Consider the following 70,292-nt stretch of genomic DNA (forward strand, 5'->3'; position numbering starts at 1 on the left):
AGTGATCCAGTGTGGAAGGACAGATGGCCTGGCTGCCCCTCATCATGGCTAGGAGTGGGATGTAGGAGGTGGGGGAGGGGGGGGGGGCTCAAAGAGTGTTCCGAGGCCAGACCAGTCGCTGAGCCAGGCTCCCCAGTAGGCTTCGGGCAACTTCCCCAAAGTCCATTTCCTCCCTCCAGCTGACCTTTTCTTGATACCGCCAATTGCTTAAACCCAATCAGAAGTCACAGGGCAGGAGATCCTGTTGATGCCATCCATATGGTTCGGCAGCCAGGGGCACAGAGTGGAATGAGGAGAAAGGCGGAGCATCTGAAGAGACAAGCAGAAGCCATCCAGCACAGATGGTGTCCGTCAAGTGTTAGGTCACACCTGGCACAAGGAGAGAACTCCACAGATTAGCTGCCCAGTCACAGAAGCAGCTCAGAGCAGCAGAGAAACCCAGATGAGGACTGCTTGTTCCTGCTCCTTTGATCTCTCTCTAAGGGGCTCAGGTATATTCTAGGTATCCTGGGTCCTATCGATGGCCTTCTCCATCTCCTTACCTAACTTCACTGCATTCTAGCCCTTCGTTAGTAAGGCTGCAAACCAACCTACCTGACTATGAAGGGCCCTGTCACCCACGGCTGAGTAACGGGTTTGGGAACCTCCCACATCCTCCCTGTCTTTTCCACCACTGCAGGGCCCAGCATTGAGTCATTCCCTAGCGCCTGGTAAACATCACTGTCTGCCTCAGTTGCTCATGCTTTAGAATTCTAGGCAAAGGTCCCAGCTAACCCTTAGCAAGTGGGAGGGGTAGGGCACAGGATCAGTCCCTGAGAGGCTCTTTCAATAAGACTGGGACTGGTCCTCTGACAGGGTGTTCCACGATGGGCTCTATGCGCCCTCTGCTGGCCACATCATTTTTGCCGATGCAGCTTAGCAGGGCCAGAGCAGCAGCAGAATTCCCGAGTTCTCAGTCTTTCCTGTGGAAAACATAACTGCTGGGGACCCGGGATGGAGTTAGAGAAAATCCCAAGGATTGATGAGGCCTGGCCTAGAGCTGTTGGGGACTGTTGGAGTGAGAGGGCACTGCTTGCCCTGAAGGTTGCTAGTGTACAGGAGGGTCTGACGCCCAGGCACTGTGGGAAAGACACCTCTCCACCTCAGCCATCTGGGTCACTCACTCTTCAGGCAGGAGCAGCCCTGTCTAAGCCATCCCTGCTTTCCTGAGGCCCAATTCCTGCAGATGATGGAGATGGACACTTTCCTGACATCAAACTTCAACTGGCTGGTTCAGGGTCAGGGATAAGGTCAGATTCTGGTTCAAAGCAACATCAGAATTTCTGATTCAGAGTCATGGTTAAAGGCAGAACCAGAATACAGAGCACAGAACTTCTTCCTACTCATGTGAGAAGCCAAGTCCCACAAGATCATGCATGCACACACATCCCTCAGTGCATGTATGTGTGTGCCCACGAGCACGTGTGCGTGCGTTATGTGTGTGTGTTTGTGTGTGTGTGTGTGTACTCTCCCAATAGAGACTTGTTAAGTTGTTTTGTCTTTCAGGCATTAGAGGCACAGTAATCATTAAGCTTCTTACAGGTTCATGCAAAACATGGAAACAGGAAAACATTTAGAAAGCTAAAAAAATAAAATATAAATACTAAATGCTAGCAGATGTAACATTATACCATGGAAACTAGCCATGTTCTTACTGGGTAACCATAAGATGCCCTTAGATAGGATGTGGGTTTGTTGGAATATGTCTGATGTGGTGTGAGGTAGTCAGGGCCTCTGGAGGAATGAGGGCCCTGGCCTCCCGGGTGGGTCGGAGTCCTGGGCAGTGTCCCACAGGGACAGGAGACAGGGCTCACCAGCAAGTTGGAGTGATGGTGTCTCCTCAGAGGACCGGGGGAGTCAGAGCCACAGCCAGAGCTGACACGGGCAGGCTAGTTGAAGGTACACACAGGCCTCAGCCACCCAGGTGACAGGCTCCTGTGATTACGTGGAGGTAGTGATTGAAGGGTCACTAGTTGGTTTGGCACAGTGAATAGAGTGACAGCCTACAGACGGAAGGGTCTCGGGTTCGATTGTGTTCAAGGGCAGGTACGTAGGTTGCAGGCTCCTCCCCTGCCCAGGCCCTGGTCAGGGCGTGTGCAGGAGACAACCAATCAATGTGTTTCTCTCACATTCACATTTCTTTCTATCTTTCCTCTCTCTTCCACTCTCTCTAAAAATCAATGGAAAAATATCCTCCAGTGAGTATTGAAATAATAATAAATTAAGGTCAGGAAGGAGCAGGATCTGACTTGGGATTCAGGAAGAGCAACCAGTCTGCCTACTGCAGGGGTGGGGGGAGAAGAGGGGGCAGAGCCTGGAGGGGGCTGCTGCAGAGTCTAGATGAAAGCTGATGCCCTGGCCAGCATTTCTCAGTGGTTAGAACGTTAACCCCCACACTGAATGGTTCGATTTTTGGTCAAGGGCACGTACTTGATTTCAGGTCCAATCCCTGGACTCAGTCGGGGGTGGGGTGGGAGGTAATCAATTGATGTGTCTCTTTCACATTGATGTTTTTCTCTCTTCCCCTCACCGCTTCCTCTCTCCCATCCACTCTCTCTAAAAATCAATGGGGAAAATATTCTCAGGTGAGGGTTAATTAATGAAAAAGAAAGAAAAAAGCTGATGGTGACCCGGACTGGGGTATGATAATGCATATTGAGAGAAGCGAGTATATTTAAGAATTAATAAAGAGGAAGGACCATGTCCATTCACTCACTCATTCATTCATTCATTCAATAAATATTCATTGAATACTTTGCTCCCCATTCTGAGCTCCCTCTTCAAGGTGAGGCCCTCCTCCTCACCCAAAATGGGGTCTTTGCCACTTTGGATCCCACATCCCTGTTGCCCCTGAGTAGGCCCCGCTGAAGGCAATGCGTGGCAGCTCCCACACTGCAAGCTGGCCACCCCCAGAGAACACACCGGCACACTTCAAGGCTCCAGACTGACATGGAATCCTAATCACAACGTCTGGTTTCCTCAATTGCCAGACGCCTTCCACTCTACGGTAGCCACCTATGTAATGATGGCCTTGGCATTGACACCACCCTTCTTCTCCCTGCGTCTCGTTTCCTACATTAGCCGCCCGATGCACTTCCTCTCGCTGTAGTGATACATGTTCGTAAGGCCCCTCATGTCCTTTTTGGAATGAGGCGGCTGTCAGTCAGTCTGTCCCTGAGAGGCCCTAGCCCAATCAAGTTGTGTAAATCCTTTAGTGCACAAACGCTGGGCTCCGTTCCTATCCCAGACGTTGAAGATTTGCATATCCATTACAACAACTTGCCAGTAGGTGAAAATAAAATGAATTAAAAAGGGGGTATCCTTTGCTTATTTGTACAAAATCACTACCTCCACGTAATCACAGGAGAGAGAATCATTGATCACCTGACTCTTGCACGCCCCCAACTGGGGATTGAGTCTGCAACCCAGGCACATGCCCTTGACTGGAATCGAACCTGGGACCCTTCAATCCGCAGACCGACACTCTATCCACTGAGCCAAGCCATCTAGGGTCTGACTGTAACTCGAGTGCTGCTTGCTAACCTCACCATCATACTTAAACCCCTTTTTTTGCGGCCCACGAAGTCTCAGATGATCTGCCCCTGAGACCTCTGGAATCTCACCTCTCATTTCTCCCCTCTCCTCTACTTCTACTGGCTTCCTGACAGTTTGATGAGGCCCGAAAAAATAGCCAAATCACTGAACTCCCAACCTTTTATTTATTTATTTATTTATTTATTTATTTATTTATTTTAATATATTTTATTGATTTTTTACAGAGAGGAGGAGAGAGGGATAGAGAGCTAGAAACATCGATGAGAAAGAATCATCGATTGGCTGCCTCTTCTTGCACACCTCCCACTGGAGATGTGCCCGCAACCAAGGTACATGCCCTTGACCGGAATCGAACCCGGGACCTTCCAGTCCCCAGGCAGACGCTCTATCCACTGAGCCAAACCGGTTTTGGCTGAACTCCCAACCTTTTAAACAGGAGCTAAGTCAGATGTCCAATAGCTATCCCCACCTCTCACCTCATCCTCGCCCATTTCTAATCCCCACCCAGCCTCAACTTGGGTTCAAGGCTGGGGAAGGAGGGATGGGCAGGGGGTGCAGAGGGCTTATGTATTGTAGTAATAATCATTTCAAAAGTATGCTTTACACTCTGTGCATCAAAATATCAAGATTTGTAAGCACCATACCTAACTATCTTCTGTCCCTCTGGGCATGTGCACTACTCTAGAAGTTTCTTGCCCACAGAAGGCAGGAGGGCAGGGTGAGGAGGCCAAAGTCTAAGCCCGCTGTGTGGGGCCTGCCCTGGACTTGATGGGTAATTACAGCTCCAGAAGGCCCTGGACCGCCTCTCTCCACCCTGTAATGACAGCCCAGCTTGAGCTGGCTCAGCTCACTTAGCTGCAGGAGCCCTTGGTGGAGGCAGCTGGGAGGGGACTTGTAGCCATTCTGTGGGGCCGGCTCCATTATGCACACACCGTGTGTGTGTGTGTGTGTGTGTGTGTGTGTGTGTGTGTGTGTGTGGTGGTGGAGGCAGTCTCTGGGAACACACTTGGCCAGTTCAGGGCTGGCCCCACAGGCTCCTGGGGATGTTACCTTTTCCTTCCCGGGGTCCAGTGCCAGGCTCTAATTCTGAAGCAGTAGGGCCACCACTAGGTGGCTCCACTCAAGCTGCACCTTCTGCCCTCTGCCATCCTCCTGGAGTCAAAGCTCTGGGTCAACTGGGACACACCTGCCTTTTCTTGGATCCCTCAGGGGAGGACCTTGGGAGAGGAGAGTTGGTCCCTTAGTCCAGTGAATGGCTGTGTGCTGACTGTGTTGACACACACACTTCTCTCTGTGTGGCATTGGCTAATCCTGGGGACTCTGCTCCTGGGAATTCCATGGAGGGACCAGGCCTCCGGCTGCTGTGGTGGTTTCCAGGGCCTCCATGAGTTACCAGCAGTCAGGCAGGCCTCCGTGCCAAGCAGTGGAGTCTGTCCCTCTCCCCTTCCCCAGGGAAGGATCACGGGTGAATGGAGAAGGCAGAGGTCGGGCAGGCTGAGGAGACCTCTGTTTAAAGGGAAGGCATGGGGAGTGGGGATTGGTAAGGTATGTACACATATAATACCTTAATAAAATAAAAAAATGAGAAAGAAAAAAATAAAAATAAAGGGAAGGCTCGCACCTACCTGCCCTTCCATTCATTCAGTTCCTTCGAGGTTGGCCCAGATATTTTTTGCCGTCTGTTCTGAAGAGACATTCCCCGGGGAGGGAGGGGATAGGGAGCCAAGTCTAGCCTGTTTGGAGGAGCCATTGCCCAGTGACGTCACGTAGGGACAGCCTGAAAGTAGGGCTTCACTTGCGTACTCTTAGCCAGGCCAGGGTCAAAGGCGGCCATCCGTACCTGAGCCTGAGCTTGAGGAGGCGCTCTCGGACTGGGACCAGACAGGCAGCACCTCCGACCAGAAGCCTTTTCCTCCCTGGACAAGGTTGCTGTGTGGGTCTCTGTCCTCCTGCTAGTTTCCCCCACTAGATAGAGCTTCTTTGACATCCGTGGCCCCCGAACCCCCTCCAGGGGCTCAACTGTCCCCAGCAAATGTTTGTGGAATGAATGTATGAATGAACACAGCAGAGTGATTGCCAGAAGGGAGGTGTGGCTTTGTCTACACAACGGATTTGGGGAAAAGAAGTGTAACGTGGCTGTTTACTCAGTCAGCGACACACAACTGGTGTGTTTAGCGAGGCCTGCCGGAGGTAACAGGGGTCAGGGGTGCTCATGCATTCATTCATTTCTTCCTTCCTTCCCTCCCTCCTTCCTTTCCTCTTTCCTTCCTTCCTGTACTTTTGCTTCCCACTCCCTGCTGAGGTCCTGGGCACCGGGCCCTTTGCTAGAGCTGGAGACACGGTGCCGAACAGGACAGGGGCAGCTTCCCTCCGGGAAGGGGAAGTGGTGACGGAAGTAGACATGGACGGTGCCCGGTGGCAGGCATGGAAGTCATCCAGGAGGAGCCATGGGGCCTGTGTGGGAGCCCGGCTCGGGCTGGGCCCATGGAGGCTTTCAGAGGAACAGCTTTGGGGCGGGAAGTGTTCCAGGCAGGAAGAACGACATGGAACTTTGGAATGCCAGGGATGCTGGAGCATCGAGTTCGAGGTTGCACATGATAAGAGAGGCTATCAGGGCTGGATAGAGGGGACTGATAGCCATGGCGAGATCTGTGACCATCCTGGGGGCAGAGACACCTTTGAGGGGTTCTATATATGGAAATGGCATGATCAGAATCACACTGTTAATGTAGCACTCTGCTTGTGGAGTGCAGAAAGGAGAGAGGGAGTTAAGTAGGAGCTGTGGGCCAGTGAGGATGACGGATGTGAGACGGTGGTGTCCTGAATTTGGGCTGTGGCCACAGGAATGGAAAGCCGTGGATGGACGGAGATCCTCTAGGGAAGAGCTTCAATATGGGAATGTGCTGGGGAAGAAGATGGAAATGACTGTGAGATGTTGGGGAGATCATGAGGTTTCCTGTTGAGTGGCCAAAGACAAAGGCTAGGTGGGTCTGCAATGGGCCTGGCCTGGAGATTCATACCCAAGAGTCATGGATTTGCAGGGCTCCAGTAGCCTGTGTGGGGCATGAGGGAATGTCAAGTGTACTGTGCTGAATGATGGCCCCTAAAGAGGTATGCCTATGTCCTAATACCTACCTCTGTGAATGTGACCTTATTTGGAAAAGGGACTTAGCAGATAAATTAAGTGACGGATCATGTGATGAGGTTATTCTCATTACCTCCTGGGCCCTAAATCCAATGAAAAGTACCTTTATAAGAGAAGAGGGGGTGCAGACGCTGAGGAATGAATGGGGTCCAGGACTCTGAGGCCCCGTGGAGGCCTTAGCCAGACCTTTGACAACTGCTGTGTGGAACGAGGCATTAAGGAGACACCCATCCCTCCATGTAGGCAGCAAATATTTATTTGTGGTAGGGGCTGGGGATACGATGATAGACAAAACCACATATAACTATGCACTCCTGCAGCTCCCAGGCCAGTGGTGGTGGTGGTGGTGGTGGTGGGGTAAATATTAATCAATCAGCCGAAACCGGTTTGGCTCAGTGAATAGAGCGTCGACCTGAGGACTCAAGGGTCCCAGGTTTGATTCCAGTCAAGGGCATGTACCTTCGTTGCAGGCACATCCCCAGTGGGGGGTGTGCAGGAGGTGGCTGATTGATGTTTTTCTCTCATCGATGTTTCTAACTCTCTATCCCTTTCCCTTCTTCTCTGTAAGAAATCAATAAAATATAAAAAAAATATTAATCAGCCGAAACCGGTTTGGCTCAGTGGTCGTCGGTCTGCGGACTGAAAGGTCCCAGGTTCGATTCCGGTCAGGGGCATGTACCTTCATTGCAGGCACATCCCCGGTGGGGGGTGTGCAAGAGGCAGCCGGTCAATGTTTCTCTCTCATCGACGTTTCTAGCTCTCTATCTCTCTCCCTTCCTCTCTGTAAAAAATCATTCAACTACATAAACTGTGGCGAGTCTTACAAAGCACACAGGGCATAAGCAGCTGTTCTAGGAGGCTCTGGTCTGGTCAGGGAAGTGAGGAAAATCCCTCTGAGGGGATCAGGAGGATTCAGTAGGGAAGGAGGGAGAAGTTTCTAGACTGAAAGAACAGCATAGCCAAGGCCTGGGAGTGGGTGGGGAAGAATGGCCATGACAGGGCCTGGAGGAAGGACAGTGTAGCTAGAGAAGTGGGCAAGGGCCAAACTGCTTTTAGGGTTGTTCGAAAGGATGGTGCCATTTACTAAGCTGAGAGCAATGGGTTCGAGCCTGCATTCTGAGGACAGCACTGTGGCAGCAGAGCGGAGGGGGGTGCGAGGAAACAATAATGGCGGAGGGCGGCCAGCTCAGACACTGTTACAAGCATCCACGTGGGAGAGGATGGGCAGAAATGGATGGACTAGAGAGACATCATTTAGGTGGTAGGATTGAACGGATGTGGGGTATGGGAGGATAGGGTCAGGGGGTGAGGCAGAAGGCATGACTCACAGGCTTCTGATCAGGTGACCGATGGCAGAGGTGTGGCTCCATCAGTGAAGCAGGGAACGTGAGAGGTGTGGAGGGGCAGGGGAGAGAGCATGAGCCCAGTGTTGGACATTTTGCCATTGAGGTGCCTGAGGACACTCAAGTGGAGACATAGACCCTGCAGTCAGTGATGTGAGTCTGGAGCTCAGGCGTCAGGGCTGGGGTAGAGAGACGTTTGTGTCACCTGTGTATAGGAAGACATTATAGACAGAGAGGAGGAGAAGAGGGCCCTGCAGGCCTGAGCGTGGAGGAGCCCCCTCCTTTACTGGCTAACGGGGAGAAGTGGAGAGGAGAATGTGCTGGGGGGCAGGAAGCCTGGGCAGAGGCGGCCGGAGAGGGTGGCGGGAACCAGGGGACATGAGTGCTCTGGGGAAGCAGTGGTCAGACGTTGCTTTGACAGATGAGGACTTCAGAGTAGTTATTGAACTGAGGGACTTGTCGGTTACAGAGAATGTTCTGAGACCTGGTTCGGTGTGGTGAGGGGGCTGAGGAGTGGGAGAGAGGTGAGGATGAGGAGACAAAGGGCTCTTTCAGAGAAATTTGCTGTGATCGAGGAGAGAGACACTGTAGCAGTTGGTGGGTTTGAGTGAGGGGTTGTTGTGTGTGTGTGTGTGTTTGTGTTTCCCCCCCATAGTACAGGCTTGAACATATTTATAGGTCAAGGGAAGGATCCAGTTGAGAGGGGGAGCAAGAACCTCAGGACAAGCTCCTGAGAAGGAGAGGAGGGGAGGATCTGGGCAGAGAGAGGGTGGCCTAACAGGATACAGCAGATGCAGGAATGTTTCTGTTTGGCTGAGCTGAGCTCAGGCAAGCGGCGGGCTCAGGCCAGATCAGTGCTTGTTCTGTGTTTTATGTGCGTGGTGTATACTGGTGTGTGTGCCCGTGCCTTCCCCAGACCCGGGCTGCCAGCTTGGCCAGCTTGCCACAGGGAACATCCCCAGGGCGCCTGGGCAGAGGCTGCGCCCCTCCCACTCCGGGCGAGCTCCCTGATGAGATTCTCAGACGAGTTTCCCCTCATTCATGACCGGGAAGGTTCATGAGAGCAGGCGTGGGAACCAGGGCCTCCTCCCGCTCAGGCCGAGGTCTGCTGCATCCCCGCCTTCCTTCCCTCCAGGACTGGACGGGCTGGAGGAGGCATCCCCTGTTTCTGGCCTGTGGAGTATGGAAGGGTTTGGGCAAACCGAGGGTTGGCCCCAGTGTACCCACACCTACCCTCCCTCTTCCCCATTAATCCATTACCCACACATAAACCAGGAGGGGTGCCTAACCCAGGAGCGGGGGACAGTCCGAATCCCTTCGGGAGCATGGCCCTGGGGGTGGCACCAGGTCCCCAGCCTTCTTCGGGGCCTTCTCCCCTGCTCTGTCCCTTCCCCTGATACCCTGCTCCGGCTCCAGGGGACATTCCCACCTCCCCTATCCCTCCCCTCCCCTCCCGCACACCTGCCCGAGGGGAGGATGGGCAGGGGCCATAGGAGAGCTGTGTCCCCTGCAGGATCTCCAAGGAAACGGGCACACTGAGGCCAGGGGAGGGAGCCAGCGGCCAGGGACGCCCCCACAGCCCGGGGCCAGGATGGGATGGGGCGTGGGCCCCGCTGCAGCCGCCCGGGGCTGGGGAGCGGGAGGCGGAACCCCAGGGGAGTCCCAGGGGGTGCGGGCGCGGAGTACGTGCGGCGGGCGGCCGGCGGCATGAAGGACGCTCAGTGGCTCCCGCTGTCCGAGGCCGGCTCCCGGCTCCCGGCTCCGGGCTCCCGGCTCCCGGCTCCGGCTCCGGCTCCGGCTCCCGGCTCCGGCGGCCGGGCTGCGCGGGGGGCGCGGGCGGCGGGACCCTCGGCGGAGAGCCTGGGGCGCGGGGCCAGGGCCGGGCGGGCCGGCGGGAGGTGGGGACGTGGCAGCGGCTCAAGCGGGCGGAGCCGCTGCGGCCGGGAGGAGGCGGAGCCGCCGGGAGGAGGCGCCGAGCGGGCCGGGCCGCCGCGGGAGGTTCTGGAAACGCCGGGCGCGGCGCGTGTCCAGCCAGGTGAGTGCGCCGCCCGCCGGCCCGATCGCGCCGCACGCCCCCCGCCGCGGGGCCGGGGCCGCGGCGGCGGGGCCGGGGCGCGGGCCGGGGGTCCCGGGGCCGCCGCGCGTCCCCAGCGCAGCCCCGCGCCCCCCGCCCGTGTCCGCTCCCGCCTGGGTTCCTGTCCGCCGGGGCTCGGGGCGGGGAGGTCGGCGCGCCCTTCCTGCCGTCCCCCGGCGGCCGGGGGCGGGGAGCCGGGCCGCCCGCGCTGTCAGCTCCCGGGAAGGCGGCCTGGCCGAGGCTGGTCCCCGAGGGGCCGCTTCTGGGGAGGGAGGGCCGTCTGCCTCCCTGCGAAGGGGCAGAGGGCGAAGGCTGGGGTCTGAGTCGGACCCGCCGGCTGGGCGCCCGTTACAAGACGGGCTGTCCTAGGAGAAAGTTGTGCGTGTTTTCTCCCCGCTCCAGGCATCCCTTTCGAATGTTTTCCCTCAACAGCTGCGGAAACCTGTGATTCCTGCTAACTCACCCAACCAACGGACCCTTCAGTGTCAGAAACCGTAAGGAGCTGCTGGCCCGGGGCGCAGACCGGCTGGACTGGAAGACTGGGAAGCCCAGGCTCAGAGCCGTGTGGTGAGTGTGGTGCTGGGAGGGGACACCGGCTTCGGGCAGTGGGTAGAGGACGGGATGCTTCAGGCCAGAGGGCTTCCTGGAGGAGGTACCTTACTAAAGGGAAGGGTCAGATGAAGGCTGAATATACCATAGGATAGCCTGGGCAGAGGAGCAGCCTGTGTAAGGGAGCAGCCCCCTGGCAAAATGATGGGAGAAGGGACACTTGGGGGTAGCTGCCCATGGACCCCGTCCACAAGAGCTCCAAGTGAGGGGACAGTGCCTCGCATGGAGCCTCGGAGGGTGCTCAGTGAAGCCCTTGCAACAGGAGAGTGGACCGGGGCCACAGGGGCGGGCCCGGGCCTCTGCATTCCAATGGGACATCTCTAAGATGCTATAGGACAGCAGGGTCCCTACCAAGGCTGAGATCTGTGTCTTCTGCTGGAGAGTGACACCTTGTGTTTCTCAATGGAAGCCATTGGAAGCCTGGCAGCCTCAGTCCTTCTGCAGGAGATCCTGGCCCTGGGAACGAGGGAGGGGGAATGTCACTTGGTGGCTCAGGACGTTCTCAAGTGCCTCAGAGTTTGCAGAGATCCCCTGCTCACCTCGGCGCTTATAGGATGTTTTTGCAAGCTGTTGCTTCTTCTCAGCCCGTGCCACATCTGGGGCAATAGATCCCATAGTTTAGTTCTCTAGGAAGCGAACCAAGACTTCCTGTGGCTTGTGCTTAAACTGCTCCCGAAGGGTCCAGGGTGCCGTGCGCTCTCGCACTGTGGTTCTGGGCCTCGGGGCTCAGCTTCTTTTTTCGCCTCTTCTGCTCGCCAGATCTCTGGGCTGTGACTCCTTTTCTTGTAGAGCCTCCTTATTCTCAGACGGCCAAGCGTGTCCACTGAGTGGCCCTGCCAAGGAAGCCACGTAGCAAGGGATGGAGTGGGTTGGCTGGGGGCCTCACCCCCAGATGCTGTCATCCTGGGCCACCATAGGGCTCCGCAGGCAGACATGGTGATGACTAGTCTGTGGCTTCTGATAGGCCCCTCTACCCTGCTGCAGGCTCCAAAGTGGGATGCCCAGGAGAGTATTTACTCTGCTGGTTTAGCCTGGCCATAGCTGATCTCTGTTTACCGAGTATATCCTGTGAGCCTGGCTTTTGCTTAGAACATGCCTGGGGCCGGAAGGAGGGTGGAGGAGGAGGAGGAGGTGGCAGCACTATTCTTGCCCATGGGGAGCTCATAATCTCTCTGAGATTGTTGCTTCACGCTGGCAGCTGGCCCTGTGCCAGGGGAGGAGCCCAGAAGCTTATCAGATGGAGAGACTGCGAGGGTGCAGCCCTGAGGAATGAGTGGGTTGAGGGGATCTGGTAGAGAGCCATACTTTTTGACTCTGCCCTCCCCCTCCTACATTATTGGGAGGGTCTGAGGCCCATATGTGGCCACGTTGGCTGATAGTGTGCATGGGGCTGGTGGGTGTGTCCCTGGATCCTGGGATCTGTCAAGAGTTTAATTTTATGCAGATGGAGGTTGGCAGGACATGCTGTGATGCAGGCACGTGCAGCTGGATCCAGAAAGTTGCTCAAATCTAGCAACTTGGACTTTTGAAGCTCTCCAGGCCGGGACACCAGCCTGTCCTAGAGCTGAGAGGGCTGGCTGGTGGCTCCTGTGGCCTTGGGTTTGTGCTGGGGACGTGGAAGGAGGGATATAGTTTTTATTCTTAGAGCAGAGGGAAGTGAAAAATATAGCCTAGACTTCTTGGAGCTGTGTTGTGGAAGAGAGCTTAAAGTGGTATCACTGCAACTCGGAGGATTAAGTTAAGTGTTTGGGTGGTGACTCCTCCGGCTCACGTAGGATCCGTCTGAGCCTGATCACAGACCAGCCACTGCCCTAACCCTTTCAGCAAGTGCTTGCTAGAATACAGCCTATTTTGTACCTACAACTCCTGAGGGCCAGGGTGTGGCCAAGATCCTTAGGCCTTGTACGTGTAGGAACTTGGGAGTGAGCAGGTCAGAGGCATAGAGATACATGGGCTCCTAGAGAATTGGCCCAGCGCCCTGGCTTTGGCCAGAGAACTGCCCTTCCTTGGTGAGACAGAGAGCCAGGAATGGACCAGTCCCAGGGTTATTATTCCCTGTTGGCTAGTGTGCTGCTTTACCCCTAACTCCCCTCTTTCCTGAACGAATGTTTCCTCTCTTTTAGTACTCCTGGGACCTGGAGGTTGCCCAGTTTTTGCCTTGTTTTCATCTTCACTGATCCCTAGACTGGACCTTCTTCCTCTCCAGGGGCCAGCTGGACAGCTGGCTGATTCGGGCCTACTGATGTTCCTGCAGTACCCTTGATGCTGATGACTGGTATAAATTGTGCCTGGTGCTGCTGGGCTGCCCACCGACCTCTGTCATCTCATTCAGTCCTCACAGCAGCCCTATGAAATGAAGGTCCTAACATTGTCACCATTATATAGATGAGGCTGAGAGAACCATAGCATTATGGTCACAAAGCCAGCAAGTCATGGTGGAGCTGAGATTTAAATCGGGGCTGTCTGGCCCCAGGGTGGGTGTGCCTGCCTACTGGACTATACTGCCTTGCCCTGAGCTGGACTGGCTGGTCATTTGGGAGGTCATTCGTGATGGGTGTCTAGGGCAGGGGTGTCTATCACCTGCACTCAGGGCACTCTGTTCCTGACTTTTGGGTCATGTTACTGTCTACCACAGATATGATGAAGTTGCTCTGTGAGTCACAATGAAGTCCTTGACCAGAGCAGGCCTGCTGAACCAGGGCTAAGTGTGGCTCCCCTTTTTGGGAGGCCCTTGTGCTGTAAGCCAACAGATGTTACTGAGGAGGAGTGAATGGCAGCAGTATCTAGTGGAAAGTATGATTTGGGTTTGAGTCTCAGCTCTGCCAGTGATTTCCTGTAGTGTGCCAGATGTGCAGGAAATGCTAAGCCTCAGTTATCGATCTACTGGAGGCCTGATGCACGAAATTCGTGCACGGGGGTAGGGAGAGGGAGGGGAAGTCCCTCAGCCCTGCCTGCACCCTCTCACAATCTGGGACCCCTCACTCCTAACCACCTGCCTTGCTCATAACTGCCCACCTGCTCGCTCTTTCCCACCTGCCTGCTCGCTCCTTACTGCTTGGCTCACCTCTCCTTAGTGCTGCTATGGAGTCAGGAGAGGCTGGCTTCTGGCTGAGCGGTGCTCCTGCACTGAGCGTCCTGCCCCTGGTGGTCAGTGCACACCATAGCGACTGGTCATTCTGGTCGTTTCACCCTAAGGGTTACTGGGCTTTTATATATCATATATAGATAGCTGAAATGGAGATGATAATCTTGTTTACAAGATTTGGGTGAGGATTAGAAGGTAGAGATGAAAGGTTTTTGGAAATAAATATAGTGGTTATCTTAGCCTAGTTCCCATAAACCAGCCCAAGGCAGAGCTTACGTGCTGAATGCTTCGTTGGAAGGTGCACTTGCAGGGCAGCCAGAGTGAGGGAAAGGCAACTGAGGCAGCAAAGGATGGGAAGCAAATTCAGGATGGTGCTTTAGCAAGCTGCCCGGTCTGCACAGAGCGGCACCAGTTGCTCAGCCATGTGGGCCATCCCTGGGCGAGCTCTACAGAAAGTCCGCGTGGCAGGACAGTTTCTCAGTGGAGGCCTGGAGAGGAAATTCGTCTGCTGACCTCCTCTCCCTTCTGCCCTTCGCTGGTCAGAGCTGTCTCAGGAGGAGTTAACTCTCCCTGCTCCTGGGGTGCACTGCCAGGGCCCTCCAGCAGCCACTGGGAAGGTGGATGTGGCATGTCACTGGAGTCCCAACGTAGTGGGAAGAGCCAGAGACTGGGAGCCTGACGGTCTCCTCCACTTGGTCAGAGGCGGGTCAGTGGTCCAGGAGCTAGGTGAGGCCAAGAGAGGTTGAGACAGTATGTCAGGTGCATCCAATCCAGGGGCATGCAGACTGTGTCCTTGTGCGGAGTTCCTTTTTGGGAGCTAGCCTCACCTAGACTGCCAAGTCTCTGCCAAGATAGTGACTGAATAACCAACTGGGCTTTTGCAGGTCGATCTTTACAGCCTTCTCTGCTGCTCCATTGCTTGTTTACTGACGCAGGAGACTGTGGCGTTGATGGTTCCCAAGTGGGACGTACGCATCTATGTGCTCATGGACGGGACAGAGAGAGTGTAGAGACAGACAGAGATGAGCACCTAGCTTTGTTAGGTTCCCCGTGAAGGACGGTATTTTCCTGTGAGGTAGTAGTCGAAGGTATGAAACCTGGAGTCATGAGATGGGGCTGGTGAAGGCAGTGGCGCCAAGTCACGCGGAGTTCAAAAGGCTCTTACGGCTGAGGAGTTTAGACTTTATCCTGAGGGCACTGGAGAGCCTATGGAGGGCTCTTGGGGAGACTGAGACTGAAGGAGGGGCTGCAGTAAAGCATGCTGGCTGCCTTGCAGAGCAGAGGTGGGTGGGAGGCCAGATGAGATGAGAAAGCAGTGCAGGCGGGGGCCAGCGTGGCAGTAGGCGGAATTGGGGATGGCTCAGACCAGGTGATGACTGAGGCATGACATCAGGTGAGGAGGGTAGGGTGCCTCCCATCCTTCCCCGCACGCCAGTGACAACAGCTGTGGGCCTGGCGCGGCCTGCTGGAACCTCTGCACAAGTCTAGGTTGAGCAAGCCTGTCTTCCTGACTTTTTGTGTGTGTGTGTGTGTGTGTGTGTGTGTGTGTGTTTTAATTTAATAAATCTTTATTGCTCAGATTATTACAATTGTTTCCCGTGTCCTCTTGACTTTTCCATCCCGGAGCTGGGAGGCAGAGCCACTGTGGGGAGCCCGGTCCAGGCAGGTTTGGCTCCTTCGCAGAAGGCAGGCAGCCTCTTGTTCGGTGCCAAGCAAGACCTGTTCTCGGCAAACCCATGTTCTGTCTCTAGGCTGTTAAAATATATTGTTCGAAGGCAAGCTGTTGCATTTGGGCCGCAGCTGGGAGCTTGGCAGAGGTTTCTGCCTGATGAGGTAAGGGGAGAAGCTAAGGCCGCTCGCTGCTGGTTTGCAGCTGGAAACATCTTTCCGCGGCTGTCTGGCCAGGTTGTAAACGTCCTTTCCAAAGAGAAGGCTTGTTGGGGACTCTGATTGTATGTCTTGGAATTGCCTTGTGCTCACAAGCTGTGCCAGTCATCTGGTGGGCGGGTCACTGTCACCGAGGTGCTGGCAGGACTTGGAGTACCTCCCGGTGGGGGTCCAAACCGGAGGGGGGGAGGGCGATGTTGCCAGTTTGGAGGCCACTGGAGAGGGCCTGCTTCGTTTTCTTTTCATTTTAAGCGTATTAGAAAATGTGTTTCAACTTTCCTTGTAGAAAGTTTAGGTAATACAAATAAGCATAAGGAGGAAGATAAAAGTGTTTCTCCAAGCTACAACTAGGTTTATGACTTTCTTCTTGCATATGAATGTGTGTATTTATAAATTTACATATATATGTGCGCGCGCGCGCGCGCACACACACACACACACACACATATTTTTCTTTGTAAAACGAAATCATAGAGTATATATGTTTGGGAGCCTGCTTTTCTCACTTAACAGTATGCTTTGATCTTCACTCCATGCTAATATGCATATGGTATCCATTCTTATGCAATCCACAACAATCCACTGTAGGGAAGAAATGCACAGTCTTCTGTTGTGGTAGTTTCCTAACTTGAACAAATCTGAGGTGAAGTATTGTTTGTTGAGTACCTGATATGGGCCAGACATGGTTCTAAACTCGGGATGCAGCTCCAATACAACTCAGTGCTGGTTTTTTGTTCTGGCTCAGCGCTACTTTATCATAAAAAGAGGGTTCATGTTGCCCATTTCCAGGCCAACATGGGTTTCTGAGGGCACCTGGGAGGGCTTCCAGCAGCCCTTGGGGGGGGGGGGGGGCGGGGCACAGGGCAGCACACAAACTCCTACCTACTCTGTCCAAGTAAGCTCTAAGTACAAGTATGAGTAGGGATGGGCTGGCATGTGGGTGGCTGGCCTTGCCCACACTGTGGGGCACAGCCTGTCTTGGATGTTGCTTCCGCCCAGCCTGACCCTTTTTGTACAAAGCCTTTAGTGTCCAGGGGCCTAAGACCAGGAGAAATGGGGGGCTCCGGGGCCCCCGTGCCTGCGATGACAGTGTTGATTGTAGAGGTTCGGGGGCTCCTTGGGGGTGTCTCACTCTCTGGGCCAGCAGAGTTGTCCCCCTCCTCCCTCAGAGCAGGACTTTGCAGGCTCCTGGGAGGCCATTTCCCAGAACCCTATCGGATATTCTTCGGAGCTCTGCCTCCAGGCTGGGATTAGTGGATGGGCTCAGTCTAAGCCAGGCAACACATTCCAGAGAAATGACAGTTGGTATGTGCATGACGAAGGAACCTGGGTGCTTCTTCCGATGTGCCGTAAGGCATGGACCGTGGACGGTATCGCCAGGGCGGTGTGAAAGGAATGGAGAAGCTTCCCCCTCCCTTGAACTCGTGCAGCTGTCAGCACACAGGGGGGAGCGCTGGGGTCCCCCACTTCCAGCCGCGTCTGGTCTGGTCTCCTGCAAACATACAGAACGTGCTCTCCTGAGCTAGTCAAGCCTCTGAGAGATAAGGAACAGATACCACGCCTGTGGAAAGGACTGAGTGAGCCACAAGAAAGACCTTCTGGAATCCTGGGGCGGAGATGCAGTATGGCAAGGCTGGGTGCAGACCTGTGGCTGCAACAGGGAGGACCCGGACCTGCCTCAGAGCTAGCCAGTCCCGCCCCCCTTCTCTCTGCGATTTGCTTTCCTCTGCTTCCCTCACATGATGTACCCCTTAGCTTAATACTCCCTACCCGACTTCGGATTCTGGGCTGAAAGCTCTTGTCCCGTGTATCTCTGGGCCCCGGATGTATGCGCTGCTGGCTCTGCAGACATTGGGCAGGGACACCACAATGACGTCATTTCTTCTCTCCTCTTTCTGATACAAGAACCCATTTGGGGGTGGGGGTTGTGGCTGAGCTTCTTGGAGCCTTGCCTGGACGGTAGAGGATTGGAATTTCTTCAGAAAAGGTGAGGTGAGGAATGGTGGGTGTGATGACCTAACATTAGTCAGCTCAGACCTAGAGATGTTCGATGAGGCTTACATTTTGGGGGGAAGCACTTTTTTGTTGTTGTTAATTCCTCACCTGAGGATATTTTTTCCATTGATTTTTAGAGAGAGTGGAAGAGACAGAGAGAGAAACATCGATGTGAGACACATCGATTGGTTGCCTCCTGCATGTGCCCCAAGCGGTGCTGGGGATCAAGCCTGCAACCCAGGTACGTGCCCTAGACCAGAATTTCTTCGGAAAAGGTGGTGAGGAATGTGTAGACGATCTGACCACTGAGCACACTGGGCAGGGCAGGGAGGGAGGGAGCATTTGTATCTTCTTTATTTTCCTTGTTTGCTTTAAGTAAATTTCCTGTGGGGCTTGGCTGAAATAGCAGGAAGAGGAGGGACTGGCAGTTGGTATTTGCATGATGTGTGCTCGGACGGGTGCTGGTGCTCCGTCACGCCCAGGCTGCGTGGCTGAGCTTAAAACGGCGGGCGCCCGAAGCCTCTGCGGTGTCCGTAGGCCCCCTGCCAGCGCGGCTTGCCCAGGTTGTGCCTGCTGCCTTCAGAGCTGGTCTGTCTTCTAGGCTGGTTAGGAGAGGGCAGCTGGCCTCTTACCCAAATCAGCCGCACAGCCCAGCACAGCCTGGGGCTTGGTCCTCTGTGGCTGATGTGCTTTTGTATCTGGTGTGCCTAGTGCAGTGCCTGGCATATGTGAGTCTTTTTTTTTTTTTTTTTTTTTAATATGTTTTATTGATTTTCTTACAGAGAGGAAGAGAGAGGGACAGAGAGTTAGAAACATCGATGAGAGAGAATCATCAATCAGCTGCCTCTTACACACCCCCTACTGGGGATGTGCCCCCAACCAAGGTACATGCCCTTGACCGGAGTCGAACTTGGGACCTTTCAGTCCGCAGGCCGACGCTCTATCCACTGAGCCAAACCGGTTTCGGCGTATGTGAGTCTTTAGTAAATATTAATGAATGGTGCCTTGCCAGTGAGGACAGCATCTGCCAAGAGTCCGGACTGCTCTTGCTGCGGCCAGGTACAGACTGGCAGGGGTCCGTTTTTATTCCTGTTCTGGCCAACCGTCAGCTGTACACTTCACTTTGGGTGTGGGTGCCCGGAGTAATATTCTGTCGGTGTCCTTTTCTGTCACCGCCTCTCCTCTGATGTCAGCCTTCTACGGGCAGGGGCTGCGTGTGATATCTGGGTCCCCAGCACCTGGTACTGTCTTGGTACGGGAGTTGGAAATAAAGACAGAAACAGATAAGCAGTCTGTGGAACAAGGAGGTGTGGGCCCGAATCTCAGACTTACCGATGGTTAGAACCAGAGGTGACCATGCTTTCCCAAAATTAGCTCTCACATATTGCCAGCGGCTGTCAGGAGCCAAGAGGGCAGAGTCTTTCCCAAGGGCACGTGGCCCTGGTTTATCCCCTGAGTATCCTTAGCTTCTGTGTGCTAGTCAGAGTTTTTGCATGTTTGAATGTGTATGTGTGCAGTGCACATGTGTATGTGTCTTCTCACCTAATTTTTTTTTTTTTTTTTTTTTTTACTGTTGATCTAGTGCCTGTCACTGAACACCTTGCAGACACTGCCCTTTGCGACCATGGAACTCCAGGTGTCCGTGTTGCTGGTGGCCTGGTTTGGTGTCCTGGGCTGTGTGCAGGCTGAATTCTTCACCTCTATCGGTATGTACCCACAGGACTACCACCTACCTGAGCAATATTTGGCTCGAGTGCCAGGGTGAGATGGCCTCACCCACTGGTTTTGACCAGTTCTGGGGGGAGTGGGACTCGCAGAGCTGCCAGTTCCTCTCTGAGGCCTGAGGACCTGGTTGTCGGGGAGCCCGCTGTCTCAGCCGGGGGCCCTCCCTGGGAAGTGAGGGCTCCTCCTGGGCTGCCTGGCCTTCCTATCTCTCGCCCAGACCAGAGAATGGTTCTGCACAGAGAACATTCTGAGGCTGGTGGATCCAGCTCTTCTCCTTCTGGCCTAAAGACTCAGAGCTTGTTTCCATGTGATGAAGGTTCTAGGATATCCAAGCTCCAGTGACATGACCCATCTGTGTGATGGTGAAAGAATGAGATTTGGGGTTTCTTTCCTAAGGCACCCCCAGTGCATTGACCTCATATCCCCTAGGGCCTCAGCTCTCTTCCTGGAGCTGGGGCCAGGACCATGTGAGTGCCTACGTCCCCTTTAACTCCAAGTCCCCCCGAGAGCTGACCTGCTCGGGGCCCAGGGACCTGCCTCTGTGAGGATGTTCTCTGCCCCAAGGAAGGGGACTGGGCATCTCTCAGCCATTTCTCTCTCTCTCTTTAAAAAAAAAAAAAAAAAAAAATATATATATATATATATATATATATATATATATATATATATATTTTATTGATTTTTTTTTTTTTCCACAGAGAGAAAGGGAGAGGGATAGAGAGCTAGAAACATCGATGAGAGAGAAACATCGACCAGCTGCCTCTTGCACACCCCCCACTGGGGATGCACCCACAACCAAGGTACATGCCCTTGACCGGAATCGAACCTGGGACCTTTCAGTCTGCAGACCGACGCTCTACCACTGAGCCAAACCGGTTTCGGCTCTCAGCCATTTCTCACTGGCTCTTTCTCCTCTCCCTGCAGGGCACATGACAGACCTGATCTACGCAGAAAAGGACCTGGTCCAGTCCCTGAAGGAGTACATTCTGGTGGAGGAAGCCAAACTCTCCAAGATTAAGAGGTGTCCAATGTCCCAGGTCCCCACAACTGCCCTGAGCCAGCCCTCCTGCCCCCAGGGGATGCCCATAAGAGGAAGCCAGGCGGTTACTTCATGCCAGTCGTCCAGGGTGGCTCTAGTGGGCTGAGGACTCTGCTTTTTCCTTTCTATTTAAGAGTCTCTTTGTATATATTGGGGTCCCCAGATTTTATCTAGATTAAGGGGCTGGAAGGATTGTGGGAGTTATGTTTTCATTTTTGTTGTTTTTGTTAATCCTCACTGGAGGATGTTTTCCCACTGATTTTCAGAGACAGTGGAAGGGAGACACACCAATTGCTTCCCTCACATGTCCCAACTGGGGCCAGGGACGGAGCCTGCAACTGACAACCTAGGCACATGCCCTTGACTGGAGTTGAACCTGGGATCCTTCAGTCTGCAGGTTGACACTCCATCCACTAAGTCAAATCAGCTAGGGCTTCATATATACCGTATTTTTTGGACCATAAGACGCACTTTTTTCCCCCCAGAAGTGGGGGGGAAAAGTCCCTGCGTCTTATGGTCCAAATATAGCCTACACATATACTGTAAAAAAAAAGTTTTTTTACTTGCCCGGCTCTGTGTGGTCTCTGTGTGCTTGCCCGGCTCTAAAATGGTTCTAAATGCTGCTGTTTACTTTACAGGGTTGATTACATGTGTTTATGACTGTGATGTTGGGTTTTAATGCACATAAAATATTTTAGGACACTATTTGTTTCAGAATCTTTTTTTCTTCATTTCCCTTCTCTAAAAACTGGTGCGTCTTATGGTCCGGTGCGTCTTATGGTCCGAAAAATACGGTGTGTATGTATGTGTCTGTGTGTGTATATATATATATATATATATATATATATTACTGATTTCAGAGAGGAAAGGGGGAGAGAGAGAGAGAACACATATATGATAAGAGAGAAACATTAATGATTAATGTACTGTCTCCTACATGCCCCCTACTGGGGATTGAGCCTGCAACCCAGGCATGTGCTCTGACTGGGAATCAAACTGTGACCTCCTGGTTCATAGGTCAACGCTCAACCACTGAGCCACACTGGCTGGGCTATATTCATTTCTTATTGCCTCTTGATGAAAAGCATCTTACATCTCACCAGGAAAATTACCCCAGGTCAAGACCCATGTGGTGGGGTGAGTGTATTAATCCTTTTCCTCTGGTTCCACAGCTGGGCCAGCAAAATGGAAGCCCTGACCAGCAAGTCGGCTGCTGACCCCGAGGGCTACCTGGCCCACCCTGTGAATGCCTACAAACTGGTGAAGAGGCTGAACACAGAGTGGTCCACGCTAGAGGACCTTGTTCTGCAGGACTCCGCTGCAGGTGAGGGGCGGGGAGCAGGCGCTTGGGTGAGCAGGCACGTTTGTGTGCTTGCGCCTGGGGAGCGTGTGTGTGAACGTGTCCTGGGACTGGGTGTGGGTGGGCATGTGCAGTGTGTGAACAGGCACCCTGTCACCTCACGATGCTCTTCACCTCTGCGGGACCTGGCAATTGGGTCTTTGCTTTTTAATATGTACTAGCAATCAGTTCTTGCCTTTTCCTAGTGTTTTCACTTCTCTTTTTGGATAGGATTTTTTTTCTAATTGTACTTTAGCAATACATTTTTATAAAAAAAAAAAAGTTGGAAAATACACAAACAATCACATAAGGAAATTATCTTTCTTAATCCAGTTGCCTAGTGATAAGCACTTAAATTCCAGTGTTTTTACACGTGCATATACTTGGAAAAAAAAAAAAAAACCACCACAAAAGGAGCCATACATACTAGTATATGCCAGGGATGCAAGCTCACCTGCCCTGAGGGAACAAATGATCTAAGAGAAGTGAGTCAGGTGGCTGGGTGCTGGAACCAGCTCAAGCCTCATCTAAATTCATTCCCATTCATACCTTTTATTTTATTTTATTTTTTTAACTCCCCCCCCTTCATTTATATTTTTAAATATGAAACATATCTTTTGACGGATTTGTGACCTAAGATTATACTGTTTTCCTGAATTTTGCAGCTTCTCCATATGTCCATTATATGTTCTTCCGAAACATCATGTTCATGGCTGGGCAGTAATGAGTCACACTGACGATGTGTAAACTGGTCACGTCAGTGGACGTGGCACTGCTTCCAAATCACCCGCTGTCTTGCACATACCTCCTTGGTCATTTTCTTAGCATTCATTCCTAGAAGTGGTATTTGCAGGCCCTTGAACTTCTTTGAAACTTTAACTGTGCTTTGTGCTTTCACTGTGACAGGACTTTCTATGCTTTAACATTTCCTCTCCACAGGAGACGGTGGGCTGGGCCCTCCTGCCTCCCAGCCCTGGACGCAGCCTCCAGGGCTCTGCCTCCTCTCCCCGAGTTGGGAATGCTGATTAACTTCGGTCTGCTTGTTCCTCTGGCTGAGGCATCTCAGCCCATGTGGCCAGACTGGGCTGGGCTTGGCTGGAGGCAGGCCGGCCTCTGGGGAGAGATTGGTGAGCTCAGCAGGGCTGGAGCCGTGCCCAGTGAGCTCACTGCTTCCAGAAGCTGTGGCTGCCTTTCCCAGACCCCTGCCTCCCAGCCTGGGCCTGCAGCTCGGAACTGACTGTTCCTCCACACGGTGGAAGGGTAGGCCCCTCAGATGACCACCTGCTCGAATGACCTCCTGTCTGCTTGGATGACCTCCCACTCTCCATTCTTGTTCTCCATGCCCCACCCCTACCCTCAGCATCTGTTTTCTTGGGAAAATCTTAGAATTCCCTGGAGGAGACAAGATAGGCCCATAGAGCAACAGGTTCTTTTCACCCCTACCTTTCAGAGTTCTTGCCCCTGAACTGAGGGGTCATGTTGCCAGTGTGGCTTTTTTTTCTGCGGGGGAGGGGAGGGTATTTTTTCCTTTTACTAGATTATAAACTAGCGTCCTGACTGCAGTCATGAGGAAAACAGCATTGCAGCTTCCTGGTCCGTGGGTCCCCAGGCAAGGCTAGGAGTGGATATTTGAGCCCGAGGCTGTGGGAGCAGGTGGCTGTGGGTGCTGCTGCTTTGGGGAAGAGGCTGGGAAGAAATGGCTTTGGAGTTCCCCTCCCAGTCCTCAGGTCACAGGCAGAATTGCAACCTGCACGAAGGTTCTTCCTCCTGCTGGAGTCCTGAGGTTGCAAGAGGTGCAGATCTTGCTTTATAGCGAGGGCTTGCAGTCCCAGAACAGCCTCCTTGGGATACTTCTGAGTTCGGGGACTCCCCCAGCCTCCAGGATGTGGTCTTGAGCACTACAGTTGGGGAGCTCCTGCCCTGTGGTCACAGCAGGTCTGGGCGTGGGGGAGTGCCCTAGAGAGCAGAGCAAGGCCCAATATGGTCTCAGAACCATGATGGGCTGGTCCAGGATACCTGGTCCCTAATCCAGGGGCTGCAGATAGTACTACACCTCTAGGACTGCCATCATCATTTTTCTAGATGATAAGAGCCGGTGGTCAGTAATGAGTGGTCAGTTGGGCTCCCTGAGGAGACTACCTCTATCCCTTGGGCTCCTCAAACTTGAGACGAAGGCCAGCAGTCTGTGTTTACGTGGTCAGCCCAATATTCCTGGATCCAGGTTTTCCATGTGACTCATTTTCCCCTGAGTGGCCAGCAGGGCCTCCCTGATTCCCCTCTTAGCTGCCCTGTCTGGCCTCCATCTCCCCGTGTCCACTGGTCAGACTGAGTGCTCTGGAGCCAAGACTCCCCCATGTCAACCAATGCATGGGGCCATCCTTCTGTTCATTTCCAAACGAACAGCTCTACCGTGAGGAGCAAGAAAGGAGAGGTCTCCATGGACTGTGGCCATTGGCAGGGCTTCCTGGTGGAAGGGAAATAGCCTTGGATGGAGGAGCAGGGACATCGCAGAGACCCTCCAGCGAGACCCTTTCTGGTCTCAGGTGGAATCCTGCCCCTGGATCAAGGGTAACTTCTTGTTCTCACTCTCTCACTGGAAGGTTTTATTGCCAACCTCTCCGTCCAGCGGCAGTTCTTTCCCACTGACGAGGACGAAACGGGCGCCGCCAAGGCCCTGATGAGGCTTCAGGACACGTACAAGCTGGACCCGGACACGATTTCCAAAGGGGCGCTCCCAGGTAACTCGCCACTCTGGGCTGTGCCTGTCCAGTCCAGCCTGTGGTCCTGCTACAGGGTCTGCGCGGGGTTGGAGCCACTGCCCGCTTGTGGTCTCTCCCGCAGGTGGACCTCTGGGGGAGAGCCTCTCTTGGGTTTCCAGTGGGTGTCAGTCTCCCCTTCCCATGGAAGCCTCTCCCAGAGCCCTGGCCCACAGCCTCCCGCCCTGTATCGGCCAGTTCCTCTCCTTCTGTACCTCAGAGAAAGCTGAGGCTCTGCTCAGCCCCACTTCTGCCCCCTCCCTTTGATTTCTTCTTGCCCAAGACTGATCTCTTGACTCCCATCCTGTGTCCCATGTGCCCTCAGTTGCAGTTCTGTCCCTTTCATTCTGTGTGTACTGCTCTGGGCCCTACCGACCCCTGAGCTCACACACAGCTCTGTTCTAGCTCATCTTACAAACCTTCCCTCAGGATCCAAGGCCCTTCTGAGTGTCTACCGCTGATCCAGTTCTTTTCCCTCCTAGTGGAGCTGCTGAGCAGACATCTAGTTTCTCCCCTCTTCCTTGATTCCCATGCCCTCTGAACGCACAAAGTTTGGCCTCCCCCCCGCCCCCCTTCTGTCCACCAATCCTGTAGCTGTAAGGTCACCAGTGGCCAGTCAGCCTGTAAAACCAGAGGACCGCTTTCAGGCATGAAGTTCTTTAACTTTTCTGCAGCATGTGAAACACCGATGGCCTCTTTCTTCCTGATATTCCCCCTTCCTTTGGATTCTGGGACACTGATCTCTGTCCTTTCTCTTTTGGCCTCTATGGTCATAGTCTGTTGTGTGTGTGTGTGTGTGTGTGTGTGTGTGTGTGTGTGTGTTTTTCTCTCTCTGTCTCACCCCCTCCTCCCACCCCCAAGGCCCCTTTCCCACTGATTGCCCCTGTGTATTTATAAGAAGACATGGAAGATATATTGGGTTTTGGGGGGGCATTAGAGGCCAATAAACTCAGAATTCAGTTAAACTCCATTAAACCTTGGACGCCGCCTCACCCAGGGGGACCCTGGAGGAGGTATGAGCGCAGGAATCGTGGTTTGTGGGAGAAGGAGGTCTCTGTTGTTGGGTGGTTAAGGCCTAGAGCCCTCGTACTGAGGAGTCTGTGAACCAGCACTTTGGGGTGTAGGCTTCTCTTTAGACACCCAGGCCACGAGACCAGAGAGAAGGCAGCTCAGAGCAATGAGAAGAGGGAACCAGCAAGCAATGGTCTTTTACCTTCAGTTAACAGACCCGTCTGCGTCCTAGAGGAGTGAGAGGTGGAGGGAGTTGTTCCCTAGAATTCTAGCCGTACCTCGTGTCCTCCCTATATACCTTCTCCAAGTGAGCCCAGCCATTTCCATCATTTGAGGTATCACCGGTACACGGATGACATCAGATCAGTGTTCCTTGTCATGGCTTGTCTCCTGAGCTTCCAGCCAGTGTAGGCAAATGCCTATGGGACATCACTACTGGGATGTTCCATTGGGCTCCTCAAAATTCACATGTCCCAAACTAAAATCCTCATCCTTCTTACAGCTGTCTATCCCTTTCCCTCACCCTTTATCTCAGCAAAAAGCACCTCCATCCAGACCTGGAGACTATCATGTTAAGTGAAACAAGTCAGTCAGAGAAAGACAAGTGTCACATGATCTCACTCATATGTGGAATCTAATCAACAAAATAAACTGATGAATGGAGTGGGTCCAGAAATATGGAAGCATGGAAGAGAGCGTGGAATCTCGGAGGGAAGGTGGGGGAGGGTGGGTGGGTGGGAGATAATCAACCAAAGATCTTGTATTCATATATGCATAACCCATGGATGCATACGGTGGGATGGTGAAGGTCTGGGGTGGGGTGTGGGGTGGGCTGGATGGGGCCGATGGGGGAAAACAGGGAACATATGTAACACTTTCAACAATAAAGATTAAAAGAAAAATAAAGAGCTAGTTTTCTTCCATCAAAAAAAAAGGCACCTCCATCCATTGGCTGCCAGAACCAGAATCCTAAGGCCTGTAGGTTCCACCTCCCTAATGTCTTCTGTACTTGGAGGCGCTGACTCCAGCCTCTGATCACTTCTCCATTGTGTTGTTGAAGTAGCATCTTGACTTGGGTATCTCCAGCTCACTCCTGCGCGTGGTCAATTCACGGCTAAACCTAAGGTCCTCCTACGAGTGGTGTTTGAGGTCCTCAGGGCCTTATCTCTCTGGCCGCCCTGCCCATTGACCGGGCTAAGCTTCCTCACCACTCCGCTCCTCTGTTCACTCCACGCCCCCTGCAGGAACACCTTCACCCACATCACCGGGCTCCATGTCTGATTGCCCTCAGCACTCAGTCAGCTCAGCTGGCACTCCAGGGAGCACAGTTGCAGGGGGTAGATAAGGTTGGCTTCTGGGAAGATGCTGAGTATCTGTGAATCATTTGTTACATTCCTGGCGTCTGTGAGACATGTCGATAAGAGCTATAGATAATTATAATCCTAGGGATCACAGGAGATATCTTCACACATAGTTTCTTTGAATTCTTGGCACAAATCCTCCAAAATCGATGTTATTATCTCTATTTAGAGATAAGAGGACAAAGTCTCCGAGAGGCTGAGTAACTTGTCCGTAGTCACACAGCAGGTGGGTGCCATAGCGAAACCCACCCTGTCCCTGACCCAGAGCCCCAGCCCTCTCAGCTGTGTTACACTGCCTCCATCAACGCGGGTTCCTGGGCCCACAGAGCAGGGGAGCCCTGTGGAGGTCCGTGGAGCATGGACAGGGGCCCAAGGAGCCGCCTGCCCTGACACAGAGGCTCTGGCCTGCCTACTGGCTCCATCTTGTATGTATTGTTCCCAACTTTTTACTGGCCTGCCTGCTGGCTCCATCTTGTATGTACTGTCCCCCACATTGTTCCCGAACCACCAGGGCCAGCAGGCTCTGGTCTCCGAAGCAGCCAACCCTTTGCGGCAGGGGTCTCATTCTATGCAGAGCCCCATCCTGGACAGAAAGAGCCCACTAAGAGGCGGCTCTTCCATGTCAGCCATGTCCCAGTGACCGTTAGCAGGGTTGTAGGGAAGCTCCTTGTTTCCCAGGGCGGGGAGGGGGGTCACAGCTCCTTCTTGCTCTCCATAGGACCTGCTTTCATTGTTCTCTGAGGAGCACACGCATGGACCCTTCCACCTTGCTCCACCTTAAAGCCTGCATCTCCCCCAGCTAACACACCACATCTTCTTGATTTTAAACTATTTTCACCGTCACTTTCCAGACCTGCTGAAATGATGCTCAGCAAGTTCCCTGCCACCTAACGGCCAAAGCTGGCACTGCAGCCTTGGCTCTTGGCCTCGCTTGGTGTCTGTCTCATGGCTCCTGCTCCTTCTTTTTCTTTTACCTCTTAGGTCAGTGGTTGGCAAACTCATTAGTCAACAGAGCCAAATAGCAACAGTACAACGATTGAAATTTCTTTGGAGAGCTGAAAACCAACTTCTGCACATGGGCCAAGAAGTTTCAATCGCACTGTACGTGCGTGCCCGCATGTGGTATTTTGCGGAAGAGCCACACTTAAAGGGCCAAAGAGCCGCATGTGGCTTGTGAGCCTTAGTTTGCCGACCACTGTCTTAGGTCCATCCTGGTGTTATTCTTCCTCTGTCCTTTCCGTATAGGTGCATCCTGGGGCTCTGGGCTCAGCTACCTTCCTTACTGTTTCCTCAGACTCTTCCTAGAAGCAGTTATCCTCATCCATGGCTTCAGATGCCACCCAAGTTCTGTTTTTTATGTTCAACTAATTTCTTTAACTCTCCAGACTCACATGTCCAGCAGCCCCGCAGGTACCTTCTGGGTGGCTCACAGGACACTCCTGCTCTCCTGAAAGCTACTTCTTGGTGGGTTTCCTGGGCTCCTCTGTAGCAAAGACCCCTTCCCCCTGGGAGAAGGGGAGCCTGAGGCTAGGAGATTGGCTGTGAGCCCCAACCCAAGGTAGGGCCAGCTGGCTGTGCTCACTGTAGCCATGGCCCTTTGCGGTGTGTGGTCTGAAGCCCTGGTAAGGCTCTGCTGGGCTGATGCTGCCGGCCAGCGGCCCGGGCCTCCTCGACGTGGCCATCTCTGACCCTGACCCAGAGGCTTTTTGGCGCCTGAGCGTTTGCCTGTCCTGTTGCAGGAACCAAGTACCAGGCGGTGATGAGTGCAGACGACTGCTTTGGGATGGGCCGCTCGGCCTACAACGAGGGGGACTATTACCACACGGTGCTGTGGATGGAGCAGGTGCTGAAGCAGCTGGACGCTGGGGAGGAGGCCGTCACCACCAAGGCCCAGGTGCTGGACTACCTGAGCTACGCCGTCTTCCAGCTGGGCGACCTGCGCCGTGCCCTGGAGCTCACCCGCCGCCTGCTCTCCCTGGGTAAGGAGGTTCCAGGGGAAGGTCGGGTGCGGGTGGGCAGCCGGCAGAACTGGTAACTCTACTGGCCACCACCTGGCCATTCTCCTAGGATTGAGCCAGCCTGACCTGTCCACTGGCAGAGACGAATGCCGCGCTGCTTTTGGACCCAGCCCAGCGACCAGCTAGCTCCTTAACCAACTCAGCTCTGTTGAGGGAATCCTCCTTCGTTTTAGGGATCCGGCGCTGCTATTATGAGCACCTGCCCTTACGCAGGATGGGGGTTTCACTGCAGTTTGAGAGTAAGCTTTACTCCATGGTTGCTGCAGTGACAATGACCTGACCCTATAGGTAGAGAGGCCTGAGGCCTAACTGGTGGACTTGCCATGGCATTAGTGTTTTGGGTCTCTTGTGCTATGGGACTGAAGGAGATCAAAAGCACTGTTTTTGCCCTGGCCGGTGTAGCTTTGTGCTTAGAGGGTTGGCCCACAGACCAAAGGGTCACAGGGTCAATTGCTGGTACCTGGGTTGCAGGTTCGATCCCAGTTGGGGCATGTGCAGGAGGCAACCCAGTCGATGTTTCTCTCTCATGTAGTTTTTCTTTCTCCCACTCCTTCTTCTTCTTTCCCTCCCTCTCTCCCTTCACTCTAAAAATCAAAGGGAGAATATCCTGGGGTGAGGACTAACTGACTTAACTAACTAACTAAATAAAGCATCCTTTTAGTAACGTGGAAACATCACAGTCTGGAATTTCACAGACCAGAAAGACTTTCTTCTGCTGATGCTTTTCAGGCATCTGATGTCAACTAGCAGAGGAGTGTCCAGCAAGACTGACGTGGGCAGAGAGCTTTGTAGGTTCTGTCGTGTTAGTAAGAGCCTCGGTCAGGGAGTTGGGAAACCTGCGGGCTTGAGTTTCCTTGTCCGAGGGGCACAGTAACCATGCCTCGCGTGCTCCTCGTGTTGTGAGGCGGGGCAGTGTCACGGAGCTCTTCGTTTTGCCAGGACTTCAGCCTGCCTTCTCGCTGTGCCCGCACGCGATGTGGTCACCAGGGGAGGGGGGTGCACTCGAGGGGACAGGTGTCACTGGCACACAGCCCAGGCGGAGAGGAGGCGGGACTCCGGACCTGTGTGCTTGGGACCTCCGGGGAGGCCGGAGAGGACGGCCGCCTCAGTAGCCAGCCAAGGGTGCCCCCTTTGTTGCTTCTTTCTCGTCACCGAGCAGAGCAGAGCAGAGAGGACATCTGTTGGATTTTCTGCTCTGGCCCGTGAACCCCGGTGAGGTGCCGTGGAAGGCAGGATGCTGCCTGCCAGTGAGCTGCTGGGAGAGACGCTACTTATAGAATCATTTCTCTAAACGACCTAACAGATGTTTGCGGTTTCCTTTTCCTCCTTGTTCTTTGCCTTTCCTAGACCCGAGCCATGACCGCGCTGGAGGGAACCTGCGTTACTTTGAACAGCTGCTGGAGGAAGAAAGAGGAAAAACGGCATCCAATCAGACAGCCACTGGACAGGCGCCCCAGGACGGCGTCTACGAGAGGCCTGCGGACTACCTGCCCGAGAGGGACGTCTACGAGAGCCTCTGCCGGGGGGAGGGTGTCAAACTGGTGAGACACGTGGGGGGACCAGGGGCCCGGGCTGTGGACCCGGGCTTCGGCTCTGGACAGGCAGATTTGGGGAGGAAGTTTCTCTGTGGGCCATTTTTCAGCATCTTCCCTAGTTCTTTGTAGTATCCGCTGAGGGTGGCAGTGTGGATGCTGTTTGAGACAAAGGACGGGAAACTTTCTCCCTCATATCTCAGGCAGGTTTTCAATCCTCTTCAGTGTTTCCCAAACTTTTGACACATGTGTACTCCTTCTATAATTTTCGTAACGCTGAGTACCCCTCGTCCTCATGAGAACGTAGAATTAGGTGCAGCTAAGCACGGTGCAGTGCATATCCCCACCAAACTCCGGTGCAACGCGTACCCCCACCAAACTCTTCCCGTACCCCTGAGGGTACGTGTACCACACTTGGGAAACACTGCTTTATTACTGAGCTTCCCTCCCCACCCCAACATGCCCGGTTTCTGTTGGGAAGAAAACCCTGAATGCGGACGTAGCTCAGGCCCCAAGGGAAGTCCTGGTCTCTGTGGTAGAGACAGGACAGTTGCTGGGTCTCAGCAGTTGCTAGAATTTGGTGTCGGGTATCCTTGGCCTTGAGGGCCCTGGGATCCTGGTGCTTCCTCAGGGAGGCTCAGGTGTGGGCAGTCTGGGCCGTTTCCAGGCCCGAGCGCCTCGCTCCCACTGGCCCTTCCCCCTGGGAGGCTCCCCATGCCCCAGCCCCTTACACCTGCTCACATCTCCGTGCAAAAGGTCGGGTCGCCCTGTGCCACAGAACGTGGGAAAGAGGAAACCTCGCCTGATGTTTGGGGTATCATTTTATGCCATCAAGCTGAGGGGTTTTGCTTTCTTCTGTGGTGGTGGTGGTGGTGGTGGGGGAGCCGCTGCCAGACACAGGGCGTGAGACCAGCGTGAGGCAGGGATCAGGACTCCCTCAGCTCAGGGCTGTCGCTCTGTGCTCCCCAGACACCCAAGAGGCAGAAGAGGCTCTTCTGTAGGTACCACGATGGCAACAGGACGCCCCAGCTGCTCATCGCCCCCTTCAAAGAGGAGGACGAGTGGGACAGCCCGCACATCGTCCGGTACTACGACGTCATGTCTGACGAGGAAATCCAGAGGATCAAGGACATCGCCAAGCCCAAAGTAGGTGTCTCTGCAGGCCCTTCTCGGGTCCCTCAGTCCTGGCGCCGTGGGCGGTTCGTCGCTTCCCCAGCTGGCCGTGGCCGGTGCCCAGCATGAGCCCGCTGCGGGGGTGCTGAGGCGCTGCAGACTCAGTGTGACCTGTGGGTACAGTGAGGAAGAAGACTGAGGAGCCGATGTGGACCGCCGGGTCAGCTGAGCAGAGCACAGCTGTGAGGCTAGAGGCACACAGGGGCCGGGCAGGCTCTCACCTGTGGGAGCCGGCGTGTGTGGGTGAGCTCGTAGGAGGTGCTGCCAGGCAGGGTCCCGTGGAGTCCTGGTCAGGGCTGCCAGGAGAAGAGGGATCGTTGTTACATCCTTGAATCTTCTCCTCCAGGTGCCTTCTGGGTGTCCTCACTGATTCATATCTCTTACCGCTGTCTTCATCAAGCCCTGCGCGTTTCTTCTTACGTTTGCTCCTAGGTAGTTTTCTTATTACTGTAACTTCGCTTTGCTTCTTCGTAGTTATATTTTTACTGGTCGCATTGTTATATTAGTTTGCGATGGTATGCTGAACTGTTGGTTGCATATTTCATAGTAATAGCCAATGTTGACCGAGTTCTTGAGTGTGCCAGGCCCTGTCCTCAGTGTTAGGTCTGCTAAGCGGGCTGTGTCCTTATGTTCCCCTTCCCCCCGCGGAAACTGAGACTCGTGGAGGTCATAGCTTGTCCCCGAGCTTACTCCTCACTCCTCTTTCAGTCTTCAACCCATTCTCTTGGGTTGTTCAGATAGTCGTATCAAAAATTTTGTCTTCTTCTTAATATTCATAGTTCTTTTGTTTTCAATGCCTTAGTGAGCTGCCCAGAACTTGTGGAGCATTGAAATAAGAGGCATCCTTGTCTTGTAACCAACTGGGAATTCTCATGGTATTTCACTGCTAAGTGTGCAGTTGGCTATTAGTTTTGTATATGTGTCATCATACGGTAAAGTTACCTTTCTATATCTAGTTCATAAAAGACTTGCTTCCATGCAACATCTTCCAAAGAGAACTGCTTGCTGCCGTATCCCTCCGCTGTGTCAGAATCTCCTGAGAAATTCCTCACGTGTTCCTTAGACCCGGGCAGTGAAACACGTGTGTGTGTGTGTGTGTGTGTGTGTGTGTGTGTAACGGGGTGCACGCATGCACGTGCCTCCTGCCACACATGTGCATGCGTGCACCCCGTTACACACACACACACACACACACACACACACACACACAGAAGATGTCACATGGAAGCAAGTCTTTCATGAACTAGAAATAGAAAGGTAACTTTACCGTATGATGACACATATACAAAACTAATAGCCAACTGCACACTTAGCAGTGAAATACTAGGAGAATTCCCAGTTGGTTACAAGACAAGGATGCCTCTTATTTCAATGCTCCACAAGTTCTGGGCAGCTCACTAAGGCATTGAAAACAAAGGAACTATGAATATTAAGAAGAAGACAAAATTTTTGATACGACTCTCTGAACAACCCCAGAGGATGTTGAGAAAACCTGTCTTTGAGCAGGAGCCGTGTGAGAGCCACAGTGCTGGCTGCGCCTCTTCCGGAGCCGGTGCAGATGGATGCGCAGCGGCTTTGAAGTGGGGCCCAGGAGCTCCCTTGGCCGGCGGGGAATGCTTGCAGCTGCCGGGGCCCCCAGTCTGTTTTCAAAATAGCCCGCCGGTCCCGGGAGCAGCGCCCAGCTGTCAGGTCTCCCGTGGGCGGCAGGCGGCAGGGAGGCTCTGATGCTTGGTCGGGGTTGAGCTGCCCCCACAGTTGTCACCAGGGAGGAGCCGTGGGGGGCGCTCAGGGAGCCCCCGCCCGGTGCACCGGCCGTCCTGCCAGAATGTGCGAGGGCAGCAGAGTGTCCGGTTGGTTGATCGCACCTCCTGACCACCCTGGTCCATCTGCTCCTCTCCACCCCTTCTGCTCCCCCTGCCCAGACTACCAGCACTTCTTGCCCTCACTTCTGCCTTGTCTTCCCCACTGGCCTCCTTGTTCCCACTATGGTTCCTCCTTACGCAACTGTGCACGAGGTGACCGCAGTGCTGCTGCTTATATTCAAGGTGATCGCAGGGCTGCTGCTTACATTCAGGCTGTGAGTGTCCCTCCCTGGATGAAAGCCGTCCCTGTTTGTGATTTGCCACAAGGTCACATCTAGACCCAGGCCTCCCCTCCAGCCCCCCCACCCCCACCCCATACACACACACTTGCCCCTTTAGCCTATTCTCTTATGTCTAACTTATAACCCAGACATAGCACCACCCCCATTTTCATCCCTGGCCCTCTGCTTGCCGTTCCTTCCTTCTTCCTGTAATGCTCCCCACTTGGCTGACTCCTGCTTACCCTTCAGGTCTCAGCTACATGATCCCGCCCTGCAGGACACCATTCCTGACCCTGCAGACTGGGCTCCCACTGACATTGAGCATGCCCCCTCCCAGCTCTCCCCACGCTGTGCTGCAGTTACCCAGCTAGTTCTCTGCCTTCCTCAGTTGTATGAGGGCAGGGGCCACGTGTTAGTGACCCAGCACAGTGCCAAGCACTCCGGAGGCACTCAGGCGGTGTTTATTGGGGTTCAGGGGAAGTTGGGGTGGGACATCTGGGTCTGTGGTCCCGCCCATGTGAGCTCATTAGGACAGTCTACAGCGGAAGCCCTGGGGGCCGGCTGGGGACAGCAGGTCCTTCCCGGAGAGGATCGCTAAACCTGTCTGTGGAGACGGGGAGGGATGAGGTAGGTGAGGGCTGTGCGTGTATGTGAAGTGTACATGTGTGTATGTGAGGTGGCTGGCTTCCAGGCAGCAGTTCACTCACGTCCCAATTCTACCATCTGGCCTTTGGAGACTTTCCCTAAGGGAGTGGAATCCATGCCTCCAGTAAGTGCTCCTGCAGCAGCGGAGCCAGTGTGAGCGGGGGCAGCAGGGGGCTGTTTAGGTCTGTTTCTTGGCAGAGGAGGCCCCTGAGCTTAGCAGGACTGTGGGCTTGGCCAGGCTGAGACGCAGAGACGCTGGCCCAGTCTGAATGGCGGGAGCAGCCACGCGCAGGCTGTGCTCAGGCAGGGGTGGCACGGGGGCCTGGTGGGAAAGGGGGCTGTCCGGGAAGATGGATGGATGGACAAGCCATAGGCATAACTCTGCAGACAGCGCCCACCTGAGTGACAACAAGGGCGGGTGGGGACGGAGCAGGTCAGTGGCCAGGGTCTGACAGCAGAGCAGACGTGGAAGCTCCAGACGACCTCACCGGCCTGCCTTGCAGGATCATGGGGCCTCGGCTAGAGCCGTTGTCTGCAGACCTTCTTCCCTCACTGGCAGACCTGGTCCCAGTCTCTCGAGGAAAACACTCAAGGCAAAGAAGGCTGAGTCTGTCCTCTCTCTCTGCCTTCCAGCTTGCACGAGCCACTGTGCGTGATCCCAAGACCGGCGTCCTCACTGTGGCCAGCTACAGGGTTTCCAAAAGGTCAGCAAAGGTGATGGGGCAGGGTGACTGTTCAGGCCCCACCTCCTGGGCCTCCCAGGCCCTACCCAGGGGTTCCTTGAGGGAGGGTGGCTTCGCGTGTCCTACCTCCCCCGCCTAGAGCCCTCACCCACGCTGCCTCCGGGGAGAGAGTGCAGGACCTCACCCACGCCCGGCTTCCCCTCCTCTCTTTCGCCTTAGCTCCTGGCTGGAGGAGGACGATGATCCCGTGGTGGCTCGAGTGAACCGCCGGATGGAGCACATCACAGGGCTCACAGTAAAGACTGCAGAATTGTTGCAGGTACGGCTGGTCCCTGGGACCTGGGTTTGGGCAGGGGTATTCCTGGATACCGGGTCCAGGCTGAGGGAGGCCTGTCTAATAAGCTGCATGACTGCATACTGCTGTGACTATGGAGTGACGTCACATGGGAAGCCAGAATTAAGCATGCCTGCGGCATTCAACAGTTAACATTCAGCAAATATAGATTGTCTTCTATGTGACTAGGAGCTAGAGGTCAGTGGTGGGCCTGGCAGGCCCATTCTTGTCTTTCTGAATACAGAAGCTGAAACCCTGAGTTGTTCCAGGGACACCTCTCAAAGAGAAAACTATAAGCACCTTCAGAGGGCTTGGGGCTGAGTCCCGGGCAGAGGTCCTTGGAGGTAAAGTGCCCTGTGGTATATTGATAGGAGTGAGCGGCCTGGACCCGTTGGCTGGTGAAGGTGGAGGGCTTTTTTAAGTGCCCGCTATGGAGCCTGGCTCCCTGCCCATTGCGAAGGTGATTATGATCACACGTGGCAGCACTTGGCTGGGAAGTTTTGGATGAAGCTCCTAATGATGAAACCTCAGTCTGTTGAGTTCAAGTCAGTGCTGGCCATCTTCCGAACGTCGGAACTTGTGGGTTTTGTTGTACAGTGATGGCCTGAGACGCTGTCAGACACTGGCATTTTTCTAGAATCTCCTGGATCTGTTTGGCCAGAGTTTCTACATGTTTAAGGATCTCACTCTTCACCTGTAGGCTTTATATTTGGGTCTGACCAGTCAGAGAGCTTATTAGAATATTTAACTGAAGATGACTTGGAAACGATTCTCTGAACTTGTGCCTGGACACACCCAAGCAAATTTTCTCTCTCTCTCTCTGTCTCTCTCTGTTTCTCTCTCTCTCTCTCTCTCTCTCTCTCTCCAATTAGAAACAAATTTGAAAGTCATCTTCATGGATATGTATGAAATCAACCACAGTTTTTTTAAAAAATATATTTTTTATTGATTTCAGAGAGAGAGGGAAGGAGCGGGGAGAGAGATCAATGTGAAAGAGAAACATTGATCAGTTGCCTCCCATACACATCTTGACTGGGGACCGAACCCACAACCTGGACATGTGCTCTGACCGGCAATTGAACTGTCAGCCTTTTGGTGACACAACCAACGGAGTCATATTTGTCTGCTTTGTTTTTTAGTGCTGTCTTGGCACTTCCTTTGCCAGCCAGCAGTGCTGCAAGCTTTGATCCTACATGGTCTGAGGGACAGGGACCTGGGCTTCAGCTTATTCCACGGGAACCACCTGCAGTGTGATACATGCACAGCAGGTCCCTGTGGAATGCGGCAGGCTTCTGGAAAGGAGCTGGTTCCTCTGCTACTTGTCGACATTTTTCCAGCTGTAGTTGAGTGCTTGCTGTTGAGGTTTTGTTGTGAATTGGATGAGTGCCCAATGGAGGGAGAGAGGCTACACTGCTGGAATTCTCTGAGATTGAAGACACTTCTAACTCAATGTCTCAGTCTCACCAAAAAAATGGGTTTTTAACTTAAAAAGAAAATTGATTTCAGAAGGGGAGGGAGAGAGAGACAGAAACATCAGTGATGAGAGAATCCTTGATCAGCTACCTCCTGTACACCCCACACTGAGAACTGAGCCTGCAACCCACAGCATGTGCCCTGACCGGGAATTGAACTGTGACCTCCTGGTTCATAAATTGACGTTCAACCACTGAGCCATGCCTGCTGGGCTCGAACTTTTTTTTTTTTTTTTTTGTCTTCACTCTGATCTCTGCATCATAAAAACCCTGATCTTTCAAATGACTGACTCTAAAAGTTCAAAAGACTTCCTCCTCACAGGAATCAGTTCTGATGTGCAGTTGCTTGTTATTAAAGGAATGAGTCTGGGGATCGGAGTTTGTTCAGATTGCTGCACATCCAGGAGTTTTCACGACACTTTGCACTATCTGGGAACAGTATTAGATAGTGTAGGTACAATAGCTGTAGCACCAGGATCACTTGTGGGTCCCCAACTGTTAAAAGAAAAGCCAGCCAGAGCAATGCGGCTCCTCTCACTCCCTGGGATGTGAACACGTGCAAGTGCTGGGAAGCACAGTCCTGCCCCACAGCTCCAGCGACAAGCGTGATGGACTTTTCCCGCATGCAGTGGCACGGTGATCACAGTCATGTGTAAAATTTTCTCTTAAGTTCTCGACGAGAGCGGATCCACAGAAAAAGCATGTGTACCGTCACTTCGTCCACTGCTCTAGAGTTTCCCTCCTTAGAGGCACCTCTAGCCTTCGGGCCACCTGTTGCCTCGGCCTCCTGCACCAACGACAAGGTGGCTGGGTGTGTAGGGCATGGGGATCCTGAAGGCTGAACTAGTGGACGACAGCATTTCTTCATCCCCTGATCCTTCATATCAAAGTGTTTATTTTTGTGGAGACCAAAAATTATGCTGCCCAAATTTCCGCACTTCATCCCATGACACAGATATTGTTTATGCTCCAAAAGGAGGATCCTCTCTTGTAAAGTCACCCTCCTGGCCCTCCCCCAGGTCTGAGGGCCTCCGTAGAAAAAACTGTGCAGCATTTTTCACCTGGCGGTTGAAATCGCCGAGAAGAGCACACTAAAAGTACCAATTTTCTGAGGACTAATAGCCGAGCCCACAGGGTTTTCGGGTTTCCATAAGGCACAGTAGCCACGTGTTCCCAGATGGACTTGGATGGTGCCACTTGATTGGCCAGCTTTCATACTGAGCGTATCTCCTGAAGCTAAAGTAACTGTTGTGATTTAGGACTTACATTGTGCTGATAAACTATTCACAAAGGCACTTACTGTTTCCGGCCCCAGGAATGACACCCGGTGGTTGCTGCAGCGAGGTAGCTCGGCTTCTGTTCCCGGCCCAAGCTCCTGCAGGGGCCGCCGAGGTCCGGCAGCAGCCCTGGCCGCCTGCAGCTGGCCGCCCGTGTCCCGCTGCTTCACTTGGAGGCAGAGTACTCCATGCGGTGGACAGCTGCGGGATGGAGGGATTTGTCCCTTCGTGGGCACGGTGACAGACATGGCAGGAGCAGTGCCAGGCACTGAGAAGATCCCAAACTAGTATTAAAAAAAAGAAATCCCAATCTTGAGTTTGCTGTTGGCTTTCCTCTGAATTACCTTTTCATTATCTCCCAAACAGGGCTTGGGCCGGAGCCTGTCTCAAGGGCTCCCTCTGCTGCCCTCTGCGTGTCCCTGCAGGGCAGGAGCTTCTCCCAAGGGCCTGTGTTCTGTTTGGGAAACCACATTGGTGCTGCAGCCTGACTCTCCCTCTAGCGGCAGACTCGGTTGCAGCCTTTGCTCTGGTCTGTGCTGGCCGGGCATGGTTACCTTCTACCTGAGAGAGGCTGGTCTTGTGGGTTCTGGTTTTGGGGGTTCAGGCGGTTCTCGTTGTTACCTGGGGGCATGGGCTGTTTTGGGCTGTTCATATTCCTGTTGCTGATGAGGTCCAACGTTGTAATTTTCCCTCCAGGTTGCTAATTACGGAATGGGAGGACAGTACGAGCCACACTTTGACTTCTCTAGGGTAAGGCCCACATCACCGGTGCTTTCAGAGGGACCCGTTCCAGCTGGTTTGAGAAGGCTGGAGCTTCTAGAAGCACTTCAGTCTTCCCATCAGCCCCCCTCCCCCCCCCCCCCCCCCCCCCCCCCGCCGCCTCACCAGGGCCAACTCTTTGTTACTGGACAAGCCCAGTCTGGAACCAGGGCCTGCAGAGCCCTGGCTGCTTCCCCTGGGACTTGGGGGGTGTTCTTCCTGCCCGTCCCTATCACTCTCTGCCCTGACTGTCCGGCAGAGGAACTCACTGGGTCTCTGTGAAAGCTGATCCTGCCCCCCACCCCGTGCCCCCCCAGGGTTTACCGGCAGCCTTGGCCCATGGTCCAGGCTGATGGGTGGAGCGCACACTTATTGCCTTCCCCGACCCTTTTAGCCCCAGTGGAGCCGGGGGGTGGGGTGGGGGGGTGAAGTCAGTTGCAAACCTGGGTGAAAGTTGTTGTTTGTTGCAGCGTCCTTTTGACAGCGGCCTCAAAACAGAGGGGAATAGGTTAGCGACGTTTCTTAACTATGTAAGTATCGGGGCCAGGGCCGCCTGTTTACTCTCACTTGATTTTATAGAACGATGAGCAAGATGTTTTCAAGCATTTAGGGACGGGGAACCGTGTGGCCACATTCTTAAACTACGTGAGTATGACGTGTGTGGTGTGTGAGCCTTAAGAGGAGTCTGGGTCCAAAAAGCTCTTAGTAGCCACACCTGTCCGGGCTGATGCCACCGGCGTTGCTCAGAGGCTCGGCCCTTCTTGGCCTGAGTAGAGAGTTGGCCTTTGTTTTTATCTATGGGCACCCCCTGACCCCCAGGACCTTCACATCCCTGGCTTCTTTTTTTGTTTGTTTGTGAATCCTCACCTGAGTATATTTTTCCACTGATTTTTAGAGAGAGTGGAGGAGAGAGGGAAAGACAGAAATATCGATGTGAGAGAAGCACATCCATTGGTTGCCTCCTGCATGAGCTCCAACCAGGGCCCGGGCCAGGGAGGAGCCTGCAACCAAGGAGCGTGCCCTTGACCGGAATCGAACCCGGGACCCTTTGATCCGTAGGTCAATGCTCTATCTACTGAGCAAAACTGGCTAGGGCCCTGGCTCCTTTTTTTTTTCCTTTCTTTTTTTTTCTTTCACTTCAGACTTTTTAATGTTTCATACAGCGATTACCGTGCATTCAGGAACCCAACCTCCCAAACCCCACTAGGAGGACCCCCACCCTGCCCTCCCACCCCATTTGAAGCCCCCAGGGTTTAGAGTGGAGGAAGGGGAGGTAACCACCCATCTGGGACTGACCCCAGAGACTGACCCTGCCCTGCCTCCCCCTCCCCAGGGTTTAGGGGTTAACACCGGGCATCACCCGCCCCCCCCCCCGCATGCCCGTCCCTGCCTGTGCACACAGACACACATGGCTCCTCGCTGAGCTGGTCAGTTCCTGGCAGGGCCCCTACTCAACAGCACCGAGTGGGATGGGGGCGAGAGGGCTAGGCTGGGGAGACCCTGAGACGGAAGGAGGCCCCAACTGTGGAACTGCAGGAGGGAAAGAGTGGGGCCCCCACTTGTCCATCTCCCAGAGTCTCCAGTAGTCCTCAGGTACTCCTGCAGCCTGGGATGGCAGGCGGGGAGGGCTTGTGCGTGTGTGTGTGTGTGTGTGTGTGTGTGTGTGTGTGTAGGAAGGCGAGTAGTCGAGGCATGCTTGCCCTTAGCCAACCCCAGGCTCTGGGGGTGGTCAGGGTTCTGACAGGGGCTGTGTCCCTGCCTTGGGAAGGCTGGGAGCAGGGCTTCATTGCACAAAATACTTTGGGAGGGCCACGGGGGTGGGCCCAGCCTGGCTCCTTTTTGATGGGCCCAGCGCTCATCTGGGCAAAGTTCTCCCCTTGGCAGCAGAGTGAGGAAGTCGCTGTGAAGTGCTTCGATGAAAGCTGCCTTTGTTTCCCCAAACGTGGCGTCCTGTCTCCCAGCCTCAGGACATTGGGTTCTCCTCCCATGAGCCACAGTTTCCTGCCCCCTCTGCCGAGAGGGCTGGCCCTAAAGAGGCATAGACGCGGTCAAGAAGTTCAGAGACAGTTGCCTGAGTTCATATTTCCCTCTGGTTTCTCATTTAAGTTTTTATTGTGTGGCTTTTATGTGCTGGGGACTGCCATGAACACGCTGGTGAGCAGGACACGTGTGGTCTCTCTTGTAAGGCTGACGGGCCAATAATACGAGGCTTATTTTGAACGGAGGAGAGGTAATTGTTTCATTGCCATGGTGACAAGTGCTTTGAAGACAGTCGCCCGGGGTTGGTGCTCAGAGAAGGCCTCCCGGGGGAAGGAACATGTCAATACTGAGACTTGAAGGCTGAGTGGAAAATAGTCGGTGGAACTTGGTTTCTGGCAGAGGAGGGAGTGTGTAGAGACCTGGAAGAGGGAAGGAGCGTGGGATGTTGGAAAAATAGAGAAAGGGTGGTGGCTTGGAGGCATGAATTGATGATAGTGGCTGGAGGGAGAGGCTGGTGAGACTGACAGGGCCTCCGGGTTCTAGAAAAAGAGTCTGGATTTGATCCCCAGGCTGTCACCATCAGGGGTTTTCATGTTATTCATTTCCCCTGTCTGTCAAGTGCCCTTCAGTCTGTCTGGTATGTGTCCTGTGGAAATATTTATTAGCTGCAAATACTATTACATTACAGGCAAAAACTTGAAGTGAGAGAGCCAGACGAGAAAGAAGTGGTGCTTTGGGCGTGAACCAAGGCACACTTTGTGGGCATGCATGCAGCCTCCCTTCCATAAAATTTGTGTCCTGGTTAGTTTGGGGTCTTACCATGGGAGAAAGCAGGGCCTCTGGAGAGATAACGCCCTACCATCCCAAACAGTGGCCCAGGGAAGGTGCCTGACTAACTAGAGCAAGTTTGGGAGCCAGAGGCCACAGTGCGGGCCACAGATGGTCAGGGTAGCTCACGGGTTTAGTGGCTTAGGCAAGGCCCAGGCCTAATGGGGATGCAAGGGCTGGAGGTCAGGCGGGCATTTTCTGAGATTTAGATTGTTACCCTCTGAGCACAGAGGGGATATGAGACTCCCCTACAGCCCTTGCGTGCCCGGGGCACTGAGACTGTCCTGAGAAGCCAAACGGATTAAGCAGGGCTCAGGGAGAAGCTGCTCTTCGCTGGAGGGCTGGCCGTGGAGCAGAGCCTCCAGGCCGTGCTGCTCATGTCCAGAGGAGGCAGGTATTCAGGCCGTGTCGCGTCCTCCGTGGCTCAGTTGCTCTGAGATCCTCGGGTGGAAGGACCAAGCTCTGTGCCTTGTATCCGCAGATGAGCGACGTAGAAGCTGGTGGCGCCACTGTCTTCCCTGACCTGGGGGCTGCCATTTGGCCTAAGAAGGTAAGTTCTGGTTCTCAGGGCTCTGACGTGGAAGCCGGGCTTTATGGTCCCCAGTCCCGTTCCTCCGCCTGCTTGACTCCTACTTCCTGCCTAAACTCTGATCTTGTGGCCTCAGCTTCCATCTGGGGAGAAGGGATGGGGGGGGGGGAGGGGTTTGCAGGCCAACTCCCTGTGAAGGGAAGGTGCTTGCTGGGGAACTTTCCTCTCTCGTTGGAGGCCCAGAGCCCTGTCCCCTGTGCACGGGAAAGAGAGGGTGCTTCTGCCCAGGGAGGGGCTTTGGGGTGCTCGTGTCAGGTTCTCCAGCCCAGTCTCTAAGGAAGTTGTCTGAGAGGCTGCTTCCTTTTCCCAGGGCACAGCAGTATTCTGGTACAACCTCTTGCGGAGCGGGGAAGGTGACTACCGAACGAGACACGCTGCCTGCCCCGTGCTTGTGGGCTGCAAGTGGGGTGAGTGGCTTCGGGAGTGCCGCTGGCCGTGGTGGCCTCGGCGGGCTCTCGTGGTCGTCCTTGGACTCTGAGCTGGGAGACAACTGCTGCCAGGTTTCCACAAAGCCATACTGTCCTCCTTTTTGAGTCCCATCCCCCCCCCCCCCCCATTATATTAAAAGTACATTAGTAGAATTTACAATGCAAGGCATGTCTTGGGCAGAAGCAGGAGCAAGGATGTTTTTTATTTTTATTTTTTTAATCCTGCTGATAGTGCCACCCAACCATTCAGCTGGGTATGTGCCCACACAGCTCTCTGCAGTCACTCTCAGAGATGCCAAGAGAGCCGAGGGGGCCCTGAGAAAGGACAGCTAGACACGCGTCAGAGGTCCAGGATGGCGCTCCAGAGCGACGGGCTCTGGCCAGGGTTGGGAGGGGCCCCTGGGGGAACAATTGGAATCAAAGAGGGGAAGGGGTGTCCCAGGCGAGCAAGGCATGGGGAGCAAGGCACAGGCTACGATCAGCACCACAGGTGTGGGGACTGGCTTCCTTTGTCCCTTGGCTACGGGGTGGCCTATGGCCCAGGGACCAAGGGATGAGGCTGGAGGCGGGAACCAAACTGCAGAGGCTGAAGCTTGAGCGAGCAGCTGTGGTGAGCCATGGAGAGGCTTGAACCATGGCTCACGGGAAGTGATCAGAAAAGAGATGAGTTTAACGCCCTCCTGGAGAGTTCTGGAGATAAATAGTGATAGGTTCACAGAACATCGAGCAAATGAAAATGAAAATCGAGGCAGTTGCTGATCAGGGGGGGGGGGGGAAAGTTGTACAAGAAAGGAAATGTAAGTAGGATCTATTAGGTGGCTCATGTGTAAGCAATATTTACATGTCATAACAATGTAAATACTGAATAGTCATGTAACTAAAACCTGTGATTTAATTGTATTGAGTATATAGGAGGTAATAAGTATGTGTTTTAGAGGTAAAATAAAAGAATTCTAAAATCAAAAGTCAAGAAATAGCACTGTGACCATGTTATTTAGAAAAATGAGGATAAATATCAGAAGACAAATGAAGAAGTTGAATATCTAATGGAAGGGGGGATTGGTAGTGGGAAGGGGTAGGAAGAAGATTGCTGCTTATAATTATAAGCTTTGTAGACAATTTGATTTTTAAAAAATATATTTTTACTGATTTCAGAGGGAGAGAAAGAGAAAACATCAATGATGAGAGAGAATCATTGATCGGTTGCCTCCTGCACGCCCCCTGCTGGGAATTGAATTTGCAACCTGGGCATGTGACCTGACTAGGGATTGAACCATTGAGCCACACCAGCTGAGCAACAATTTGATTCTTTTAAACAAAGTACCTGTATTACCTTACGTTAACACATTTAAAATGTTCCATGAATTCTGTAGTGCACTGGAATAAACTTGTTGTATCCATTGTGAAAGAGACTGTTGAGGAATGAAATCATGGTTCAAGCGAATTTGAGACACTGTTTTAGCTGACCATTTGGCTACCCACAGCACCCATATGGGATCCATTGGCACACAGGCCAGGCCCTCCACCATCTTGACAGGCTTCCTCTCCCTCTTCTCCTACCTCTCAGTTCCTACCCACCCATTTCTAATAACATCGACTTGGCTGGGGTCCTTATCACACACCAGGGTGATTCCTGCCTTGATGTCTTTCTCAGCCTGTTCTCACTTCCTGGACCCTCTTGATATAGGAACCATCATGGTCTGTCCATTTCTTCCCTGGATAACGCCTCTCCAGCTTCATGCCCAGCTCTGTGGTCTCTTCTTCCCTCAAAAGGTTCGATGCCCTTTGGCTCTGTTTCTATGACAACCTTACACATAGCTTCTGTCACTGACAGACTTTTGTACAATGATCTGTTTATGCATATGTCTTCCTCACTAGCTCCCGAGTAACTTGAGACCTGAGACCGTGTCCTACATCTGAATCGCGGGTCTGGTGTAGGGTTCATCCTGAAGGAGTCATTAATTTGGGGGGCTGCTCTACCCAACAGGATTGTAACGTAGTTTTTATCTGTTCACAGTTTCCAACAAGTGGTTCCACGAACGAGGACAGGAGTTCCTGAGGCCATGCGGATCAACAGAAGTTGACTGACATCCTTTTATGCCCATCCTCTTCCTGGTCCCACAGCCTTTTGTCTTCAAGTTCAACGTGACAAACACCTTTGTGTGTTCCAGCCCCTGTCAGGCGGGTCTTTGGAGAAGTGAGTTTGTCTGGAGCAGACCAAGAGGATAGGGGAAGGTCCTGGGTGGCCTCTGGCCCCAGCCTTTCTGGTCAGCCTGTTCCATCTCAAGTCAGAGCGGCTGCAGCAGAGTCAGGCTGCCTGGCGCCTCGCAAGGTGCCTTTGTACCTCAGATGCTTTAGGTGTGAGATGTCCAGTGAACCAAAGTTCTGGTACCTTGTTTACATGTTTGTTCTTATGCATTTCTATTAATGTGGCTTTAACAAAAAATAAAATAAAAATGTCCCTGCCAGAAGCCTTAAAGAGCCTTATTTGGAGTATTTTTTTTAAGACATGAGAGCTTTTATCAAGTTCACTGTTTCCTGTGCCTCTCCTCTGTGGAAGCAGAACCTGGGTAATAAGTACTTTAGTGGCAAAACTCTGACCTTGAGTATTAGATCTGGTGTCCAAGCTTCAGTGTCCTTTCTGGAAACAGGGAAATCATTTCTCTTGGTCTCTCAGAGAGCATAGAGGTCATGTATGTTCATAACTGTGATGCTGTTTATTTTTACAATTTGAGATATACACACAGAATTGTTTGTGACACACAGATGTACAGTTTAAAAATATGAAGCTAGAAAACACAAGCACCCATGCACCACCACCCAGATAATTTTCAAATCCACACCTCAGGATCCCCCTGTGAGCCCCTTCTGCAGATTTCCTTCTGTTGTTTTTTCCCTTCGTTTCTGGTCATTTGGTCCACTCTGTTGATATGCCTGGTGATTTTTTATTGAGTGCTGGGCACTGTGTATGACAAATTTAGGATGGTAGTAACCTCCTAAACAAAGGGTTCACCATTTCCTCTGCTAGACAGAGGAGGGATTGATCACCTTAATCCAGATCAAAAGCCTGAGACAACTTAATTAGGCTGGGTTGCAATTTTCTTAAGATTCTACCTCTGGTTTACCCTTTTTCCTCTTTACAGGTAATGTCCCCCAGGGATTTTCCAGTTGAAAGCCAAAAATGTTCACTGGATCTTTCCCCTGACACCCTACCCCCAAGCAAGTCTGCAGCTCTTTCCTTGTATCCTGAGTATCTAGACACTGTCCCCCAAATTCATTTTTTTATTCAGAGGTTTTCTACATAGCTTCTTGACCTTCCATTCTGCACAGCTTCTGAATTCAGAAAAATATCTTAGTGAGTAAACAGGCTGAGTGGTTGACTAAGCTCTTCAACACTCTCTCCTATTTAATATTCTAACCAACTACAGTCTCATTTTTATCTTTCACTGCCCCTTGAGACTGCCAACGTTTCTCTGCCTCTTGGCAGTTGCTCATTGCTTGAGTCCTTTATCTGGGTCCCCAGTCTCCTACCCCATGCCTAGACTCAGAAAATGACCTAAGAATAAAAGAGGCTACAGACTTCTGGCTCCTCAACCCAAGATTCATATTCCCCAGGAGCTTGATGCACAAGCCCTTTTTACTAGTAATTCAAATAGACTTCTCCAAGATTTTATTGAGTTTTCCTGGTTGTTTTTTATTGGTCTACCTTAAGCAATTCTATTTTGGCTAGAGTCTTGTTCATTTGAGTTAAAAAAAATTTAATGTGAAAAATAGATACAGAAAATCTTGTGTTTAATATCTTCCTTAGCTATCTGGTATAACATGTTCACCATTCATCTTGGATATTTCCTGCATGAAGCATGGTGTGTTGGTGCCTGCATGTCCAGTGTGCTCCCAGAAACAAGTACACAATAACCTTAGAGATAGGGCACTGTTTTCAGTAATCTTTATTAACCAACTTAGCATTAGCATGACACCAAAAGAGGTGAGCATTTCAGTATGCTTTCGGTAGTGTGCCAGGGATGTTACAGTCTTTTCCAAATTCACAACTCTTTAGAATAGGTGATGAAAAAGCTAGATATCAGAAAGGTTAATCAATGAACTTGAGGTCATATAAGTTCTCATTGCTGTTTAGTGAGAGACCTAGGAATCAAACCTGGATCATAGGTCAACTCTCAACCACTGAGCCACACCAGCTGGGGGCTATTTTGAATTTTTAGTTGAAGAAGTTACTTTCTATTAATACATCTAATTACAAAAAGCAGCCTTTTCAAAAGTCTGATTATTTAAAATCCAGAGTTATATTCCATTTGAAGTAGTTTTAAGCAGCATATGGTATCAATAATTCATTGTATAAAATCAGAATTGAGTTTGGATCCTCTAAATCTGATTCACAAATTTTTCTTAGTTCAATCTTACCCAAATTTGGAAGTGTTAGATAGTACAAGGGTCTCCAGGTCTGGGTGATTCTTACTAAATCCTATTCTGGCCAAATGAACTTGACCCTAACTCTAACCACAACTTATAAGTTTAGGCAATGCAAAGAAGAAATCAACATGTAAGGAAACAAATAATGTCTGTAAGCAATGGCTAAGCCTTCCTTCAAGGAGGCAGAGCTTTGGATGTGAATCCAGTCTGCTTTACTTGCTCAAAGTAAATGAAACTACCTAGTGACAATTACAACTTGTTCTTTTTAATATGTTTTTCTAAATTGATTTCACAGAGAGGAAGTAAGAGAGGGGAGGGATAGAAACATCAACAATGAGAGAGAATTTTTTTATTGGCTACCTCCTGCAGCTCCCTACTGGGGATGGAGCCTGCAACCTAGGTATGTGCCCTGACTGGAATGCAACCATGACCTCCTGGTTCACAGGTTCACACTGAACAACTGAACCACACACTGTGTGGGGGCACAACTTATTAAATAGAATACAACAAGCAGCAAACCCTTGGAATTTGGTAACAGAAGTTGGTCTAAGGAACTTTTTAAAAATAATACCAGCCACAGCAGCATCCTACAAAAGAAGTTTCAGTAAACTGAAGTTAATTTAAAACTGTTTAAGATCTCACTTGATTAAGAGAAGTAAATTTTTGAAAAACTTGAGTTTGCTTCCAAGAAAGCCAGGAAAATAAGTTTATGGTAAGTTTTATTTTTGGTATAATGTTTAAACTTAAAAATAACATGAATTTTTCCCAGCAAACACGGTTCACTGGTTGAGTACTGACCTATGAACCAGGAGGTAATGATTCGATTTCCTGTCAGGGCACATGCCCAGGTTTCTGACTCCATCTATCCCCAGTAGGGGGTGTGCTGGAGACAGCCAATAATAATTCTCTCGCATCATGGATGTTTCGTTCTCTCCCTCTATGAAATATATATATATATATATATATATATATATATATACACATATATATATATTTCATACACACACATATACTTAAAAAATAATATGAATTTTAATATACCAACTTTTCAACTTTAAAATATTTCAAACATTTACTATTTTGGGAACATTAACTATTTAAAAGTACACAAAAATAAGTATATAAAGCGCATGTTTCCTTTTGCCTCAGGGTGTGATGTGGCTTGGCACAACACTGCTCTTAAATGTTCAAACTTGGCATCTTAACCCTAACATTAAAGTTGCCAGAGTTAGCAAATAAAAATACAAGACAACCAGTTACACTTCAATTTCACATAAACAGCAAATATTTCGGCTTGCGTGATGGTACTAAAACTTTTTTCCCTGCTTACCCTACTGGCATCCCACATATTATCTGGCAACGCTAAAACATGAACCTACTGGAGAGAGCCTCCTGCCTCCTGTCTCCCGGTCCAGTTTTACTCTCCCACCCACGCAGCCCGGTCCAGGTCCCTCCAGCCAGCTGTCAAACAGCTGCGAGGCAGCCGCCCACGTGGGCAGTCACGTGGCTCCTGACGCACGCTGAGCACGTGCAGCGTGGGCGTGTCCACGCCTCACGGCGCATGCTCCCCCCAGTGGTGGCGCACAGCCCGTGGAGGAGAGCATGCTTCACCCTCCGCTCCATCGCACTCGTCCCGCCCCGGGGACCTCTGTTTGCTGCTGCCTCTGCTTCAGGTGAGTGACAGTCTGCCTCAGGCCCTTCAGGCTGACCACGTGCCACGTGGTCCTTCCAGGCCTTTCGTGGTCCACCGGAAGGATCTGTGCTCGCAGGCCCCTCAGGATTGTAAGGCTCAACAGTTCTCCCTCAGTTGACCCATAGATGCGATACCATTGCAGTGAAAATCTAAGCACACACACAAAAAGTAGTTGTACTTGTGTACACTAGCGATGAATAGCTGAAAACAAAAGAAATTAAAAAGATAATTCCATTTAAAATAGCATTGAAAGGAAAAAAAAATGTAATCAAGGAAGTACAAGATTTACATGCTGGAGATCAATGTAAGAAGCTGAAGACTTAAATGTGAAAGACTTCCCATGGATATGGATTGGAAGATATTGTTAAAATTGCAATACTCACCTCCTCCCCACCTCCCTAAAATCCACACATTCAGTGCAGTATCAACCAAAATGTCCCATGGCCTTTTATTTCAAAAACAGCTGATCCTAAAATTCATAGGGAATCGCAAGGAAACACAAATCGTCATGCTTCAACATGAATGAGTTTGAGATATTATGCTAAGGGGGGGGGGGGGGAGGAAGCCAGACACAAAGAGTACACATTGCATGATTCCATTTATATTACCCAGAAGAGGCAAATCCATAGAGACAGAAAGAGGACCAGAGGTTGCCAGGGTCTGGGAGGAAGGGGAAATGAGTGGTGACTGCTTAATGAGAACAGGTTTCCTTTTGAGTGGATGGAAATGTTCTGGATGGAACGAGATCATGGTGGTAGCTGCACAACATTATGAGTTTACCGAATGCCACTGAAGTGTACACTTTTAAAATGGTTAAAAGAATAAATGTTATGTATATTTTCAATAAAAACATCTCAACATCTCATCACAATTTTGTTTGTAGAAATCAATAAGCTTAATATGGAAAACTACAAAAAACGAAGATAGCTGAAACAAATTTGACAAAACAGAACAAAGTTGGAGATCAGAAATAGACCTGTATATCCTGTAGTCAATTTATTTCAACAATGTTTCAAAGGCATTTCAATGGGGGAAAAATGTGTCTATTAAGTGGTGCTTGAAAAACAGGTCATCCATGAGGAAAAAATGAGCCTCGGTCCTTTACCTCACTATATGAAAAAAATAGCTAAAAATTTACCATAGACATAACTGTAAAATCTAAAATTATAAAATTTCTGTAGGGAAATATAGGAGGAAATCTTTGTGATCTTTAAGCAAAGATTTCTTAGCTATAACACAAAAATCATTATCCCTAATAAAATGGGTATATACTGGGAGAAGACACATGTAAAACACATCCTATATAATAAAAGCCTAATATCCAAATTGTCCCCTTCACCGGGAGGTCAACCAGGAAGTGGGGCCAGCCAGCCAACCACCAGGCCAGCGGTAACAGCAGGCAGCAGCCTACAGCCACTCAGGACCCTCCCCATGCATGAATTTCGTGCACTGGGCCCCAAGTATATAAAAACCTGTATCCAGAATATGTGGAGAATTTTATAAACTCAATAATAAGAAACTAAGCAATGTAACTCTTAAATGGGTAGAATAATTGAATAGACATATCATCAAAGAAAACAGATAAGCACTTTAATTACCAAGGAAAAATGGAAATTAAAACCATGAGATATCAGTATACACCTATTATGGCTTAAATAAAAAAATAAAATGATAACAAGTGCTGGCAAGGATGTAGGGGAACTAGAATTCTCATATGATTCTTGCAGGAATGTAAAGTCATTTTGAAAAGTTTGGGCAGTTTAAAAAATAAATATACAACACAGTTATATGACCCAATAATCCTGCTTATTGGTATTTTCCTAAGAGATGAAAATTATCTTCAGATAAAAACCTGTAAGCAAATATTTATAGTGGCTTTTTCATAATCATTAAAAACTGGAAACAATGTATATGTCCTAAAGCTAGTGAGTGAATATATAAATGATAGTACATTCTTACAATGAAGTATTAGTAATTCATTGATTAAAAGGAACAGACTCCTGATACAACATGGATAAATATCAAATTCATTAGGCTATGCGAAACACGCCAGATTCAAAAGGGCACATTCTGTATGCTCCCATTTATTTATTATTTATTTATTTTCATTTTAAAATAATTTTTATTTTTCAATTACAGTTGACATACATATTATATCAGTTTCAGGTGTACACCCCAGGGATTAGACATTAGATAATTTACTAAGCGATCATCCCAATAAATCCCACATCCATCTGACTCCATACATAGTTATTAAGTTGTTATTGGCTATATTTCCTATGCTGTACTTTACATCCCCATGACTATTCTGTTAACAACCAACTTGTACTTCTTAAACCCTTCATCTTTATTACCCATCCCCACTCCCCCCCTACTTTCTATCAGGCAACCCCTAAAATGCTCTCTGTGTTTATGAGTCTGTTTCTGTTTTGCTTGTCTGTTTATTTTGTTTTTAAAATTTAGTTGTTGATAGATATGTATTTATTACCATTTTATTGTTCACATTTTTTATCTTTTTTTCCCCCTCCTTTTAAAGAAGACCCTTTAACATTTCTTTAATACTGGTTCAAGTGATGGTGAACTTCTTTCGCTTTTTCTTGTCTGGGAAGCCCTTGATCTGTCCTTTGATTCTAAATGATAGCTTTGCTGGATAATCTTGGTTGTGTCTTTGCTTTTCACCACTTTGAATATTTTTTGCCAATCCCTTCTGGCTTCCAAAGATTTTGTTGAGAAATCAGCTGACAGTGTTAAGGGAGCTCCCTAACAGTAATTAACTGCTTTTCTCTTGCTGCTTTTAAGATTCTTTCTTTGTCTTTAGCCTTTTGCATTTTAATTATTATGTGATTTGGTGGGGGGCTCTCTGGGTTCATTTTGTTTGAGACTCTGCACTTCCTGGACTTGTATGTTTACTTCCTTCATCAGGTTAGGGAAGTTTTACTTCAGTATTTTTTCAAATAGTTTTTCAGTTTCTTTGCGCTCTCTTCTTCCAGTACTCCATCATGCGAATGTTGGTACACTTGAAGTTGTCCCAGAGGCTCCTTATGCTGTCCTCCTTTTCTTGGGTTCTTCTTTCTTTTTGATATTCTGATTGGGTGCTTTTTGCTTCCTTATATTCAAACTAGAGGCCTGGTGCACAAATTTGTGCACAGGTGGGGTTCCTCCTCCTGGCCAGCAATTGGGGCCGATCAAGGTTGTTTTGTCCAGTCCTGATTAGAGCTGATTGGGGCTGATTGGGGCTGGTGGCCGGGGAGGGACCATAGGAGGGCTCTAGGGTGTGTCTGGCCCTGTCTCACCCAGTTCCAATTGGCCAGACCTCAGCAGTAAGCTAATGTTAGCGTCTGTGGTCAATGCACAACATAGCGACTCGTCAGTCAACCGCTCAGTCAGGCACTTAGCATATTAGGCTTTTATATATATATAGATTGCTGACTTGATTCTCATCTAACTCTACTGTTGATTCACTATAAACAATTCTTCATTTCAGTTATTGTAACCTTCATTAACGACTGGTCTTTTTTATGCTGTTGATGTTCTCCTTAAGTTCACTGAGCATCCTTATAACCATTGCTTTGAACTCCTCATCTAGTCCATTGCTTGTCTCCATTTTGATTAGTTTTTTTTTCCCCCTGGAGTTTTGTTCTGTTATTTCATTTGGGGCCTGTTTATATGTATCCTCATTTTGGCAGCCTCCCTGTGCTTGTTTCTATGTATTAAGTAGAGCTGCCATGCCTCACCTACCGTCTCCTACTGCTTACAACTTACACAACTTAACAATATATATATTTAACTAAGAAATTAACCTTGGTGTATTATTACTTTAAGATCCAGACCTCATTCAGATTTTAGCAACTTTTCTACTAATGTCCTTTTTCTGTATCAGGATCTAATCCAAGATACACAGTATCTTTAGTTATCATGTCTTTTCATGTATTCTTTCCTTGTTTTCAATAGCTTTAACAGTTTTAAGAGTACCGGTCATATATTTTATGGGCCCCCAACTTAGGTTTGTCTGATGTTTTCTTATGAAGAGACTAAAGTGAAGCATTTTAGAGAAGAATGTGCACTTCTTGTTGAATCGTTTTAGAGGCACATGACATCAACATGACTTACTGATGTAAACCTTGATGAGTTTGGGAATATTGTGTTTTCACTGAAATTCAATTAAAAATACTTTCTCATTTCCTTTATGACTTCCATGATGATGTAGAAGTTATTTAGGACTATGCTGCTTTAATTACCAAATGTTTCGGGGGTTTCCAGATATCATTCTTTTGTTTGTTTTTAATTCTAATTTTATTCTTTTGTGGTCTGAGGACATAGTTCTTATGATTTCGGTCCTAAGTGTTCTTGATGATTGGTTTATGGCAAAGAATATGGTATACTGGTGAATGTTTCATGTAGACGTTGAAATAATGTCAACCAGGTAGTTAGTTGATAGTATTATTTATATTTTCTATATCCTTATTTTCTATTTGTTCTATCAATTATTGAGTGTTGAAGTCTAACTATAATCATGGATCTTTCTGTTTCTACTCGGCTATGTCAGTTTTGGCTTCATGTGTTTTGAAACTTTTGTTCGGTGCATACATTATTAGGATTGTTAAGTATTCTTGGTTAATTTGCTCCTATATTATAATGTAATGTGGGGTGGGGAGGGAGAGGCGGAGGGGAGGGAGGGAGAGGGCTTAGGTGTCTACAGTATTGGGTACACGACTGAGGGCCTCTGAGAACGAACGCGCAGGCCTGGCTGCCTGGCAGCGGAAGTCTGCACTGGGCCTAGGGGTTGGCGGGAGGGTCCGGGGCCTGGTCAGCGCGCCCTGCAAGTAGGAGCCGGGCCCTTGCGAATCGGAGGAGGAGGAGAAGCCCGGCCTAGGCCCCGCGGAGAGGTCTGGCTGCGGCGCTTGTAGTTGCAGAGCGGTCGCCGCGCGTCTCATCACTTTCTCGCTTGCCTCCGCACCGAGAGGTATTTCTTGTGGTCGCATTCATACACCCGTTTTAGGAAGGCGTGGGACCTTTGAAACTCAGATTCTACGAAGAGTTCCTTTTAGAACCTTTACAGAAACACCAGCATGCTTAGCCCCAAAAGATGGGATAAGTAAAGATGGCTCTGGAGATGGAAACAAGAAATCAGTAAGTGAGGGAAGCAGTAAAAAATCCGGCTCTGGGAATTCTGGGAAAGGTGGAAACCAGCTACGCTGCCCTAACTGTGGTGACTTGTGCACACGTGTAGACACCTTTGTGTCCTCCACCCGTTTTGTGAAGTGTGAAAAATGTCATCATTTTTTTGTTGTGCTATCTGAAGCAGACTCAAAGAAAAGCATAATTAAAGAACCAGAATCAGCGGCAGAGGCTGTAAAATTGGCATTCCAACAGAAACCACCACCTCCCCCCAAGAAGATTTATAACTACCTCGACAAGTATGCTGTTGGCCAGTCATTTGCTAAGAAGGTGCTTTCAGTTGCCGTGTACAATCATTACAAGAGAATATATTGTATAATATTGGGTCGGCAGCTAAGTAATTGCGGGTTTCACACATATATGGCTTCAGTTGAATTTTTAGGTTTGCAGACGTAGTACAAATGTAAAACACATTTTGTTATTTGATAATTGGTTATTCAGCTGTTAATCAGTAAAAAAAGTTTTTTGATCTGTTTTGTAGTTTTCGTTTGGCGTTCGTTGAAAAATGGAAAATCAAAAGGAACATTTTCGTCATATTTTGCTTTTTTATTTCTGCAAAGGGAAAAACGCATCGCAAGCTCATAAAAAGTTATGTGCTGTTTATGGTGACGAAGCCTTAAAAGAATGGCAGTGTCAAAATTGGTTTGCCAAATTTCATTCTGGTGATTTTTCACTCAAAGATGAAAAACGCTCTGGTCGTCCAGTTGAAGTTGATGACGCCCTAATCAAAGCAATAATCAATTCGGACTGTCACAGTACAACACGTGAGATTGCAGAGAAGCTTCATGTATCACATACATGCATTGAAAATCACTTAAAACAACTTGGCTATGTTCAAAAACTCGATACATGGGTTCCTCACGAACTGAAAGAATCACAGTTAACGCAACGCATTAGCAGCTGCAATTTGCTAAAGAAACGTAATGAAAATGATCCATTTTTAAAACGACTGATAACTGGCGATGAAAAATGGGTTGTTTACAACAATATCAAGCGGAAAAGATCGTGGAGCAGGCCAGGTGAACCAACTCAAACAACATCAAAAGCTGATATTCATCAAAAGAAGGTTTTGTTATCAGTTTGGTGGGATTACAAAGGAATTGTCTACTTTGAACTCTTACCACCCAACCGAACGATCAATTCTGATGTCTACATTGAACAACTAACGAAATTAAACAATGCAGTTGAAGAAAAGCTGCCCGAATTGACAAATCGAAAAGGTGTTGTATTCCATCATGACAATGCAAGGCCACACACATCTTTGGTCACTCGGCAAAAATTAATGGAGCTTGGTTGGGATGTTTTGCCACATCCACCATATAGTCCTGACCTTGCACCATCTGATTACTTTTTGTTTCGATCTTTACAAAACTCCTTGAATGGTAAAAATTTCAATAATGATGATGATGTCAAATCGTACCTGATTCAGTTTTTTGCTAATAAAAACCAGAAGTTTTTTGAACGTGGGATTATGATGCTGCCTGAAAGATGGCAAAAGGTCATTGATCAAAATGGGCAATACATTAAAGAATAAAGTTATTTAGTTCCATGAAAAAATTGTCTTTGATTTTCTTTAAAAAATCCGCAATTACTTAGCTGCCGACCCAATATTCCAACTAATCTGAGGCAGCAAGCAGAGGTTGAGAAGCAGACATCATTAACACGAGAGTTAGAAATAAGAAGACGGGAGGATGAGTACAGATTTACAAAATTGCTTCAGATTGCTGGAATTAGTCCACATGGTAATGCTTTAGGAGCATCAATGCAGCAACAGGTAAATCAATAAATGTCTCAGGAAAAACGAGGAGGTGAAGTATTGGATTCTGCTCATGATGACATAAAACTTGCAAAGAGTAATATTTTGCTGCTTGAACCAACTGGGTCAGGTAAAACTCTGCTGGCACAAACTCTAGCTAAATGCCTTGATGTTCCTTTTGCTATCTGTGACTGTACAACTTTGACTCAGGCTGGATATGTAGGTGAAGATATTGAATCTGTGATTGCCAAACTGCTCCAAGATGCCAATTACAATGTAGAAAAAGCACAACAAGGAATTGTCTTTCTGGATGAAGTACATAAGATTGGCAGTGTGCCAGGCATTCATCAGTTACGGGATGTAGGTGGAGAAGGCATTCAGCAAGGCTTATTGAAACTACTAGAAGGCACAATAGTCAATGTTCCAGAGAAGAATTCCCGCAAGTTACGTGGAGAAACAGTACAAGTTGATACAACAAACATCCTGTTTGTTGCATCTGGTGCTTTCAATGGTTTAGACAGAATCATCAGCAGGAGAAAAAATGAAAAGTATCTTGGATTTGGAACACAATCAAATCTTGGAAAAGGCAGAAGGGCTGCAGCTGCTACAGACCTTGCCTATCGAAGTGGTGAATCAAATACTCACCAAGAGATTGAAGAAAAAGATCGATTATTACGTCATGTAGAAGCCAGAGATCTCATTGAATTTGGCATGATTCCTGAGTTTGTGGGACGGTTGCCTGTGGTAGTTCCTTTACATAGCCTAGATGAGAAAACACTTGTACAAATACTAACTGAGCCACGTAATGCTGTTATTCCTCAGTACCAGGCCTTATTCAGCATGGGTAAGTGTGAACTGAATGTTACTGAGGATGCTTTGAAAGCTATAGCCAGATTGGCACTAGAACAAAAAACAGGTGCACGAGGTCTTCGGTCCATAATGGAAAAGCTATTATTAGAACCAATGTTCAAAGACCCTAATTCTGATATTGTATGTGTGGAGGTTGACAAAGAAGTAGTAGAAGGAAAAAAGGAACCAGGATACATCCGGGCTCCGACAAAAGAATCCTCTGAAGAGGAGTATGATTCTGGAGTTGAAGAAGAAGGATGGCCTCGCCAAGCAGATGCTGCAAACAGCTAAATTGTCAGACTTTTGTCCTGTATATAAAGCTTTTCCTTCTGTGGTTAAGGTCATAACTGTCTCTACAGTCTGACATTAGAAGCATTGGATCTGTCTTGGATATCATACATGGTCAGAAGCCTTTAGAATAAAAATCAGATCATGTATATTAAGTAACATCACATTGATTGGTACAAAAGACATTATGTGGACTTTAATGACACAGGGTTCAGTGATAAAATGTACATTATTTTGGTTCAGTTTTTTTAAAAAATATCCTAAAACAAAATTCTAAGGAGTTCTTTTAAGCAATGCAGATGTTGCAATAACTGTGGATTTTACAATAATGTTACTCTACAAATGGGAAAATAAATTCTTTAAAATTGAAAAAAACATAATGTAATGTCCCTCTTATACCTGGTAATATTTCTTGTCCTGAATTCTATTTGTCTAATATTAATATAGCCACTCTAGCTTTCTTTTGATTTATGTTTTATTTTATTTTTAAAAACATATTTGTATTGATTTCAGAGAAGAAAGGGGGGTGGGGGGGAGAGAGAGAAAGAAAGAAACATCAGTCATGAGAGAGATTCATTGGTTGGCTGCCTCCTGCACACTCCCCACTGGGGATCAAGCCTACAACCCAGGAATGTGCCCTGACAGGGAATCACATTTTTTATAGGGTAGATCTGTTTGTGGTGAATGATCAGCTTTTATTTATCTGAAAATATATTTTAGACTTTTGGTTTCCAGTCCAGCATATAAGGAGCTTAAAAATTGTCATTCCATCCTAACACTGAGTAAAAAATAACTGAACTATCTGAAAATCAATTCTTTTTTAGATCTATCAGAGAAATGAGGTCACAGAACTCTTTACCATAAATTTGAGACACAGGTAGATAGACTCACAACTCACTGGAGCAGAAACCCACCTCTGTGGAAATGAGTACTGGGATAAAATATTAAAAACACTTGAACTGCGATTATCAAATTGTTGAAAACTCGTTGTGGATAAGTTTGAGAGATTAAAACTCTAAGAGATCCCAGTCATCAGAAGGTTTCAACACTTTTATGAGTTTTACTTTCAGGAACTCTACCAATTTCCACAGTGAGGATCACAGAAAAACCTTCTCTTGGATTTAGCAGGTGTAAAGAAAAAGAAACTGTTTTGAATTAGGTCAGAGCATAATAAGTCCTGCCCTTAGGAGAAACTATTTTATCAGAGCATAGCATGCTGAGATATTATTGAAGCCTAACCAATCTTGGGAAAGGGAAATACCCAACTCCAGCCCCCTCTAGCCAACTTCTCCCACTCGGGGGGAAAAACTGAGAAATTGGTGAAGTTGACGGTCCAGGGGCACGGGTTCACCAAAAGAGTTGAGATCAGTCATCTATACTAAAAAAAGAGTAATATGCTAATTAGACCAGACATCTTCTGGATGTCCTTCTGGACAAAGCCATGTTGGCAGGGGCTGAGGCAGAGGAGGTTAGGGGCAATTAGGCTGGCAGGGGAAAGCAGTTAGGGTTGAACAGGCTGGCAGGGGAGGGCAGTTAGGGGCAATCAGGCCAGCTGGGGAGCAGTTAGGGGTAGGCAGGCTGGCAGGCAGGTGAGTGGTTAGCAGCCAGCGGTCCTGGATTGTGAGAGGGATGTCCCACTGCCAGTTTAGGGATTGTGCCTAAACTGGCAATCAGACATCCCCCACGGTGTCCTGGATTAGAGAGGGTGCAAGCCGGGCTGAGGACACTCCTCCCCCCCACGGTTCACATGTACTGGGCCTCCAGTAGGACTATAAAATGCTTCCACTCTTTCTACACCTTCCTACTATATTACTAAATGCCTACTCACCAGAGTTCCTTTACTCAATACATTATGCCCTCCTTTTAACAGTCATACTAAAAGGAAAAAACACAATTTAAATAGACATAGCAAACATCAAAATTAGACCCCGATATGGCAGGAATGTTGGAATTTGAAAACATAATTTTATTTTTTCTTACTGATTTATTTTTTAAAAATACATCTTTTTGATAAGATTATTACAGTTGTCCCTCTTTTTCCCCCCTATAGCACCCCTCCACCCTATTCCCACTTCACCGCATGCCTTTACCGCCCCCCCCCCCCACTGTCCTCATCCATAGGTGTACGATTTTTGTCCATTCTCTTCCCGCACCCCCCACATCCCTTTTCCCCCAAAGATTGTCAGTCCACTCCCTTTCTCTGCTCCTGATTCTATTATATTCACCAGTTTATTCTGTTCATCAGATTTTTTATTCACTTTATTTTAATTTTTATTTATTTATTTATTTTTAATTTTAAAAAATTATTATCTATGTACATATTTTAACATTGCCCCCCCATACATACCCTCCCTCCCCAGAGTTTTGTGTCCATTGGTTGTACTTATATGCATGTATACAAGTCCTTTAGTTGATCTCTTATCTCCCCCAGATCTCCCTACCCTACCCGCTGTAATTTGACAGTCTGCTTGTTGCTTTACTGTCTTTATATTTGTCTTTTGGATCATCAGTTTATAATGTTCTTTAATATCCATAAATGAGTGAGGTCATTTGGTATTTCTCTTTCATTGACTGGCTTATTTCACTCAGCATGATGTTCTTATTTTTATTTTTTAAATTTAATTTAATTTAATTTAATTTATTTTATTTTATTTTTTAAGAGTAACATTGCAGTTATTTTCATACAGGTAATTTTTCTACCGCTTTAACATTTTCCTCTCAAAGGTAAAAGCTTAGAACTGGATCACTTGGCCCTTTCTCTTCTTATCTCCGTGCAGTTCAAAATGCTTGCATCTCTTGATTGCCAGCATCCTCTCTGATCTGCAGTTAGGCTCTACACATTCAAGCCTCAGCACAATCTTCTTTGTGGTTTTAGCTTTCTTTTGGAAAATCGGCTTTGTCTGCCCACCGTAGCCACTGCTTCCTATCGTAGCGCCTCTTCCCCTGGGCGTACAGGGAATCCTTCCCCTTCTTATACTGGGTCACTTTGTGAGGCTGATGCTTCCCACACTTCTTACAGAAAGTCCTTCGGGTTTTAGGCCCATTGACCATCTTGGCAGTAGAGCCGTCTGTACAATGGAAACGGGAAAATCGCAGACCTCACTCCCCGCTTCGCTCCCTATTCACTTGATTTTTAGATTCACTTGTTGATAAATATATATTAGTTGTTCATAATTTTTATCTTTACCTTTTTCTTCTTCTTCCTAGAATACCTTTCAGCATTTCATATAATACTGATTTGACAATGATGAACTCCTTCAGTTTTTTCTTTTCTGAGAAATTCTTTATCTGACCTTCAATTCTGAATGATAGCTTTGCTGGGTAGAGTAATCTTGGTTGTAGGTTCTTGCTGTTCATCACTTTGAATATTTCTTGCCACTCGCTTCTGTCCTGCATAGTTTCTGTTGAGAAATCAGCTATCAATCATATGGATACTCCCTTGTAGGTAACTAACTGTTTTTCTCTTGCTGCTTTTATTATTCTCTCTTTGTCTTTTGTTCTTGGCATTTTAATTATGATGTGTCTTGGTGTGGTCCTCTTTAAATTCCCTTCGTTTGGGGTTCTCTGTACTTCCTGGACTTGTAAGTCTATTTCTTTCACCAGGTGAGGGAAGTTTTCTGTCATTATTTCTTCTAATAGGTTTTCAATATCTCGCTCTCTCTCTTCTTCTGGCACCCCCCATAATTCAGATGTTGATAGCTTGAAGTTGTCCCAGAGGCTCCTTACACTATATTCATATTTTTGGATTCTTTTTTCTTTTTTCTTTTCCAGTTGAGTGTTTTTTGCTTCTTTGTATTTCAAATTGTTGACTTGAGTCTTGCAATCCTCTAGTCTGCTGTTGGATCTCTGTATATTATTCTTTATTTAAGTCAGTGTATGCTTAATTTCTAGTTGGTCTTTTTTCATATCTTCAAGGGTTGCACTAAATTCATCAGTAGTTTCTAGAAAATTCTTGAAAAACCTTATAACCGTGGTTTTGAACTCTATATCCAGTAGTTTGCTTTCCTCCATTTCTTTCATTTGTGATCTTTTTCTTTATCTCCACATTTTGGCTTCTTCCCTGAGTTGATAGAGTGGCTTTGTGTATTAGGTGTCCTATAGGGCCCAGTGGCTCAGCCTCCCCAGTTACCTGAGGTGACACCTAACTTTCCTTAGATTTCATACTTTTTGATTGCCTGCCATCAGATCTATGATGGGAGGAAAAAGATATAATCTTGCAGTTTGTCTGGCTATTGTTATTGCTGCTGCAAGATGTGATTAATTCTCTTCCCAGATTTCTACATCCTGAAATTAGTTTTTCTTTGTGTTTTAAGAAATTTTTTTGTAATCCATCCATATGTGTTTAATAAGCAGCATGACAATTGATGTTTCCTTTTATTTATTTACAGTTTTGATTTCCTCTTTGACCTACAATTATTTAGATTGTGACTTTCTTAAAAAATTTTAAGGTAATTGAAATTTTTATTTAACCTCTCGATCTTTATGTGGCCAGCAGGCTGGCTCGGGGGGGGGGGGGGCAGTTGGGGGTAAGCAGGCCAGCAGGGGAGGCAGTTGGGGGCGAGCAGGCTGTCAGGGGGGCAGTTAAGGGTGATCAGGCCGGCAAGGGGGGGCAATTAGGGGTGATCAGGCCAGCAGGCAGAGTGGTTAAGGGTGATCAGGCAGGCAGGCAAGTGAGCAGTTAAAAGCCAGTGATCCCAGATTTCGAGAGGGATGTCTGACAGGGGTTGTGCCTAACATCCCCCAAGGGGTCCATGATTGGAGAGGGTGCAGGCCAGGTTGAGGGACACCCCCTTACCTCCTCCCCCCTACACAAATTTTGTGGCTTTGTCTGGAAGGACATCTGGAAGGTCTCCTGGTCTAATTAGCATATTACCTTTTTATTAGTATAGATTATGGCATTATGGTCAAAGAACATGGACAATTAAATTTCCACTCAATTTTGTTGAGGTTGTTTTTATGACATTTTGACCAGAATGTATATTCTGTATTTATAGAACATAGTGTTTCATATCTCTAGTAAACCAAGTTTATTAATTATTGATAATTAGTCAAGTTCTCTATATCATTGTTTGCTTGATCTGTTAAAGATGGAAAGAAGTATGTTAAATGTATTCATTATGATAATGGTTTTGCCACTTTCTTCTTGAATTACCTTTCTTCCTGTTTGTCTTAGTTATTTTGTAAGCTGTTATTCAGCCCAGAAATAGTTATGAACGTCTTCATTTTGGAATATCATTAACAAATAATCCTATGATTTCATTTATGAAGTGCTCACCTTCTCCTGTCTATGGAAGGCAGGGAAGTCCAATCCTGACACTGTGTCCAACCTGGTGCTTCTTTTCCCCACTTGTCAAAGTGGGGCTTCTCATTAATAGGAATGGAGATGAAGGTTTCACCCAGATACCATCAGCATTACACTGTTTCACTATTATGAGTTTGCAATACCTGTTCTGCATCACTCCATTTCACTAATACACCTCCTTTGCTTGGACTTTTCTAAAAACATCACTTGTACAAGGTTTTTGTGTGTGCAGCAGAAGCTTGAGAAGATTTGAGATATCAATGGGTGTTTTATGCTATGATGCTTGCTCCTGGCTTTATCTGTCATGAGGACTTTCTTTTTCATATGTTTGGCAATGTTTTCTGCTACCAACCTCTCCATTATGCATATTTTTCTACTCTTTGGCAAACTTTGATCCAAACAAGTAGGAGAGATTAAACCTAGAACTAAGCTGGCCAATATAATTAATTAAATATGACTTAAATATGAGTTAAAATGAAAAAAATTGCAAAAATTTTTCACACCACCCCCAGGATTTCACTTCAATAACCACACATGGCTAGTGGCTTCTATATATCTGCTTCTATAATGCAGATATATAACATTCTCATCATCACAGAAAATTGTACTGAAAATATTTGTATAGAATAATACTGCCATTACTTCTTGGCCTTTTGGCTAAGATCAAGTGTAGAATAATACTGCCAAATTCCAGCAGGACTATCCAGGTGTATGTATGTGTAGATATACCTCTTTCTTATTCCAGTTATGCTCATCTGGTAAGTATTAGGTTAGACCATGGCCGGCAAACTGCGGCTCTCGAGACACATGTAGCTCTTCCACAAAATACCACAGCCTGGGCGAGTCTATTTTGAAGAAGTGGCATTAGAAGACATTTAAGTTTTAAAAATTAGGCTCTCAAAAGAAATTTTAATCGTTGTACTGTTGATATTTGGCTCTGTTGACTAATGAGTTTGCCAACCACTGGATTAGACAAACATGTACAACACAACACATTATTATGTAAAGAAGTCCCCTTCTTTCAAATTGTGGTCCTTTTGGGCCTGTCATAAATAAGAATATAAACCTATTTCTGAATGTTTTTCATTTAATGGCAGATCACTTAGCTCTGAAAGGATACAACGGAAGCTTTTCTTATCCCTTTTAAGAGCCTGATGAAATGCTCACCTTCTCAGTCTCTGGATGGCAGAGGCAGGAAGTCTCAGAGTTGAGAAGGCCTTCTTGGATACTATAGTTTTTGTCGTTTCACACCTTAACCTCAAAGGAAGTGCTTTTTTTCTGGGATGGAGCACTTTAGTTCCTAAAATTCTGAAGTCATTATAGAGTGGGTGGAGGGAGTTGAGGATGATACTTTGGTTTGAACTTTTTGGGTAATCTAGGAGATGATCTATGAAAATCAGAGGGTTTTTTTTCACACCACCCCCAGGATTTCACTTCCTGTAGATGTGTTATCTCTAACCATATCGGCCTAGGCCCTTGGACATGTCTTGGGAGGGCCCTTCTCTACCTTGAGCTCCTTTTATTCCCCTCCAGTGGAAATCTGGTGGGCAGGCTCTTTCATCTCTTACTTGGTTAACTGAAATGAGAATTAGGATTATTACTACTATGGGTAAAAGACGTTTTGCTCCATGTTGGAGAAAGAGGTAGATAATAATTTTATCTTCCTCTAATACCCATGGGTGTGGATAGAACCATTGCTCTGATGTAGACCTCTCCCTCTATCCATGGTCCTTTTCCAGCTCCTATTTTGTTTTGAGTTCTACTCACTCCATTCTCTGACCCTCACCCTGTGCCACTTCTAGCTGCTGTCCCAGTCTCAAGTTTTGCTGTGGAGGACAATCTCTCAAAGTCAAGGCAAAGAGCCTAGGGGTTAGAGGTGATGCTGAGAGGCAAATTAAGGACATGAGAGAAGCACACAAACTATGTGAATGCAGGTACATGCCTGCCAGACTGGACCTTTCATGTATGGCCTTCCTTCCTTTCTGTTTTCCTTTCACAGAGGAGCCCTTATCATGACCCCTTGACTATCTAGTACCTTTTCCCTGTCCTCTGTCTCCTACTTGTAGTCATTCAGCTGTGCTTTAGGAGAAATGGCCCATGCACCTACCATCAGGGGCCAGAGAGGTCCATGAGTATGGCAGCAAGACCTAGGCAGAGACATGGCAGGTGAGCAGAGACATGTGGAGTCAAGTCATCTGTGGTCCCAAGTCATAGAGGATCCCCTGAAGAAGGAGCAGGCTCCAAACTTTAGCTTTTGCTTGGCCAACTCCTAATTATTTCATTAAATTTTTTATTTTTTGTTAATCCTCACCTGAGGATATATTTTCCATTGATTTTTCAGAGAGAGTGAACTATAGCAGCTGGGATTCGAACCTGCAACCCAGGTACATGCCCTTGACCTGGAACTGAACCTGCGACCCTTGATGTGTGTGGGCCAATGCTCTATCCACTTCAGCTAGGGTGTATAATTTATTTTTTTAATTGCCCAAATGATGCATGAATACATTCTCTTCTTGTAACATCTTACATTCTTGTAGCATCTCACAAGAATATGCTCTTCATGTAAAAAAAAAAAAGAAAAGAAAGAAAGAGAAAAAAGAGAAAATAAAATAAACTTATTTAGTCTTAAGATCATAAATCATAAAGCTAAGTAAAGTGTCATTTGACTGCCTTGTCTGATCCCAATCCTCTCTCCTAGTTCCCACAAGTAGTCACAGTTCTCAAGTAGGTCTGTATCTTTCCAGAGCTTTTTCTTATTGACCTTATCTATCTATAGAAAATAGGTAGGATTATTTTGTGCTTTTCAGTTTTTCTTCTTCATAAAGATATACTAATCACTCTGCAGTTATAAACAGATCTCTCCATATTGGTTCAAAGGAAACATGTGCATTTTGAAATTGCTACACAGTATTCTCTAGCATGAGTACACCTCAGTGTATTTATTCATCTCTGGTTGATGAACATGTCATCTCCCAAATTTCATCACTGCAAATGGGCTGCAATGAATATTATTGAATATACTTAATTAATCACAGGATCGAGGATATTTCTTAGGTAGGTACAAGATATTAGACTCATAAGTATATGCATTTACATTTGAATCTGTCAGCTTGAACTGTAGAGAGAAGTTGGACCCACTAACAGCCACTGACATTATTACACACCCACTAAGAGCCTGTCGAAACCATTGTCTCCATATTATCAAATGTTATATACAGAATTTCTGACTGTTGCATTTCTCAAGTTCCTTAGTAATGCTAACTATCTTTTTATATAGCTATTGGGCATTTTTATTTTTTCTTCTGTTCATTACCTATTCATGTCCTTTTCTTTAAGTTGTTAAGGTTTTACTTGTTAACTTTTTGATAACCTTTATGCTTTGGATATTAATTGTTGGCCTGTTATAAATGTTTTCTCCCAGTGTCTCACTTGTCTTTTATAATATCTTTTATTGTACCAAAGGATTTTATTTTGATGGAATGAAATGATCATTTTTTAAAAATGATCAATTTTTAAAATGACTTCATTTTTTGTACCTTTTCTAAAAAGACTTCCAGATGGTGGTGGGGAGTTGCTGTCACATGTGCGGTGGGCACGCCCTGCCACTGAAGCCTGGCAGTGGCAAGGCCACTCTCCTGGGAGCAGAGCATTTTCTCATTTGGCATCAACAGCATTTTATATCAGTGTGGCATTTACTGGTCTGAAACCTTTACTCGAGTGCAGAAATATGGTCTCACCTTGCTTGTAATTACTGATCCTGAGCTCCTGAAATAGCTACATAATGTGGTGGGACAACTAAAAGACTGGTTGTACAAGTGTTTAGTTCAGAAATTGGTGGTAGTCATCTCCAGTGTTGAAAGTGACGAGATCCTTGACAGATGACAATTTGATACTGAGTGTGACAAGACTGCCAAAGATGAGCGTACACTCAGAGAAAAGTCCCAAAAAGCTATCCAAGATGAAATTCGCTCAGTGATCAAACAGATCACAGCAACCGTGAAACTTCTGCCCCTGTTGGAAGTTTCTTTTATTCACTTGATCTGCTGATCTATACAGACAAAGATTTGGTTGTTCCTGAAAAGTGGGAAGAGTCAGGACCACAGTTCATTAACAATTGTGAGCAAGTCCGTCTGCATTCCTTCTCTACTACAATCCACAAAGTAAACAGCATGGTGGCCTACAAACGCCTGACCATGACTGGATATGAGACCAGAACAATAATGAAACTCTCAAATGTGTTTCCTGAAACCAAGTCAACTATAGTTCATGCTTTATTCCATGATTAATTTTTAGATGCGGAAAACTTAACATCATACTTTACTGAGTTGTACGTAATTGTTCCGTTTTTTTGGTACCTGTTTAACTTTCCATAGGGTTGACATAATTTTTCACACACTGTTCAGAAGGGAAGCAGCAGATTACATCAGCGCTGTATGGTCAATTCCTTTAAAGGAGGTATCTGCAGATGGAAAATTTTTTGTTATGAAGCTTAATTGCCTTCCTAAATCAGATATTTTTCTTTTTTCATAATTTTTTAAAATATATATTTTTATTGATTTTAGAGAGGAAGGGAGAGGAAGGGAGAGATAGAAACATCAATGATGAGAGAGAATCATTGATCAGAGCTGCCTCCTGCACACCCCATACTGAGGATCAAGCCTGCAACCCAGGCATCTATGCCCTTAACCAGAATCGAACCTAGGAAACTTCAGTCCGCAGGCCAATGATCTATCCACTGAGCCAAACCGGCTAGGACCTAAATCAGACCAAATAGCTTGACTCAAAATATGAAACACAGCAAAAGAAGTCTGAATATTCAGAATCTTTGTTTAGGTCCTAAAGTAATTGATATCCACAATCACAAAATATTTCTATGGTCCTTTTGCTATTTATTTCATTTGTATAGTTTTCATACTAAAAAAAAATCCCTCTAATTATTTTATTTTAATGTATATAATTTACATTTACAAAGCTATTCCTATGTCTACTGTTTAAATTCCAGTGATGTAGAACTCCTAAAAATAAACTTTTGTGTTAATGTGGAAAAAATAAAAATAAAAAGACTTTCAGTTTCCCCCAAGGTCAGAAATATATTACTCTATATTTTCTTCTAAATTTACTCTTTATATTTAGGACTTTAATATATCTGAATTTATTTTTGTGAATGGAATAAGGAGGGCTTAGCTCTATTTTTTCTCTTAGGTGTTAACTGTGTGGAAGCTTTGTTGATTACCTCCCCAGTTCTTGTTTTTTGCTCTTCTCTTGCTAACAGTATTCTGAGTTTTCCAGTTGTGTGTTTTGTATGTGATTGCTCTTTCCCTCACCTCTTACAGTGGAGCCTGCTTGGCTTAACAATCAATACATCCCATCCTCTGGACACAAGGCTTGAATGGTTCAGATGGTAAATGACCCTTACAGTTTAGGGCTAATGATGCATGAAGTAATGCTTGTTGGGAGCTTCTGAGAAAGAGGATTTTTTTGTGTGTGTTTTGTGGTGTTTTTTTTTTTTTTTTTTAAACTGTTGTTTCAGTTACCACTGACAAATCATCTTACTCCCACAAAGGAACCTAATTTTAGGATGAACTAGTACAGTGGAAGGCAAAGAAGAGAGAGCAACAGTAATCAGGTTTTTGTTGACATCGCTGATCTGGGGATCAATTGTGTTATAAAATCCAACCTACATTTCTTTTACATAAGCCAGTACATTTTTGTATTATTGAGTTGAATTTTTTTACTTAAAGTAAAAATAGCCAGTGTTTCTCAGTGGTTAGACATTAGCCCATCAACAGAAGGGTTCTAGGTTCTAGGTTCGATTCCCAGTCAAGGGTGCATGCCTGAGTTGCAGGTTCCATCGCTGGCATGTTGGGGGGCATGCAGGAGACAACTGATTGATATGTCTCTCTCACATTGATGTTTCTCTCTCTCTCCCTCTCCCTCTCCCTCTCCCTCTCCCTCTCCCTCTCCCTCTCTCTCTCCCCTCCCTTTTATCCCTCCCTTCACTCTCTTTAAAAATCAATGAAAAAAAATATCCTTGAGTGACATTTAACAACAACAAAAAAAACACACAAAACAAAACAAAAAAAACTAAAAAGTATTTCTAACCAATTTAATTATAGTTGTCTCAATATTGTTTGCTAAAAGATTCATCTGTTTCATACTGATATGAAACACCACTTGTGGTCGGCTCATCCTACTCACTAAAAGACCCAGAATAAACATGAACAGGAAATTCCAAGAATCTAGAGCTAGGTAAGGATAGGTTTCCCAAAATACTGGCAACATGAAATTTCAGCACCTAGAATATACATATTAGGCACGTGTGATACAGCTTACTGAGAGCAGAATTATTGTTTTATTGGTTGTGTAAGCTATTTTTGGTGCTGACATGGGTGAGATTGTAAAAGGCAGTGAGTGCTCTCTGGGCTCTCTGACCTAGTGGACATCTCATGCTATGCAGACTGCCAAGCCAATTGAACGTGGAGATTGCCTTTGTGAAAAAGCAAGAAAGGCAACAGGAAGCCACAACCCCCATATGTCCTCATCTTACAAATACCCTTTGTATCCTAATTATTAACTACCTCAGGAGTAAATAAAAATAAAAGCAAACTTCAAGAGAGTCGAAGTCAGCATTTTCACCTGTCCCTTTATTTCACTCCATAAATCTCATAAGTATACGAGTCTCTTTTAGGATTCTTTGTCTGGCTTATTGATTTATTGTTTATTTATGTACTAGTACCATACTGTTTTAATTCCTGCTGTTTTGTAACATTTAAAACAAGTTTTTACTGATTTTTAGAGAGAGGGGAAGGAAGAGAAAGAGTGAAACATCCATGTGAGAGAGAAACATCAAACGGCTGCCTTCTATACACATCCTAACTGAGATTTGAACCTGAAACTTGGGTATGTGCCTCAACCAGGAATCAAACCAGTGATCTTGTGGTGAATGGATGATGCTCAGCCAATTGAGCCACTCTGGCCAGGGTCTGTTTTATAACATACTAGTGACCCCAGTGCACAGAATCAGTGCACTGGAGGTGGGGTGGTTCCCTCAGCCCAGCCTTCACCCTCTCCAATCAGGGACCCCTTGGGGGATCTTGGGCCTAAACCGGCAGTCAGACATCCCTCTTGCAATCTGGCACTGCTGGCTCCTAACTGCTCACCTGTCTGCCTGCCTGATCGCCCCTAAATACCTCTGCCTGCCTACCTGATTGCTCCTAACTGCCCTCCCCTGCCAGCCTGATCTTGCCTCCAATGGCTCTCCCCTGCCAGCCTAGTCTCGCCCCCAACTTTCCTCCCCTACTGGCCTGATCTCACTCCCAAGGGCCCTCTCCTGCCAGCCTGATATTGCCCCTAACTACTCTCCCCTGCTGGCCTGATTGCCCCAAACTGCCCTCCCCGGCCAACCTGATCTCACTCCCAAATGTCCTTTCCTGCCGGCCTGGTTGCCCCCAACCGCCCTCCCCTGCCAGCCTGATCTGGTCTCCAATGGCCTTCCCCTACTAGCCTGATCTCAACCACAACTGCCCTCCCCTGCTGGCCTGATCTTATCTCCAACTGTTCTCCCCTATTAGTCTGATTGCCCCTAACTGCCTCTGCCAGCCAGATCACCCCTAACTTCCCTCCCTCGCCGGCCTTATCTTGTCTCCAAATACCCTCCCATGCAGGCCTGATCTCACCCCCAATGGCCCTTCCCTATCGGCCTGATCTTGCCCCCAACTGCCCTCTCTGCTCAGCCTCCACCACCATGGTTTTGTCTGTAAGGAAATTGGACATCCAGAAGATGGCTGGTGGACCCGGTCTAATTAGCATATTATCTTTTTATTAGTATAGATAGATTATATAGATAGGATTGCTTAAATGGGGAGGGAGGAGCCTTTTTCAGCAGGAGGAGATGCTCTTGGCAGACAAAGATATATAATCCCTATATTTGGATCAATAGCCAGCCAAATGCATTATGCTGCCAAACTAGTCATTAAAAAAATTGAACCACTTTGTTACACCTTACACCAAAGCTATTGCCCTTAAAACCCCTCT

At 48.5% G+C, this 70,292-nt stretch overlaps 2 protein-coding genes and 2 pseudogenes across 6 annotated transcripts; 3 read left to right on the forward strand and 1 right to left on the reverse strand.

The window, feature by feature from the left end:
• Positions 1 to 9,995: 9,995 nt before the first annotated feature.
• Positions 9,996 to 45,243, forward strand: P4HA2 (prolyl 4-hydroxylase subunit alpha 2). Of its 3 annotated transcripts, none has more exons than XR_014795230.1 (16): positions 9,996 to 10,117; positions 10,589 to 10,723; positions 19,315 to 19,438; positions 20,382 to 20,478; positions 21,669 to 21,820; positions 24,436 to 24,573; positions 28,703 to 28,942; positions 30,329 to 30,522; positions 31,483 to 31,659; positions 35,048 to 35,118; positions 35,317 to 35,416; positions 38,877 to 38,930; positions 39,410 to 39,584; positions 42,229 to 42,297; positions 42,647 to 42,743; positions 44,782 to 45,243. XR_014795230.1 is itself a non-coding variant. In XM_084886639.1 (16 exons), the coding sequence occupies exons 3-16, from the start codon at positions 19,357 to 19,359 to the stop codon at positions 44,850 to 44,852; spliced, it is 1,602 nt and encodes a 533-aa protein (XP_084742765.1). In that variant the 5' UTR covers positions 9,996 to 10,117; positions 10,589 to 10,723; positions 19,315 to 19,356; the 3' UTR covers positions 44,853 to 45,243. The 3 variants fall into 3 exon arrangements, 2 of the variants coding, with proteins under 2 accessions (XP_084742765.1, XP_084742764.1); XM_084886639.1 differs by having other exon boundaries at positions 39,410 to 39,469; XM_084886638.1 differs by having other exon boundaries at positions 39,519 to 39,584.
• Positions 45,244 to 49,633: 4,390 nt separating this feature from the next.
• On the forward strand, positions 49,634 to 57,291 carry LOC311622660 (ATP-dependent clpX-like chaperone, mitochondrial; the record flags this gene model as incomplete). Its single annotated transcript, XM_084883901.1, is given in 4 exon segments — positions 49,634 to 49,639; positions 53,713 to 54,410; positions 55,660 to 55,846; positions 55,850 to 57,291. Coding segments are annotated over 4 exon segments (2,001 nt in total). The 3' UTR covers positions 56,960 to 57,291.
• A 2,317-nt stretch (positions 57,292 to 59,608) lies between these two features.
• Positions 59,609 to 60,068, reverse strand: LOC311622481 (large ribosomal subunit protein eL42-like; annotated as a pseudogene). The gene has a single exon. The product of its transcript is annotated as a large ribosomal subunit protein eL42-like (transcript).
• Positions 60,069 to 63,886: 3,818 nt separating this feature from the next.
• Positions 63,887 to 66,544, forward strand: LOC311622661 (mitotic spindle assembly checkpoint protein MAD2A-like; annotated as a pseudogene). Its single transcript has 2 exons — positions 63,887 to 63,901; positions 65,904 to 66,544. The product of its transcript is annotated as a mitotic spindle assembly checkpoint protein MAD2A-like (transcript).
• Positions 66,545 to 70,292: the final 3,748 nt, after the last annotated feature.

This window comes from Pipistrellus hanaki (genome assembly GCF_964339955.1).
Source record: "Pipistrellus hanaki genome assembly, chromosome: 5".
Lineage (NCBI taxonomy): Eukaryota > Metazoa > Chordata > Mammalia > Chiroptera > Vespertilionidae > Pipistrellus > Pipistrellus hanaki.

Coding starts and splice junctions, on each gene's coding strand:
- P4HA2 (XM_084886638.1), top strand. CDS start 19,357: ATGGAACTCCAGGTGTCCGTGTTGCTGGTGGCCTGGTTTGGTGTCCTG. Junction 38,931..39,518: donor CACACTTTGACTTCTCTAGG/GTAAGGCCCACA, acceptor TTGATTTTATAG/AACGATGAGCAAGATGTTTT. Junction 39,585..42,228: donor TGGCCACATTCTTAAACTAC/GTGAGTATGACG, acceptor TTGTATCCGCAG/ATGAGCGACGTAGAAGCTGG.